Here is a 72,089-nt window from a genome sequence, read left to right on the forward strand (position 1 = left end):
AAAAGTAAATAATATATCATATTATAACAGAATTTATCATTCAGTCAGTCAAATTAATAAAAAAAAAATATTTTGTTAAAAAATGTATAAAATTATTGAGGCCCTAAAAAAAACTGGAGACCGAAGGCCGTTGCCTCTTCGGCTTAGTGGCTAACACGGCCCTATAATAACATAACAAAATATATTAATAGTATCTTTAACTTTTTAAACTAATATTTTATTTTATTTTTCTATGATAACAAAGCTTAAAAAAGAACGAGACATTATTTTTTAAAATATTTTATATTATATTTTAACATGACTTATCTGAAAGTTATAATATTAGTGTGTGCCGTTCATATATGCAAGTATCAGTTCAAATTTTTAATTGTATAAAAGAGACATTTTAAGTATTCAAGCTAACTCTTTTAATTGAACATCCAATTAATTAGAAGTGCTGAACATGTGTTGGACAAATATTGAGGAGTGTCCATGTTAGAAACCGTATTTAACATGGCAAAACTTTGAACAAGAGAAAATATTATATAGGGTAAAATCTATCAAGAAATCTGATTAAAGTACTGCATGAGTACAAAAATTTTGATGGTTATTACAAGGAGGAGCAAGGCCCAAATTAAGGGCGCTATATTACAATCTGATCACCATGAAATAAAATAGTTAATCTACAGTCAGTATAGTAAGTGACAACCACAGAATAAAGTTGACATAAAATGTAGTTTTACATGCGTTAATTAAGGTGATTAGAGCTTCTGAGAAATCACAGTCAACGACGAGAAGGTTTGGTCCGTGACTTCTTTTACAGTAAGTTCTCACAGGTGCATGCCTGACTACTTGGGCATCGCCAATCTAGATAGCATTCCTTTCCAATCCCTCTCAATGGATCAAAACCAATCCTTGATTGCAAATTTTGATGAGAAAGAAGTCAAAGAAGTCAAGAAGGCTATTTGGGAGTGCAAGGGATCAAAGGCACTGAGACCTGATGGTTTTAATTTTAAATTTATTAAGGAGTTATGGGATTTAATGAAGGAGGATATAATGTGGTGTGTGAGGGAATTTCACCAAAATGGATGTCTACCTAGAGGTACATGCCAACGCTTCATTCATATGACTTATCCCAAAAGTTGATGAGTCGAATGGGTTAGGTGAATTTCGACCAATCTCGCTTGTGGGGTGCCTTTATAAGATCATTTGAAAGCTTTTGGTCCGGCGCATAAAGGTAGTTATGCCAAACATCATTGATACAAGGCAAAGTGCCTGTATTGAGGGGAGACATCATACACATAGTGCCGTAGTGGCGACAAAGGTGGTTGATGAGGCCAGGAGAGAGAGGAAAAAATACATTCTCTTTAAAGTGGATAACGAAAAAGCTTATGACTTAGTGAGTTGGGAGTTTCTCTGGTACATGCTACAGAGGCTAGGGTTCTGTGAAAAATGGGTCTCATGGATCAAAGGGTGCCTACACTCAAGTTCTATTTCAGTCCTTATCAATGGTAGCCAGATTGAAGAATTTTCAAGGGGACCCTCTCACCCCTTTCCTTTTTAACATTGTAGTAGAGGGGCTGAGTGGCATGATGAGGGAGGCCAAGTTACGAGGTGAATTTAAAGGTTTTGAGATGGGTGAGGACAAAGTGGTGGTTGATCTAGTTAAGTATGCAAATGGCACACTTTTTTTGGAGAAGCGACAACATCTAATGTGGTAGCAATTAAAACCATGTTGAGGTGTTTTAAATTATCATATGGCTTAAAGGTAAATTTCCACAAGAGTTGTTTTGCAGACATAGGGGTTGAGTTTGGCGAATTGGAAAGGTGGACCAGCATCCTTAATTGTAAACTTATGAGTGGATCTTTTACTTATTTAGGTTTTCCAATTGGTGCCGGAGATTAGGAAAATAACATGGGTGAGTGGTAAGGGAATCGCTAGTTACTGGTTTCGAGGGACCAGCTCCTCCAAGAAGAAGATAGAGGAAAGATGAGTATTCTTATATTCATGATCTGCAGCTTATTACATATGCATACTTATATTATGAATTCCCTAACAGAATTGTGATTTTGTGCTAGGAAAATATTACAATAGCAAAAGCAAAAACGAAATTGGTTATTGTTGTCCCCTGGTGATCGACAACAATATTCTGCAGATCCTTCCTTGCCAGCTCAGCTACATGATCATCACACATAGTCTTTCAGGTATGCAGGCTTGGTAATTATTCTCTTTGGTTTTTCTTCTAGCTGCACCCCTGTGTTCATTACTTCACTAGGCCCACTGCTAGCTACTCCTTGCACCTTTGTTTCTCTATCATTCTGCGGCCTTTGCGAAATCACCTTATCCTCAAGGTGATAGTCTTGGCGTAATTGCGACCAATCTTCCCAAGACGTCTCATCGGGAGAGAGACCCTGCCATTGAACCAAGACCTCCCAGTGAGGACTATCCCCTGATGAATTGTAGCGAAAATTGAGAATTGCCAATGGGGATATGATAGGTTGAGCATGAATCAAATTGTTCGATAGTTAAGCAGGTTCGACTGGCTCCGACAACCCCCTAAATTGTTTCAGTACCGAACAGTGGAACACCGGGTGAATGCATGCTCCCTCGGGAAGTTGTAGGCGATAGGCAACCTGGCCAACTCGTTCGAGAACCTGGAAGGGTCCATAGAATCGTTTGGACAATTTGCCTGAGGAGACCTACTTATGCTTGGCAGACATTTGTTGGTGTGGTCTCAACTTGAGCATAACCCAGTCCCTGGGCTGGTATTCGACCTCCCTACGTTTGGTGTTAGCATATTGCTTCATGAGAGTCTGTGCCTTGAGAAGTTTCTTACGGATGGCACGGAATGTCTCCTCGTGGTTGACCAGCATATCGTCAACGGCATCCACCTTCGAAATCCCGGTGATGTATTCTGGAAAATTAAATGGTTTCCGACCAAAGGTGATTTCATATGGTGTGGAACTAGTACCTGCATTCCATGATGTGTTATGAGACCATTCCACCCACAACAATAATTTTCCCCAAGAGCTTGGTCGGTGATGAACAGAAGCGCGAAGGTACTGCTCGATCACGAGATTCAAGACCTTTGTTTGTCCATCACTTTGCGGGTGATACGCAAAACTCATGTGTAACTGGGTTCCACTGAGCTGAAATAACTCTTGCTAGAACCGGCTGATGAAGAGAGGGTCACGATCCGAGACCAAACTCCGGGGAATGCCATGAATCTTCACTACAATTTCCATGAACAAACAGGCAACAACATGAGCCATGTGAGAAGGTGGTAGCATGCCCAAATGGATGCCCTTAGAAAAATAGTCAACGACCACTAGGACAACAGTGTTTCCATGGTAAGGTGGTAGGCCGATGATGAAATCTAAGGAGAGGTCCTTCCACGGCTGGTGAGGAATAGGTAGGGGACATAGCAATCCGGCCACCTTTTTGGTCTTATACTTTGAATGTTGGCAATCGAGGCAACTAGCGACAAATTTGGTGACATCCTCTCGAAGTCCGTCCGAGTAGAAATTCTTCGATAAGCGGGCTATTGTCTTGGTGGTGCCCAAATGACCTCCAGTCGGAGTGGCGTGGTACTCAGTGAGGAGCGTGGGAATTAGGGAAATTTCATGGAAGCCAAATGCGGCCTTTCCTGAGGACAATGTTATTGGAGAGCGTGAAGTCGGAGTGTGCGGCCAGAAAGTCCTGGATGGCCTGACATTGGTGTTGATACTCCGGGTCTTTGGCCAATTGGGTGTGCAACTCCTCCATGAAAGTTAGACAAGGCATCGAAAGGGTCAACAACAAAGAGGGATCATGTTCTGGGAGTCGTGATAATGCATCAGCCTCCTGATTATTAGCACCAGAGCGGTATTGAATTTGGTAATCATACCCCATCAAACGAGCAAGGTACATGTGCTGCTCTGGGGTCTGAATGACCTGTGTTAGCAGCTCCTTGAGGCTGTGGTGGTTAGTGATGATGGTGAAACAATGGCCCAACAAGTATTGTCGCCACTTCTTGACCGCCATCGTAACTGCAAACAGTTCCAGGACATAAGTGGAGGATCGTTGGAGCTTCGGGGGAAACGGCTTACTGTAATAAGCGATCGGGTGGCCTTGTTGCAATAGGACAACACCCAAGCCAACTCCTAAAGCATCGGTTTCAATGGTGAAGGGCAGCTGAAAGTCAGGCAGTGCCAAAACAGGGGCCTCTAAGAGAGCGTGTTTAAGTCACTCGAAAGCTATTTGGGCTGTAGCTGTCCACTGAAATGGTTCCACGATGGTTGCCTTGACCAATGGGGCCATAATCGTAGTATATCCTTTTATAAACCTCCAATAGAAGCCAGCGAGGCCCAAGAAGCTCCTCAGAGCTTTGGTGGACTGAGGGACCGGCCATTGACTAACGACACCTACCGTCGAGGCAACAAGTTTGACTCCCTTTTGGGAGACAAAATGGCCAAGATATTCCACCTGTGGTTAGGCAAACGAGCACTTGGATGATTTGAGGACGAATTGATTGTCTAAGAGGACCTGAAATGCTTACTCCAAGTGAGCCACATGATCATCAAAGGTCACATTGTAAATCAGTATATCGTCAAAGAAGACGATGATAAAGCGTCGGAGGTACGGCTGGAAAATCACATTCATTGTCGCCTGGAAGAAGGAAGGAGCATTACACAATCCAAAGGGCGTGACCTTGAATTCGTAATGTCCATGATGCGTGCGAAACACTATCTTAACTATGTCCTCCGAATGCATTCTAATTTGATGATAGCCCTGCAACAAATCCAACTTCGAGAACCAGCAGGCTCTATCCAATTCATCTAAAAGTTCATCTATGGTGGGAATTGGGAATTGATTGCATACCGTAATCGCATTCAAAGCCATGTAGTCAACAAAAAATCTCCAGGAGCCATCCTGCTTCCTAACGAGCAGCACCGGTGAGGAAAATGGACTGGTGCTGGGGCGGATGAGTCCCTTCTGAAGCATGGACTCAACCTGAAGCTCGATTTCGTGCTTCTAGTAATGTGGATACCGATACAGACACACATTTACCAGAGTTGACTGGGGGGAGGGATGAAGGTGGCTGGAATAAAGCACCAAAGTGACTTATTAAGGCCTGGATTCGAGGAGGATGAGGAGTCGTACTAAGGGCCGAGTGGGCTTCATCTGAGAGCACCACAATATGATAATGGCAACTAGTTCCCTGTTTTCTAAGCAACCGCCGAAATTGCGGTTGCGTCAACAAATTCAAGGTGGGCTCAGTATCTCCTTTAAGTTCAACTAGTTGACCACCATGAAAGAACTTCATACACATAGTGTTGTAGTCAGTGAGCACCGGCCTAAGGGATTTGAGCCATTGGACACCAAGCACTATATTCGCTCCTGCAATACAGGTCCACGACGAAGGTAACTGCCTGAATGTCAATAGAGACTGCCTCGCACCATCGGGTGCATGCCAAGTGTGGTCGTTGCCAACCATAACTCGCAAAGGTTTGGTCTCCTGGGTAGGAAAACCAAGTTGAGACACCAAGTCCTCCTGAATGCAGTTGTGTGTACTGCCACCGTCCACGAGGATGACAACTTGGTGACCGGTGAGCATGCCCAAAAGGCGGAGCGTTTCCGGGGCTAAATAACCCGCTAATGAGTTGAAACTGATTTGGGCCAAAAATGGGTCGTGGATATCGGGTGGGTCAGGAGCCGAGTCAATACCCTCCATATTATCTCCAACAGTGTCGTCTTCATCCGCAACCAAGAGAAAAACCCAAGAGGCACAACGGTGGCCTCTATGGTATTTTTCATCACAATTAAAACACAGGTTGCGTTCGCGATGAGACGCAATTTCCTCCGATGACAAGTGCTTAAGAGTCGGCAATGGTCGTGGCGGCGAAGGAAGTAGAGCTGGGGAAACCATAGGGCGAGATTATGGCATCGACAGGATGGGCAGCACACTACTACAGAAGGCTTGACAAGTGTCCAGGAGCTTCTCCTCCTGGAGGCGAGCAAGGCCAGCCGTTTGAACAAGCGTCAAAGACTGCAATGCCTGCACCTCTCGATGGATTTCGGGCATGAGCCCCAAAATGAAGCAGCTCAACAGGAACTGGGGAGGAAGACCAACAATTCGATTGGCCAAGTCCTCAAACTCTGACAAGTACTGTGCGACGGTGCCCTTCTGAGTTAGCTTGAAAAGAGTCCCCGTAGGGTCATCATAATGAGAGGGTGCGAAATGAGTCTGAAGGGCCTGGAGGAACACAAGCCAAAAGGTGAATTGACCATTGTTGGTCATCCACTAGAATCAGGCGAGTGCTCTGCCTTCCATGTAAAAGGAAGCGATTGTGAGTCGCTCCTATTCTGGAGTTGCATGGAACTGAAAGAATTGATTAATTTTGAATACCCACCCAAAAGGGTCAGTGACATCGAAGCGTGGTATGTCTAATTTCATGTGATGGTGTGTTGCAGGGACAGGTGGAAGAGTGGAGGTGGATGGGATCATGGACGACGGTGAGGAAAGAAGGGGTGGCATGCGAAGAAGCAATTCATCAAATTTTTGGGTCATGGACTGCATAGATTCCCTAAGGGACACCTGGTGATTGGTGAGCCAGAGAATTGCGTCCTCAAGCTTAACAGAGGACCCCATGGCCCGAGAGGTATTGGCCATGGAAATGAGAGCACCAAAATGATAGGGAAATCGCTAGTTACTGGTTTCGAGGGACCAGCTCCTCCGAGAAGAAGAAGAAGAAGAAGAAGAAGAAGAAGATAGAAGAAAGATGAGTATTTTTATATTCATGATTTGCAGCTTATTTCATATGCATATTTATATTGAGAATTCCCTAATAGAATTGTGATTCTGTGCTAGGAAAATATTACAATAGCAAAAGCAAAAACAGAATAGGTTATTGTTGTCCCCTGGTGATCGACAACAATATTCTGCAGATCCTTCCTTGCCAGCTCAGCCACACGATCATCACACATAGTCTTTCAGGTATGCAGGTTTGGTAATTGTTCTCTTTGGTTTTTCTTCTAGCTACACCCCTGTGTTCATTACTTCACTAGGCCCACTGCTAGCTACTCCTTGCACCTCTATTTCTCTATCAGTGAGTTAGAAAAAATATGTCAAGCAAAGGAGAGAGGAGGGCTAGGTATCAAAGACATCATTATCTTCAATGGAGCATTGTTAGGTAAATGGAGGTGGAGTCTCTTCCATGGGGAAAATGCCCTATGCAAAGAGGTCATAACCTCTAGATATGGAGGGTGGAGAGGGTTAGTTAGTGAGAGGATTATTGTGGGGGATTCTATTTGGTAGCAAGACCTAAGGGAGGTGTGCAGTTTTGAAAATAGTGTGAGGTGGTTTGAGGAGGCCTTAACTTGGAAAATTAGCAATGGTAAGGTCGCCGAGTTTTGGAAGGATAATCGTTTAGATGAAGCACCTTTTTGCCTTTCACTCCCTAGACTCTTTTCTTTATCGGAGCAAAAGGATATCTCCAACTTTGAGATAGGGCAATGGGTTGAGGGAGTTTGGAGTTGAGAATTTAAGTGGCGAAGAGGCTTGTTTGTGTATGAGCAACAACTTTGGAACACTTTGCTTTCACGGATATCACCCCCAAGTCACTCGGGTAAGAATTCTTGGGAGTGGGGAAATGATTGCTCATATGGAACAAAGTTGACTTACTCACACATTTTCAAGTTAACAAGCTTGTACACACAAGAAAATGAAACACTTCAGCTGGTTTGGGATCTAAACACTTTCATGTGGAAAGCAAAAAAGAGGGTCCACTACCTATGATGTTAAGTAACATAAATGAACTTCTCCCTTGCTATCATTCTGTTTCTCTGTTTTTTCTCCCTTGCTAACAAAAAGTTCACACATTCCTTTCAAGTTGTGTGTGATCAACCAATTTGTGCACTGATTAGTGTGTGTCATCACTCATCAGCCAATTTGTGCACAATTTCTAACAATTCCATGCCTAGGCTAGGTATAAGGTACTACACTATTTAAAAGGCAGTCCTGAGAAAACAATTATTGTTTCCAAATAATACTCTGGCCTTAGAACCTTGCACTTAAACTATATATGGCTTAATCCATGTAATTAACACCTTAACAAATTTTCATAAAACATACATTTAAGCAGAAATTTCAGATTGAGTATATGGTAAAAAAAACCAGCAATTTCAAAGACATTCTCAAGTAAGGAAGCTTGAACGAATGTAAAAGTTATCAATGAAAACTCACAAATTCAAGTGAGATTATCCAAACTTCTCAACTCTCTGTCAGCTTAAAGCTTCTAGGACTTTAACACCTAGCTGGCAGTTGTATTTGGCTGTAGTGTTTTAATACAGGTTTTAATACATGCTTTACACATATACATGTATATATAACAAGTAGTAACAATGTGCTTTACCTGGACTTGATATAATGAAACAACTTCCACAACAACACCAATGGACAAACCAAGTTCAACTACAACAAACTAATTCAGCTTTACCTGGAGTTGATATAATGAGTAATGACATTAGAAGAACTCAAAGCCAAACCAAGTTCAAGTACAACAAACTAATTCATCTTTTTCTCAACCAAAGTATGTCAAACTACTTGTTGGCTATTAAAAGTGTTACTTATTCATGTGACAGGCAAAGAGAGTTGTAAGACGATAATTCTTATTTCTATTCATGATTAAGATTGACCAAGCAGATATAGTGCTCTTTCTCCAATGATTGCTATCAGATGAACAAACAGATTTGTTAGAGCATAAAGGTATGAACACCAAATTTTGGGATTTCAAGATTGCTCCCCAATGATGTAAGCCATGTCTCCCCAGCTCCACAAGGGTCTCTAAGGTATCTTGACCCTCAATATTTCCAATTATACATGCTCAAGGACAAGAGTGATGTCTATAGGTTTGGGGTTGTGCTTATTCAGCTGATATATCATCTATGGCAACAATTGATGTAGTCAGGGAAAGAGATGAAGCTAATACACACAACATATGGTAATTATGTATTTTGTGCCTTCAACTTAGCTTAATTAGAAAATCCCATTATGTGGCCTTCTAAGCTAGGGGCACTGTACCATCCACTTAACCTGGTAGTTCAGCCTATAAAATTAAGGGATATTCCTTGCATTTTGCAACTTTGACCAATTATACCTACCTTGTTGCTTCCACCAAATATTTTTTTGCTACAAAATATGTTTCACTCAATATTAAAAAAAGGTCATTCCCAACATGCTGCAACTACACCTTTTGAGCTATTGTACCTCAGTGTTTCAACCAAAAATGTTTCATTTAATATAGCAAGTAGTTCCATAGCTGACTATATTTCGTACAAAACAATACATAGACATAGTTCTAAATTTTGATGCCCGTAATTTTTCCCCTTACATTTCCTTGTCACAACTCAATTTCAAGCCATGGTTGGTACACAAACTATAAACAAAAACTACTTATCCTGGTAAGCCTATCTATCATAATAATTCATTAAGCAAAATAATATCCCAACAGAATAGAATCATGAACAAAATTTTGAAGAACAAATGGGTAGAAAAAAGGGAAGCACCGAGTAGGGTAGTTTTTGCATGTAATTACATTTACATCTAATGCCTTCTTCCATCATTCTCTACTAGAATCACTACACTATCATACTTATATCTCTTTTCACTAAACAAAAAGCCTGAAGGAATCACTGAATACTCAATTAAAAGCCTAATCATGGATTCGAGTCAACAACAGATTCAATAAATCACTACAAGTTACTAACAATAACAACTATCTCTGGGAGTTACAATCTTACATTCTTTGAATTGTTATAGCTATCAAAAGTTGAGAAAATGATAAAACACTTACAGAATCAAAAGTGGCAAACGGAACAATGAACTCGCGAACCCACTGGATAACTTTTATGTTCACAGCATTTCCTTCCCTACGAACTCACCAATCCAGCAACAAAACGAACTTAGGAACCTGATTTTAACATTCTAAAAGGAGAAAGGTTTGAGCAAGATGAAGGTTTGAGCACCCACGTACCTAAATCGAGGAAGTGACAAACACAAACTCGTGGAGTAGCGTAGTTGCAGGTTTGTGGCAGTCACATGAACTCGAGGTTTTGGGGTATGGTGAGGAGGAGACGACGGGCTGAGGGGTAATGAGCGATGAGGAAGAAAGGGAGAAAGGGTTTGGGGTTTTACCAGCAATGGCAATGACGACGGCCTGAGGGGGGTTTTGTGAGGGAGGGTTTGTGAGAGACTGAGTGCACGAAATGAAAGGCTTTCACTTGGTAAGTTTAATTAAAAATACAACATCGGTTTTTAAAAAAAAAAAACTAATGTTAACATAGCCTCATTAACATCGATTATTTAAAAACTGATGTTAACATATCCTCGTTAACATCGATTTTCATGAAACCGATGTTAGTTACGTCATGTTAACATCGGTTTTTAAAGAACCGATGTTAATGATTCTATGTTAACACAGTGTTTAAATAACTGATGTTAACGAGGCTATGTTAACATCGATTTTTTTAAAAACTGATGTTAATAAACTGGTCTTAATTACAAGTATGCCACCGCATTTGTGTTAACATCGGTTTTGTAGAAAACTGATGTTAACATACCAATGTTAAATGTAAAATTTCTAGTAGTGACAACATATTTTGTTTGGCTAACCAAAAAAAAAACATAGTTAAGAAAACAAATTAGTAAACAATAGCATAATACACGGCAAATACACACTACTAAAAATGTGTGTTTTTATGACAGTGAATCTACGACGGCTCTTTTGGAACCGCCTTAAAAAATGAAACGGTGGCATTTTTGTAATTACTTTACTAAAAATGTCACATTCTAAGACGGTTATTGAAAAACCGCCTTAGAATGTGTGTTGGTGATAACAATAACAACGAGTTTTAATAAAGATCGTCGTTATCTCAACTAAAATAAAAGCCCATATATATGTGTGACTGGTGCACAGCGTAGCCAACAAAGGAACCCTAACCCCCAATCCCTCTAGAGGCTCTGTGTTCGCGCCTGCTCCAAACCTCTGCCATCGAGGCCAAATGCCTCTCTGTCTCCGCCTTGCTCTCCCAACTCTTTGCCTCCTTCTTGCCGCGCTCCCCCGATTGTTCCCCACCGACGTCGCGCTCTCCGCCGCCTTCTGCGTCCGCGAGCTCTAGGCCCTCCAGAGCGGGCTCTCCCTCTATGCCGATGCCTTCATCCCTAAGGGCTGGCATCGCCTCCTTCCCTCCAAAACGGAGGGGTTTTGCCTCACGTCGCTTTCCGCGATATAGTGCGAAGGCGTTTTGACTGGATTCAGGCAGTGATCAGCACCGTTCAAGTAGCCTCACTCTCAGCAAGCAGCACACCTCACTCAAAACACTCACCACCTTCACTAGTAAATACACAAACAGAAAAATGAAAATAAAAATAATAGTGTTCTCTTTCTGAACCAAGAGAGAAAAAGTTAAAAGCAAAATGTTTATTTTATTTTATATTTTCAACTTAGAAAAACAAGAATGTGGAGAAATCTCATTATTTTTTTTCTTGATTTTTGATTTTTTTTTGGGGGGGAGGTGATTTTGGAATAGGTGTGCTTTGATGAGATCGGGTTCTGGGTGTGGTGTTGGTTACTTGCATGTGAGATTTTTTGGGGGGTTAGGGTTTTGTGACATTTTGGGTTTTTGAGGAGAATAAGGTTTCGGTTTTTGTGATGGTGTGTTGGGGGGTGAGGTATCATTTGGATCTAAGGTTTGTTTTGGTGACTTAGTTTTTTGATGGAGAGAGAGTTGTGGGGTTCTGTTTTCATCTATTGGGTGTTATTATCTCGCCCATTATGGTTGGTTTCTACTAACATGGAAGGTTTGTACTTTGTGTTGAAACTCTTTGCTTTGTGGCTCTTTTTGAAAGGAATGTATGCTCGTTAGTTCTTTGGTTGTGTTTGAGTTGGAGTTTTTTAAATGGATTGAACCTTTGGTGTTTCATTGTTTGTGCCATCTGTGTTTTTGTTTTGTCAAGTGGTTGTGGAATGTTAAGTGTTGGAGTGGTTTGTTGGAAGCGCCCACGTTCACGTTCCGCGCCCACGTTCACATTCCACGTCTTTTATTTTATTTTATTATTTTGGAACATTTAGTTATTTTGAATCTGGTCCATTTTCCATCCACATTCAACCCATATCTTTGCAATATATTTGCAACCACCTTTAGTAACAAATCAGTACTCATCCTTTATCTCACGTACTGATAACTTCCTATCTCACATTCTGATAACAAGTTGAGCTCTGTGATGGACAGACTCTATAAATAGGATGGGGTGCTCTCAGTTTTGTATCACCAAAATCACTTCTCTATTCAGAAAGAATACACCATCTATTCAGACCGTCTATTGCCCGCTACCGGCCATCCCAATGCTGCTGTGGTGTTTCGCCCTGCGCCTGCCTGGGGGCGCAGTACTTCTTGATGAAAGCTCGATTAGTAGGGGGCATGATGCCCTTGCTGGAGGTGACAGGTACTCCGTAGAACTGACAGAGACCCGTAATTAGAGCTTGACAACTCCAAGACCCTGTTGGACTTCTTCGGGTCCACTGGGTGTCTTGCAGGCGCGATCCCTGCAAACAATAGATGAAATCAGAAATCAGTTGAGCGATGTGCATACTTACCTATGATGACGTGACCTTGCCGGGGGGGTACGGGCACCCTGTAGGACTGATAGAGGCCCGTAACCAGAGCTGAAAACCCCAGGGCCCTGTTTGACTTTTTCGGGTCCACTGGGTGTCTTTGTGGGTGCGATCCTTGCAAACAATAGATGGTATCAGAAATCAGTTGAACCATATGCATACTTACCCACGTCGGGACGACACAGACCAACTGATACTTTTGCAGGGGGAGATTGGCATTGCGGTCGCTGGGCAGAATGTTGCTAAGTAGCAATGTCATCTATATCTGTGTAAGAGTGGTCATGTTGGTGCGCATGATCCGCACTCGTCTCTTTACAGCGGCACGGGTGAAATCTTGCCCCAGTATGCATAGTAGCTGTGTGATAGCCTCCCTTTCTGGTTGTGCTTGCACAGTTGGCCCTCCTCCAATATTAGGGGGTGGCCTAGGAACCGTTAAAAGGAAACTACTGGCCCCTTAACCGGGAGTGAAAGTCACGGTTAAGCATTTAAGGGCAGAGGACCTTAAATCCTCTTAAGGTGTGGATGTGGAGCACACTGAAAATGAGGACACGTAGCCCTCTAAAGGTGAGGGCGTGCAGCCCTCTCAAGGCGAGGATGTGTAGTCCTTTGGAGGTGAGGGCGTGCAGCCCTCTGTTGGCGAGGATGTGTAGTCCTCTTCAAGGTGAGGGAATGTAGCCCTTTGTTGGCGAGGACGTGTAGTCCTCTCAAGGTGAGGGCGTGCAGCCCTCTGTTGGCGAGGACGTGTATTCCTCTAAAGGTGAGGGCATGTAGCCCTACAAAGGTGAGGACATGCAGTCCTCTGATGGCGAGGGCGTGTAGCCCTCTTAAGGTGAGGGTACTAGTACCCAAGGTGAGGACGTGTAGCCCACTCAAGGCGAGGACATGTAGTCCTCTGGAGGTGAGGGCGTGCAGCCCTCCGATGGTGAGGACGTGTAGTCCTCTCAAGGCAAGGACGTGTAGTCCTCTCAACGGTGAGGGTAACTAGTACCCAAGGGTCCACCCTTATGAGAAAGCAAGAGATCAACTCATTGAGAGAGCCGGTCATCCCAAATTCAAAAGATTTGGACATTTAGATGTAGGGAATCTATGCAGTTAACATGATTTTGAGGGATGCAAATGCATGCAACCTTTGTTGTGAAATTTGGGTAAATGCAGACTTTATATGAAACAATGCAATGTAATGGAAAGTTGTACAATGTTCATGGCATTCTTTCCCTATTTTGTGATTTTGATTTTGATTTGATTTTTTTTTTTTTTTGGAAAACACAGATTGACTACCCTTTTGAAAAAGGTGATAATTCATGCAACCTCATCCTATCTTTTTGCAAATCTCTCCGAGAACTCCCTCAGAGTGTATGTTCTTTTTGATTTAGTCACTTGACCATTTTGGAGTGACGGCAATGGAGTCGTTTGATGTTTAATCAATCCATTGAAATCCTAGGGTTTGTCCCCTTTATTTTTGTTAAAAACATCGATGGGTGAGAACTTTTGATCGGCCCCTATGTTCACTTGAGGCTCATGCACGGTGCCCCTCATTGCCCCAGTGTAAGGCTTTGAGGTACCAATCATTGTCTTTCGTCATGACCTTGTAGCTGGGAACCTATTGAGTGAGAACTTCTAATCTGCCCCTAGGTTCGTTTGAGGTTTATGCATGGGGCCTTTCATTGCCCCAGTGTAGGGCTTAGAGGTACCAATTGTTGTCTTGTTTTCACAACCTCGTAGTGAGGAAGAATGAAAGACGCAATTGATTCTTGCAAAAAGAATTTTCCAAGGACGAGAAATAGTTGAAGGATTTTTCAGCTGATGGATTAAGTCAAATGACTCCTATGTATAAGCAAGATGTTTTGATGTCTTGATGATGCTAAAGGATCAAGTGCTTCTAAGTTTTATTCAAGACAAGAATCCAAGAAAGTCAAGATATATGATCAAGTTGATTTCTAGAATCTTTTGGAAGAAGTTTCCAAATTGAAAAAACAAAAGGTTTGACCAAAGAATTCTATCATTTCAAATTGAGATTTGCTCTCCGGTAATCGATTACCAGCAGCTGAAAATGTTTATAACAGTCACTAGAAATTTGAATTCAAAATTTATAATGTGTAATCGATTACACATGGATGGTAATTGATTACCAGCAATTTATTCAAATTTTAAAGCCTGTGATCTATTACACAAGTCTTGTAATCGATTACCAGAGGAGATTTTCAGAAAATAATTTCCAAGAGTCACATCTATTCAAATGGTTTATGAATGGCCATCAAAGGTGACTTGGAAACACGAATTTAAAGAGAGTTTTCATTGCCCACAAAGTTTATCCTCTCAAAAGATTAAGAGTTTTTCTGAACTGAACTGTCTTATCCTCTCAAAAAGATTCCTTGGTCAACCACTTGCATATTCAATAAGGAATTTTGATTGGTCTTCATTGTACAATCTATCCCTTTTAAGAGAGATTTCTTCTTCTCTTCTTCTTACTTCTTAAAAGGGATTAAGAGACTGAGAGTCTCTTATTGTAGAGGATTCTTGAACACAAGGGAAGGGTTGTCCCTGTGTGGTTCAGACTTTGTAAAAGGAGTTTTACAAAGAGAGTGGAAAATCTCAAGTGGGTTTCTTGAGGACTGGACGTAGGCGCGGGAAGTGGCCGAACCAGTATAAATCAAGTTTGCATTCCTCTCTTCCTTTAAACTTCTTTTATTGCTATTTATCTTTTGCTTTAAAGAAGTTTATTTTGATTTGTCTTTTGAGTAATTCATGTTAAGGGTGCATTGTTAATCCAAAAAGAAAGAGTGATAGTTCAATTGGGGAATAGTCTTTGCATCTTAATTCAACCCCCCTTTTTCTTAAGGTAACTGAGGCCATTTGTCCAACATCCTATTCTTGACAACTCGCTTCTCTAAGAAGACAAACTTTCTGGAATGATAAAATGAAGTCACATGAACGTCTATATTTTTACTTGAAAACACAGTCAATCAAATGCCTTTTTATTTTTTTTTATTTTGAAACTTATTTTTTATTTTGAAACTTATTTGTTTTGAACTTTACTCGTTGTTTTACGGCACCCCCACCAACGTGCAAGACGAGTAATCTCTGATTGAACAGTCTTGGAAGTCAACACTCAGGAGCGCAGGTCGCTTGAGCAAATAGACCAATGGCTTGCACCCACATTCCGGTGAAAGTTGAATAAGTAAACATGCGTTTGTGAGAGGATGAGGGACAAGGATGTCCATTTTATCCATATCATTTAGCATTGTAACTGTGGTTTATAATAATGGCATAAACTTGAAAATCCTGATGAGTCATAACAACAGCTTCCAGAATTGCCCCATGTATGGTGTTGCTTGTCAATGTTATAATTCAACAAGCGATTCTCCTTAAATTTCAGCCAGCCCGTATCAATTAGACTTCACACTTTATGCTTCGGGGTCATACAATGCTCAATGGAATGCCCCAGGGCTCCTCCACGATAAGCACACGTTGCGTTCGAGTCGTATCCTCAGAAAAATGGAGGTTGAGGAACCTTGGTTGGGGTTATGGCTACCATTGAATTATTGAGTGGATATGGGATCAAGTTTAGCATATGACAACGGAATTTGGGGTGAACCCTACAGGCTTTTTGCTGCAAAATTCCTTTTTGTTGGTGTTTTTTTTGGTTTGTGCTAAAGGTGGTCTTCGTCATTGGAAGTGCGGTAGACAGGCTTTGTGGTTGATTTAGGGATGGCCTTTGTGGATAACTGGGTGGTGGGTAAGGAGGAGGTTTGTTATTGACTGAGTAATGACATTGTTGGGTTTGGTGGGAAACTTGGCCGTATAGGAATGGCAGTCACAGCATGGGTTTCTCCCTCTTTCTCACCCTCTTCATTTGCCCCAGTTTTTTCAGTCGTCCTAGTAGGATGATCAAATTTGCCTCTTTTCGGACCCACATCGATCCTTTCACTGGTGAAGACCAAATCCGCAAAGCTTTGAGGGTGCGTAGCCCACTATCTTTTCATAGTAGAGTATCGATAATGTGTCTACCATCACGATTATCGTCTCCCTTTCCATCATTGGGGGTACCACCTGGGCCGCCAGATCCCTCCACCTTTTGGGCGTGTTCTTTGAAAGATCCGTCCCCCTTTTTGCAAATGTTCTATAGTTGCATCCTATCCGGAACCATATCAAAATTGTACTGATACTGCCTAACAAAGGCAACCATTAGGTCCTTCCAAGAATGGACTCGGGAAGATTCCAAGTTAGTGTACCAGGTAACAGCTACCCCAGTAAGACTTTCTTGGAAGGAATGTATTAGCAATTCCTCATCTTTTGCGTATTCCCCCATCTTCTGACAATACATCTTTAGATGGTTCTTGGGACAAGTAGTCCTCTTGTACTTGTCAAGGTCCAGCACCTTGAACTTGGGAGGGGTGATGATATTGGGTTCTAGGAACAACTCTTTTAGGTTAGCAAAGGCATAATCTTCACCTCCTTCAATGGCCCTGAGCCTTTCCTCTAGATGATCCAACTTTCCCATTTCTGCCATAGCATGAGGGTTTTTACTTGTCGTGGAATGCAAGAGGTGTAGTTGTGGGTGATACTGAGGGCCTTCCAAAGGGTTTTGTAGGGGTATACCACCAACTGCTTGCCCTTCCGTGGCATATCCGAGGCAAGGCTCGAAGTCGGCTAGATTGTAGTGGGGAATTTCATGTGTCCCCCCCCCACGGTTTAAGAGACATGTGCATGATCAGTTTGGGGTTGTTGGCTCTCAATGGGTATAGGAGTGGAGTTATTGACATTCTTATTGGGAGTGTACGCCACTTTGGGTGGCGTATAGTTGAGAGGCAAGCCATATGGCGGGAAGGCGTGCTCGTTTTGAATTTGTACATTATGGGGGCTGCCCGTACTTCCCAAATCTTTGCCTACCATATCTGAGGTTGGATGATTCATTTGGTTGATTCCGGATGGGGACATCAGGTTCACCTTAGCAACAACGCTGGTAGCGGCAATTGCAACCGCATTGGCTTCCATTATCTTCTTCACGCTCATCATGGCCTCCATCATTGTGGCCATTTTCTCTTTAATGGCCTCCATGTCGGCCTTCATCTTCTCTTGTATCTCCTCTACTTCACCCATTACTCTAGCTCTAGCACAAGTTCGGTGAGGACGTCGTAAAGCATGTTTTTTTTTTTTATAACAATGATTAAGTTCATTTTATTTTATTTTATTTTATTTTATTTTTCAAGGAAAGAATGCAATGAGCAATGCAACCAATGAAAAGCATGGATGTATGCGAATGATGTACAGTTGAAGATTGCGAATTTTTACGCAGGATATGGGGTTGAATCAATTTAGATTTTCAACATGGTCCATGACATCTTTGTCAAGGTGAAACTGGAAGTAACAAGGACATCAACAATCCTAAATATGTTTGGCAGTAGACGAAGCAGTGATGTGACTCGATTCATCTTTTGCCCCAATTTTGCAAGACGGTTACTTCCATATTTTGACTTGATGAACCTTTTTATAAAAGCATGAGCTTGGTTCAACCCTATAATCCAAGGAATGGCAATTCTGATCGCCAATACTTCAACAACATCTCATAGGGATGAATGACTCGGGCATACTTTAAGCTATGCATGGAAAATGTAATTATGAAATTGAGATGCCCGAAGAAACACCATTTCCTAGTTAACCATGCATTAGGTACCATGTTCAATTATTTTGTTTTGTTGTTGTGTGTTTTTTTTTTTTTTTTAGAAATGGGTTTATGATCCCAACATGGTTGGCTCATGGTGCCTAACACATGCAACTAAGAATGTAGTGTGAAGTTTCACGCTTCCCCTTTTTTGTTTTTGTAGAGGAAAATACAAGGATGAGCAAACATGAAAACAAATGGTATGCAATTTTGCAGATCAAAAAGTTTGTTGAACGCATATGCATGATGATGCCATGACTCATGCAAAATGTGAGGCTGGAATATGATAACGGACAAATGCAGGAACGATATGTTCATTATGATGTTATGAAGAGATGCTTATGCGATGCATGATATGAATCCATTTTACGGACACGAGAGCCCGGAAAATTATCTCTTCTTACTTGCGCATTTGGGGGCGCAGTGCCCCATGTGTACAATTAAGAAGGTGATATGGACCTTCCGGCTTCCCGTGACAAAGGACGAGACCAACATACAATGCATGCTAGAGATAAAATGTGGGAGTGACTTGATTCGCACTGATTTTTGGAGTAAAAACGTGGGATAAACTCATTTTTTTCAAAAAGTTATAACTAGTCAAGATCTGAGCGACAATACAAACTTCCTAGCGGTTTCTAATCATATGGTCCATTAAGTCTATCATATGCTGACAATAGCTGAGAAGTCCGTGGATCTCCTCGGGGGCGGAGTAGGTGTCCGCCACTGCTTTGGCCTTGGCTAGCAATGGGGGAAGTTCTTGACTCCTGTTCAAAGTAAGAGCAAATCGGTCCGTCCACATTGTTGCCTCTTGGTGCAATGAATCAATTACCCTTTCCCTTGCTTCCCTTTCTGCTGATATCTTGGCGTACTCATCCTCTAGCCTTTGCTCGTGAGTCGCCGCTAGATTTAGCTTCTCTTTGCACTCATCGATGATGGCCCACATATTCCCTTCAGTCTCGCTTAACTTTTGGGACAAATTTCTTTTCGACCTAAGGCAAGCCTTTAGCTCGTCCTTCAAGATCATGCCTTTGACCCGTGATGATTCCTTTCACCTCTTCGGAGCTTGAGCTCACTATTGCTGCCCTATAAAGCCCCTCAAAACTTTGCTTTGGTCGTGTTCTTCCTTTCGGGCCTTCTTGGTTTCTCGTTCCAAGGCTTCAGCTGTGGCCATATTGACATCCCTTAGTTCATCATACTCTTTTCAGACTTTGATGGCTATGGACTTGAACTTCTCTTTGACTACCCGGGCTCTTTCAAGCTTCGCCTTTAGGGCTTGTACCTCATCACTTTCTTCCGAAGCTTTAACCTCATTGTCTCTCACAGTCTTTAGATTTGGGAGCCAATCCAATCCTTGTGTCCGGACTCTCAGCCACTTATGATAGCCACCGATGATCCCATTACTGCTTCCCCTAAGCTCTCTGTCCTTTCTTCACGCCGCATCCCATGCCTTGCGAACTCCTTGGAGTACCCTCGCATTGTGGTCACTGAAACCCCGTGCGATGAAAGGCGTGATGCTTTCGTCTGATGGCACTCCTCTCATGGGGTAGCCAAGCTGTCTTATGGCGAGGACGGGATTATATTTAATACAACCCCTTGTCCCCATCAAGGGAACATTTGGAAATCCTCCGCATGAAATAAGAACTCTGGTTCCTCCTTCCTTCCATCGAGGGAACCAGTTGACAGATGCTCCTTCTTTGCTTGCTAAGAGTTGGTCCCAATTCGCCTTTCCTTTTTCGACGCACGAGCGGTGACCTTGTAGCGGATAGACGGGCCTACCTTCTTGGAGAAAAAAGGTGTGAAACCAGCCACACATAGAGAGCCAGTGCACAACAAACAATTCTTGCGCTGCTCTTTTCACATCCCCGGTCGAACGTGTCATACATGGCCAAAATGGCGACGACCGGGCTTTCTTTGCCATGATAAAAGGCGAGGAAAGCGTCAATCGCTGCTAGGTCCACTAACCCTTCCATATTCGGAAAGAGGACAACTCCAAAGATCAAAAGCGCCAAGATGTCAATAAAAGAAAGCCCATTCGCCTTGATTTGCCAAGGCCTTTGCCCTTTCCTCCAAACACTTCCTTGGTACTCCGACTATCCCATTCCTGTTTTGCTTTACACGGTCCAACTCTTGTGCTGAGATTTTCACTACCTTGGCAACTCTTGTCGTGGAGGGATAGAACCCAGAGAAAAGATATGGCTTCCTTCCTCCCAGTGGGCATCCCAGGATTTCTTCAAACTCTTTCACAGTCGGCACTAGCTGGAAGTCCTCGAATGTGAAGCACCTTAGGGGCTGGTCATAATACTGGGAAAGGGATGCAATCGGTTCCATGGAGACTTCTACCCTAGCTAGGTCCCAAATCTTACCATAGGCTTTGCGAAAGGCTTGCCGTTGAAGTTGACCCATTAATTGCCCCAACTCTCGTAAACTAGTGACCTCTAAGCTCTTGATTTTGACTTGATAGAACCTCTTTTTAAGCGAAGGCTTTTGATTTGATCCGATGTTTTACTAAAGTGAAATAAAATATAGTGCGAATCAAAACTCCGACATCTATCATGAATGCATGAAGAAATGCATATGACACAGATGCAATTTACGAATACAGGAGCCCGAGAAATTGTTTCCTTCTTGGATACAACGTTTGGGCAGCGTGGCACCCAACGTATGTTTTTAAGAAGGCGACACGGACCCTCCATCGGTTTGCTAAAGTGAGGGGATCAAAGACGAAATCCACGCATGATGCATATGCGAAAGGCACAACACGGGGATGTACATAGTACGACAATATTCACAAACAAATATAAGCAAAAGGGTATATGATACTTATGCATGGCAGTGTGAAAAATGGCATGCAGCGTGTTTGCTCCGTGCCCCTATTTAAGGGACCTATAAGGGAGAGAGCTAACTAGGCTTTTAGTGATAACCCCCAAGGTAGTCATATCTCTCTTGATGGTTTCTAGAGGTATCATCCCCTTCGAAGAACATATTGCAGCAGTAGGGACTACTAGCAACAATATGTTTTCAAAGAGAAAAACTCTAGATGAGGGTTCACTGTAATCAAGCAAGTCGGAGACCTAGCATGATCACAAATTCACCTCCACTCCTTATGTTCCCATGAACCCAGGTATAGGACCCTTTTTCAACTCACAGTGTGTGCAAAGAGTGTTAGTGTTTGTATGCATCAAATGAATAAATATTTACCTCATGCATACATTCTAAAACACACTAAAAGCAACAAATAGTTTATATACACAAGAACATAACGAAGGGAAACCAACGAAGGGGTAAGTCACGGTAAAACATTGCACAAGATTAAATGGCCTAACTCTTTAAAAATTGTCCCCAGTGGAGTCGCCAACTGTCGCAACCTACCCTTCGGCGGGAGGGCGACGCGTGACTCGCGGGATGCGTGTTCCACGAAAGGAATACGCGCGGAGTCGCCACCAACGTTTATTTGAGGAAAACGTCGGAAAAATCGGAAAAGACGCGATCTACGAACTTTTAAGTGAAAGGTTCGGGAGTTGTATTTACGCGCGGGGAAGGTATTAGCACCCCACACGTCCGTCACAAGGGACGACAACCTTTAATCGAATGTGCAAACATGACTTTGATTTTTACGTTCCCTTTTATGTCCTTATATCCTTTATACCCTTTTTATATTTTTTCTCTTTTTGTGGTCGACAAGGGTGTTTCCCTTTGCTCCTACGTATTCCTCAATTGGGATGAGAAAATCAGACTTACGTAGTTCTTGCAAAAGCGGTAAAGTCACATGTTGATTTTATGCTTTTGAACGGTCCATGTTAACCGATAAAAGCAAAGAGGACCGTTTAAGGCGTTGGACCTTAAAACGGTTTTTAGTGATTTTTCGGAAAAAAAACTTGATTTGTGAGTTCATTTTAGTCTTAGTTTCACCTTAGTTATTAGTCAATTCGATTAAGAATGAGAAATCCCAAAGAGAAAACGTCCGATTGATTTTTCGCTTTACTTTACTAAAAAATATTTTTTTGATTATTATATTATTATTTTACCTCTTTTTTTGATTTCCAACGTGGTTACGGCACGACCGAACGGTCGGAATTCATTTTAACCAAAATTAACGGATGATACAATTCAAACGATCGGTGGAAATTTATTTTATTTTTAGATTAAGCGAGAAATGACTTAAATAAATGGCTTAAGCACGTCAAAAGGGAAGAAAATAAAACTGAAAGTAAACGAAATTAAAGTGAAAGTACACAAAACAAGAAATGAATTGAATGTCTCGGATTCGAAAACTTACCCGTTGAAGAACGAAGAATGAACGAAGAACGGATGAAGAACGGTGAAGAATGACGAAGAACGATGAAGAATTTCCACAGAATCGCTTACGGAAGCATTACAGAAGCACTTCGACTCGATTTTTCTTCACGAAAATGTGTTTTTTGCCCAAAATAGCCGAAATGCATAGCCAAAGGGGTCTTGAACATTTTGAAACAGCTCCCTCCTCCCCTATTTATAGAAAAAAAAGGAGGTGCTTGCCGCCCAAAGACTTAATGAAGAAGATTTCTAAGCGCACCCGAATTACTAAGTTCACCCCCCTTTTCGTATTTTACGGAAAAGTTACGGAAGCCTTTCGGAACTGTTTTCGAATTTGATTTTCATCTTTTTTCTCTTCCCTTTCACCAATGTTAAGTGGAATATGCTTACCCAAGGTTTTCGAAAATTTTACGGAAGTATTACGGAAGCCGCAGAAGCCCCGAAAACCATTTTTCAAAAACGTGGAGGAGCTTGCCGCCCAGTTGCTTCCTCCTTAAGCAACCCAACTTCCAAAATGTTCTTGAAGGGCCTAGATTTGAATTTCTATTTACACCCCTATCTTGATAAGTTCACCCCCTTACCTTTTTTGGTGATTCTTTTTTCGTAAAGTTACGGAAACTTACGAATCTTGTAACGATACTTGTTTTCTTTCCGTAATGTTACGGAACCTTGCGGATTACATAATCATCCCCTTTTTGACTTACGGAATGTTACGGAATCTCACTTAATTATGCAACGATGCTTCCATTTGATTTCCGGTGTGTCACGGAAACTTACGGATTGTGCATCAATATTTTTTGGTTTTCCAGCATGTCCTGGAAATTCACAAATTGCCTAATGATGGGTGCCAAGCACCTCACAAGGACCAAAGAAAGGTCGCATGTCATCAAGCAAAGGTCCCCGGACGAAATTAGGGTATGACACTTCTTCTTCCGTTTTAAAAATTGTTTTCTTCCGCGGTTTCCTTCTTCTCCCGTGCACCCAGCAACCTCCCCGCAAGCTTCTTCTTCCTTGGTTTCGTTCTTCTCCTTCCTTCCAAAAAGGTTCGTCTTCTTCCTTCGTCTTCTATGTATACAATGGCAAGCTTCTTCTTCCGCGCTTTGAAATTTGGTTCCCTTCTCCTCCACAGGTATTGGCATCCTCCATTGACTAGCTTTGTTCGTTTCTTCCGCCATCCAGGTTAGTGTTCTAACCTCGTGTCTTCATTTGGAAGCGTTAATGGTCGTAGGATAGACGACATGAGTGATGTGTGGTGGCTGAGGTTGAAGACGAAGGTTCTTCCGCCAGAAGAACCTTCTTCTGCGCATGTGGGAGGGGCAGTTGGATATTGAAGCGGAAGAAGGAGTTCTTCCGCGGGAACCTGCGGAAGAAAGCGGAGAAGGTTCTTCCACGCGTTCCGGCGGAAGAAGGTTCCGAAGGTTCTTCCGCTGGATCCAGCGGAAGATGGTTCCGGAGGTTCTTCCGCAGGCTCCAGTGAAAGAACTATGTCTTCCGCGGATCCCACGAAAGAACCTGCGGAACCTTCTTCCGCAGGCAACATTTCCTGCTCGCGGAAGAACTTGTGGAACCTTCTTCCGCAGGCAAGCTATCCTTCTCGCGGAAGAACATTCGAAACGTCTTCCGCGGAGCATGTTTTGGTGTTTTTTGGTTTTTTTTTTGAAAATTTTGTCTGAACCACCAATTTAATGATATTAGTAATTATTATTTTTCATTTATTTGCTATTACAAAGTGTATATGGTATTTAACTTACATAAACTCCCTAATTTTGATACATCACCTATTGTATTTTGCTTTCATTTGGTTAGGATGTCTAAATTGAATTGTTATTTGCTATCATTTGGTTAGGATGCATAAATGACTGTATACACTGCATAAATTATGTGGATTAGTTAAAATTCTTTTTCCCTGATGAATGAGAGGGTTAAGAAAAAAAAAGGTTAGGATACTAATATGCAACTATTAGACTACTATTACACTTGTAATTAAGAAAAATATGAGACAAGAAAACAAAGTTTATTTTTCTAAATTTATTTTGATATTGAAAAGAAATTTGTGTAATCTAATCTAATAGCCTGCAACCTGTCAAGAAACATTGAAAACTTAATTTGACCAAATTAGTAAGAAACATACAAAACATGTGTTTGAACAAATTTGTAATGACAAAGCTTTGTTACCAATTATTTGAATATTTAATTTGACCGGAAAAAATAAATGTTCTTCATGATTTCAGATCATGGTTAGAACACGAGGTTTAGGTTGTGCGTTAGGAGCTGGTAGAGGTAGAGGCATTAGTGAGGATACGCATGAGGCTGATGTTCCTCTGCGTCGCAGACCTACTGCTTCAGCACGTAGGCAACAGGTTCATCTGCGTGAGGACGTGACAGAGAGACCTGAGGATGTGCCTCAGTTGCATGAGGATGTTCCTCATGTGTCTGATGCCACCCTAGAGATGACAGGCGCCGCCGATGCTGTTCAAACAGAGGGAGTGGCTACTGATGGGAGCTTGGGGTCACCTGCTGCAGATGAGGGTTTCCCCGGTGGACCACGCGACCCATCGATTTTGACTGATTTTGCTGAGCATGTCGCACACAGCATCTAGAGTGGACGGGTACGTAGATTTTAATGTTGACTAATTACATAAAAATTATTTGTAATTGGATTGTTTTTTATATACACGTTATTGTAAATTGTTATTCAATTTAGGAACGACCCGATCTGAAGTTGGTCTCCCACGGTAGAAAAGTAGATAAAATTGGGAGACCAGCGCCTGAGATCGAAGGGTTGATTGTTGGCACCGGATTGAGTGCACTGATCAGGTGTTCTGTTATCACCACTGATCCTGGACTGATATTCGCCTTCGTCGAGAGGTGGCATCGCGAGACTAGCACGTTCCACCTGCCAGTAGGCGAGTTGACGATCACGTTGGATGACGTGGCGTCACTCCTACACCTTCCCATCACTGGCGCGCTGCATACGTTTGAGCCGCTTGTTACTTCAGACGCCATTTGTCTACTGATGGAGCTTCTTGAGGTCAGTCATGAGGAGGCTACATTTGAGACCCGACAGGCTGGTAGGCCTCATGTCCGGTTGGGGTGGCTTCGAGACTTGTATCAGAGCCCGTGCAGGACTAGACGATGGGTTGTAGCAGCCCGTACGTATCTGCTCCACTTGGTGGGTTGTACTCTTTTCGCCAATAAGAGTTCAACCCATGTACATGTCATGCACCTGGAGGCTTTCAGGGACCTGGCCCAGGCAAGGGGATTCGCCTAGGGGGCGGCTGCATTAGTCCACATGTACGACCATCTGAATGACGTGTCGCAGGCCTCTACACGGCAGCTGGGCGGTTATATTACACTTCTCCAGGTACGTATTATCACTGATAATTTAATATGAAGTAGCATTGAATCTCTTTTTTTGTATACGAGCACTTTCCTACAGCGCATACATCCGTCGTTCATGATGCTTATGATGAGGGAAGCCCACGGGCCTGCAGGTGGCTTACGGGTAAGGCTTATATTACGGGGATCAAGGGAGCCCCGTATCGGAGACGTTTAGATGCCCTGAGTGTGACTGACGTGTGCTGGATGCCCTATGGTGAGCACCGGCGAGTCAGGGCCTTTGACTTGATATCGTCGTACACCGGCCAGCTCAGATGGGGTCAGATTGTGGTGTACGTTCGACCTGAGCGGGTTCTTCGACAGTTTGGCTACCTTCAGACGGTCCCTCTTCCACCGGTTTGTGATTCTTTGACGGGTGATGATATAGATGACCGGTGGCTGAATTTTCCAGACCATTTGGTGCCTTCAGGGGAGCTCTGTGTAGTTCCTGGACAGGTGGTGGCAGACTACATGGAGTGGTTTTTTCGGATATCGCACCCATTCGTCATGCGGACCGAGGAGACTGCTGCGCCGAGACATCCGCCTCCCCCTCATCATGAGGAGTTCATCGAGCCACCCATCCCCGAGGTTTTAGTCACGACCGATCTCCCTACGCATTCAGTGGTAAGCATAACTTCTGCAGTTTTTCATAATTTAAATTTTTTTAAAATGTGATACTGACTTTGTTATTTTGACTGTGACAGGTTCACTGCGAAGGATGTCAGGGGATGGCTCAGGATTTAGGAGCGATTGTTGAGGATTTGGAGCGGGTCATCAACCTCAGGATGGTCATTGAGGGCACTGACTTACATGACATCATGACTCGTAGTCTGAGGAGAGTTAGAGGTGACACCGCAGATGGAAGTCTTAGGCCGCGCTAGAGACGCCGCATAGATTAGGATTTGTATTTTTATTGTACTTAAATTATTAATTTTTGTATTTGTTTATGTATGTCATAAAACACATTTACTTACATCATTTATGATTTTTGTTTGTCTCTCTATAAATATATGGTTTGAAATTTAAATATAAAACCACACACATGAGTCACATTTATAATGGCATTTGAATATATAAAATAAAGAAGATAAAATAATTTGTAATTTAAATGTTAACATTTATAACTATTCTGAAATTATATATTTTAACCATATATAACGTACACTAAAGAATAAAAAAAATTGGTTTTGTGCCTTTTAGAAACATGCCTAAGTACTCCTATTCGGGCTTTTTTTAAAATTATGTGGGAGCCGCTTGAAACTGTCCAGGGCCTCTATTTGGCATGTTTGCATGTCAAGGAACCCAAAAAAAATAAAAGCAGCGCCCCGTTCTATCGAATCGCACCTCAAACGAAGGCACCAAAAATCAAAAAAGTTGGTTTTTGGCTTATTAGAAACATATAACTACCATTCAGTTCAACACAAATATAACAATTTGACATAGTAACACTTGTTCACGGAACAATTGATTAATTACATGAACATAAATCCAATGTACATATACATACATAAATATTACAAGTTCAGTGCCCGCTTAGGTCTACATGCGTTGTATTAATTGTCATTAGGCTTAAGTATTGCTGCATTCTACCTACATATGCAGTTGGCCATTGTTTTGCATCCAGATACGCATTGCTTGACCACAACAATGCCATAGGCGGTAAGGGACAACGATCTTTCAGAAAAACCTGTTGTAAGTGAAATTACAATAATAAGTTAAACAAACAAACCAACACATTCAATAATTGAAATTATTTGAGTAAACAAATTTTCAATGGACCTGAACAAAATGACTGCCATACACATGGCCGACGCATATTATGCGGTGCATAGCAGAATTGGCTGGTGGTCGACTTCTGAGAGGAAAAACTGTGAAGCTATGTTGTCATGACAATGATACAAGGATTACATTATATCTTGACGCAATTACATATCTCATATCCGTTATATCCATCCATTTGTCCATACTAACCTAAATCAAATAACAAATACATGTGTCAGTCATGTAAACATTACTTATATTTTTAAAAAGCATAAAACACATACCTTGGATAACCCATCCACGTGTAGGGATAACCTCAGTTGTTCATATCTCTCCGTGCCACCAAAGATCTTTATGTAGTCTTGCGACCATTTGCCAAGTTCTTTAATCAATTCATTACACATCATGGCCCAACACTCTTCTCTCATACCTAACAAAGCGGAAACTGACTGATATCCACAATTACCATCCGCTTTCACATCAACAACATCCTCAATGAAACCATGCATAAATGGCGGAAATTGATCCAACATGGGGATCATCCTTGCTGGCTTCGGTGGTGCAAAAGATGATGCACTGGGTCTGACTGAGGTGTTGCTGTTTTGAACCGAATGATAAGCATCAACATACTCCCAATAAGATGGATCACGCTTTGTCGATCTTTCGCTTCTTTTCATTACCTTTTTCGGGACACCTTTCGTCTTAACCTATGTTGGAGGAGGACACATAGAGGTCTCATCGGGAAACGTGAATTCTCAGAGTTTACTCTTGAAAGTAACTTTCCCACAAACATCAAGTTCATCAAATCTTTTATATATTCTATCCATCTCTTCTTTGATGCTCACTTCGGCCTCACATAGCCCCTGGTTTGAAAAATTAAGTCTCCTCCAGTACATATGGACTGCATCCAGTGGGATGCTGCCACCCTCATACCTTTGTAGCTCGCATGCACAAGGAAGACCTAGCGTGGTTCTCAAGACACACCCACAAGAAGACACATTGTCTTTCAAATGACGTACGCGCTCAAACTCAACCGAAATTTCATTTAAAGCGTACCTTGACACCATTCCCAGAAGCCTCTTGTATAAGGTTTTCTTAAAAACATGACCAACAACATGTGTACTTGTTTCGAATGATGCTCTAATTTCAGTGTGCTGCAGCGTCATCATGTTGTTCATTGCATCCCAAACACTATAGAGGTCTCCAACGCTATTCTGTAATATCATCTTCAAAGACCAATGAGCAGATTCAACCCTACATTTAAAACACACAACAGAGAAGACAAATTAATAACAATAATGTTCCAAACAATCATTAAAAGAAACTTGACTAATATAATAAAACATTTAAATACCTATTTGTTGTTGTGTTGCCTAGGTGCATCACCTTATTCGTCCAGGCCAAGATAAATTTCTCCTTATGTGAGACAATCCATGTCTCACATACGTAGTCAATGAACATTGGCCACGGGGAACACACTACTTGAAACCTTTGAAGGTGCTCAGGGAACTCCTATTCCGAAGGACAATCTACCAGGTTACCCCAGCTATCCATTACGTAGTCCCAAGCATTCTTCTGACCAACAAGCGATTTACACTTTGCCTTCACATTCTTGTCTATGTGAAACCTGCACAACAAATTCTTACGCTCCAGAAACACAACTTTCACAGCATTCATCAGGGCTAGGTCTCTATCTGTGACAATAACAATAGGAAGGCGATCATTTCTTAAAAAAAGGCCTCGAAACCGTTCCAATGCCCATACAAGATTGTTCACGCGCTCACCCTCCAGATATGCAAACCCAGCAGAGAAAGTCATCTCGGTTGGTGTTACCCCCACAATGTCAAGCAATGGGAGCCTGTACCTATTTGTTTTGTAGGTACTGTCTATCAAAAAAACAAGATGACATGCGTTACATAACTTAATTGCATCTGGGTGACACCAAAACAAATCACACACCACATCTTCATCCTTCAATGTATGCCAATGAATGTATTGGTCACGTTCAAGGAGCCTCATTAGGTGTTGCATTTCACTGTCATCTCTTCTTATTGAAGAACGGTATGCACTTCTTGCATTGTAGATTGTTTGATTGTGGTGCAATTGCTGCTGTTATGCTCCTTCAATGTCAGCAGGATGTTTCTTGGTTTCACATTCGACTTCATCATATCAGCAATGATATTCTTCTCATCATCTGTCAATCTCCCAGCATATGGATGTCCAACTAAGGTCTTCGCCAATTCATGGTTGTGAATCCCACATATCAGCTTCACCGTCCAACCTTCACCTCCATGCACTGGTTTTCCACGAATCTTAAATGGACAACCACATTTTCTAGTACCTGTGTCTTTTCTAACAAATTCTTTCTTCCTACCCTTGTACTTACCGCTCCTTTCACACCCAATTAAGACAAATGAAGTTCTTCCTCTACTGCCAGTATATGTATCAGATCTCATAATTACTGCAACAAAACCATTTTCATGGGCAACCGTTCGAGCCCACTTCAAAACATCTTCTCGGGTTTCAAAGACCTAGGACACAACCACGACATATTAATTTTTACACAAATCATACATTAGACCAAACAATTAAAACTGATCGACATGATTACCTGAGAAGTATTAAAAGCATCTGAACAATCAACGTGTGCTTCATTCACACCACAATCTTCTTCTTCATTTTGAAAATCCATATCAACTTCTTCGGACATCGCACTGTAATATGTCCATTGATCTTCGTCCATCTTAATTCAAAGTATAACTATCACCTGATTCAACATTCAACTAAATAATTTGAACAATACAACAACCCAAAAAAATTTACAAACTATCAATATCAAACTAATTCAACATTTGACAACCTCACACAAATATTTAATCTACATATACATAACCAAATTCAACTTTTAATTACATAATTCCAAAATTATAACCTACAAAGCTCATTTAACCAAAAAATACCTCAACCTAGGCAAAAAAAATCAACAATTCAACCAACAAATATATTTTTATGTTTCACATAAATTACAAATAGAATTAACCAAAATAACATTCAAAATAATCTTAAAACAAAAAAATCATAAAATAAAACAAATTACTCCACGGAAGAAGCAGTCTTCCACAGTTGATATTACAACTGCGGAAGACTGCTTATTCCGTGGAATCTCACGGAAGACGTCTTCCGCGAGACTCCTCGGAACAAGTTTTTTTCTTCTGCAGTTGTAACGTCTTCCCCGGAAGAAAATTTTTTGCGTCCAAACTTACACCATTCTACTACCAAAAATAAACAATCAACCACACAAACCAGCTACGTACCTTACTTGACAAATATCACACCAAAGAAGAGCACAAGCACAACCAGCATCGACAAAAATCGCACAGCACAAGCACCAGAACGGAGAAAACGCACCAGAATGGAGAAAACGCGCACCGGAGTGGAGGAAACGCAGGAGAGAGAAAGCAAAAAGGAAGAATGAAAAAAAAAATAGTTTTTATATAAGGAAAAAGTAAAGGGGCATTTTTGGGTTTTTCAAAAATTACTGGGTGCACCAGCAATGTTGCTGGGTGCCCCTAGCAATTCCCTTGCAGTTTTAACAACAACTTGGACCTATGTGGCCCAGTCATCGGGCATCCTTGTCCTGGGTCTCCTCCATTTTCTCCTCCTCCCCCTTTTGTCCCACCATCCCCAATCTCAACTCCAGGTAACCTGGGCCATATTCCATCATACTTATTTTTGTACTTTTTATTGATTGAAATATAATTATAGGTCTTAATACGGTGTTTTTTATTTTTCTTTTTTTAATTAAATGTGTTTAGACTCTTACTGTCTCATGCCAGTGAGTTTGCTATATCAATTTACGTAGACTTGTTCATTATCCATCATTACTGTTTATTGTATTGTTAATTTTTTAAGACTAAATTAAGTCAACTTTCTCAATGCTAGTGTGTATAAATTATTATTGTAAACTTTCTCAATACTAAAATTTAAATATGTAAAATATTAGTGACTAACTTTAGTTATTATTTTCTTGTCTTAATTATTCTTATAATTCATTCAACTATGATCCAATTAATTATTATGATATATAAAAAATTTAACATAATAAACTATCTCAATTCTCGTAGAAAAGTCACGTCAAATTAAAACATAAACATTTTAGGGTAAGCATTAATAAAATTGATTTTAAATTAAATTAATTTTGAAGTAAAATGATGGTTTATATTTAAATATATTTATTTTATCCTAAAAATAATTTAATTATAAAGTTCACTACATTTTTTATTTAACTTAAAAGCGTCTCGAAACATTAATTTCAACTCAATCAATTTTACTCCAAAACTAAATTCTTTCATATTGTATATTTCCTTAAAATTATGTTACTTGACATTTCAAAATAAATTTAAATGATTTAACCACAAAAAATGAGGCTCTTCTTGTTCATGGTTCCACTCTTAGTGCTTGCGGGCTTTGCTTCTTTTTTATTTTTATTTATATTTGTTATTGATGCTTGGGACTAGTCAAAGGACTAGTGATCCACGTGGGCACGACTTGAGTATTGAAAGTATGAGATTATAATATTAGATTTAAAAGGTTTTGGAGAATGCTAAATGCTGTCAAATTAAGGATTTTTTTTTTTATTATCAAGTGTTATAGAGGTTTTGAATTTGAGTGGTGTTGTGTTAAACATTTGGAAAGAGGTTTGCTGTCTTTAGTAGTCCTATTTAGCTTCAACAAAATTGTCTGAAGGATATCTATGATTTATATCAAAATAAATTCTTCCATGATCTCTAATTCTAATTTAATATTCAATAAAAAAAATTATTTATTGAAATAAGCTGAGCGTACATAGAAATTGTCTTTTGCTTTTGTTCATGTCCGTGATATCTAGCTTTGAATTGGTTTATCTTCTATTGGGCCAGAACTTCTATTGGGCAATTGAACCCAAGTTTATTTACGCATTTAAAGAACAAAAAGCTTATATAGACTATTTATTACCGCCTGCTTTGGGGTTCTTAGCCCAAAAGTATATATATATTGGGCCAAAATTATAAGAAGATTGATCCAAACACAAACTTAAGTTTCGTTTTAATCCATGAATCACGTTTTTATAAATGATTTATTTCCAGGATCATTATGGCACAATTCACTGTACTGGAAAAGTTTACAGATATATTTATTGGATGGTAAGTGTCCACGTTTTAACCATTTTCTCTATGTTGCCTCTTGATTTAGCTTATAAATTTACTCTGAAATTTTATGAAGGCCGCCAATGTATGGATTGATGAAGCTGGTGCTCTTTGTCTACTTGTGGTATCCCAAAACTAAAGTAAGCCTCTTTTTCTTCTCTTTATCAACAATTTTACACTTGAGTTATTTTAATGTTATTTGCAGGCCATACTTTATACTGTCATCACACCTTTTCTTGTTTGAAGGGGGAAAGATGATTATGTGTTCATTGGAATGTTTATGTACTTATGCTCTATGAAGCACCGACACTGACACAGACACCGGACACGACACGGACATGGACACGTGACCACCTGTCAAATACATCAAATTCAACCCGGACACGGGCCTCGGTGTCGTGTCGGTGTCGGTGTCGGTGTCGTGTCGGACACTGGACACGGCAAGAGACTGGGGTGTCCATGCTTCATAGCTTATGCTTGATTATATTTAAAAAAATGGCAAAATTACTGTAATTAAAACAGTGTTTATACAATACTTTATACTATCTTTTCAACGTTCAATTTTGGCATTCTTTGCTGGAGGCATTCATGGTCCCATTAGGCCAAAAAACTTATTGGTCAGATATGCATTTTAATAGGTCCAATCTTTGTTTTTGCTACAACAACTTTACAATTATTTTATATGTTCTTGGAAACCTCAAGATAAAAGAAGCACTATTGTTTCAACTTTCCTCTGTTTGATTGTAGAAGGAAATAGTGCCACTGGTGCAATTGCTGGAGTAGTTGTAGGTGTTGCTTTGTTATTTGTTGCTCCTGCAATTGTGTTTGCTTGGTGGCGTCAAAGGAAACCACAGGAGTTTTTCTTTGATGTGCCCGATGAGCTATCCCATCCAATTCAATTGAATACTGTATTGGTTGAATAAATTAATTGGATGAAATTTGACTTAACTTACATCTAATTGCAGCGGAAGAGGATCCTGAAGTACACCTTGGGCAGCTTAAGAGGTTTTCATTATGAGAACTGCAAGTTGCAACAGATACTTTCGGCAATAAGAACATTCTTGAAGGGGAGGATTTGGTAAGATTTACAAAGGAGCTCACGCTGGTGGGGAGCTTCAGTTTCAGAGTACTAAAAATAGAAATGTATATGAATTTTTTTAATAAAAAAAAACACATTCTAAGACGGTTCAATGAAAAACCGTTTTAGAATCCTCAAATATATTTGATTTTTTTTTAAAAAAAAAAACATTGCATTCTAAGACGGTTCTGTGAAAATCCATCTTAGAAAATAGATTTTCTAAGACGGTTTTTTTATAATCATCGTAGACTTTTTATGACATTGGTTATAACGACGGTTAACAATCATCATAAAAAGTGCATTTTAACCGACGTTGAGTAGTGTTTTTGTAGTAGTGACACCAACATGTCCACGTTTGGCATGTTGGTTCAACATTTAAAGAACAATGTAGGTTAGCGATTTGTGACTTAACTTTGCTACTCCGGTTCCGATTCACATGTAAGATATTACACATGTTATTTTAATAATTCTTCTATGCATTTGGCTAAATCATTTGAATCCTTTATGTTCTTTTTCGCTTTTTGAAATACGATTGTAATTTTTTATAATTTAGTTATTGTATTATTTTTGTATAATTTCTTGAAATTCTAAAATATTTGTTTTACATTTATTAGTTTCGAAGTTCAGAGAGCATTGCGGTGAAGTATCTCAACTCAAAGAAGTATATAAAACAATCCATTTGCAAGTTTGTAATAAAGTTTTATTGTGCTAACATTTTTTTTTTCATAATCTTGATTTGTAATTTTTATTTATTTTTTATACATTAGTTACTTTATTTCAAAATGTCAACTCGAACATTGTCTTAACTTTGAACGTTCATTAAAACATAATAATCACTTAGATATTGATGAATTAGATGTGTTTACAGAACTACAAATTGTAAGAGAAATTATGCAAATAGAAAGTGATACCCTGATTGACATACTTAATTATATAAAAAGAATTGATTCTTTTCCGAATATTTTTATTGATTATAAAATAATGTTAACAAGTTTGGTAAGTATTGCTTTGGCGAAAAGAAAAATTTTAAACTAAAATTAATTAAATGTTATTTAAGATCAACAATATATCAAGAAAGATTGAATGAATTAACTTTAATATCAATTGAAAAAAAATGTTAAAAGAAATCGACTATAATAAGTTAATAAATAACTTTGTATCCTTAAAAGCTCATAAAATAAATTTTCAATTAAAATATAAATATTTAATAAAATATTACTTTTTGTTAACAAAATTATTAAACTAAAAAAATCTTATTTTAAAATTCATTTTAGCCTTTAAATACGTTGAACCAGCCTCATCATGGATATATATGTGATCAAACTAAAATTATTCATAGGGTCAATTTTCGACAGCCAGGGAATATAATATGTTTTGCTATGATAGCAACATGGAAAACCTGAATAATAAGTCAAATATGTGGTATAAATGCCACCAACGCTGGCACAGGAATTAGGTAGCAGAGCAGTCCCCACTTACCGCTAAACAATAAGATATGCTATTAAATTTTGCAATAAATTTTGTAAAGCAATGATATGCTAAAACTTGTAGTTGTAAATCTTGTGGCACGCCTCTTTCTGTCTATCTGTTTGATGATCTATAATCAAATATGCGTCGGCGTGGTACACAACATCTATTAATAAAGACCAATAATTAATATTTGTCAAAATATTATATATATTACTCTAAAACTATTGGTTGGTAAAGTCATCGAGAAAAATGTTCGAATGTTATTTCTCAATAGAGCAAAATTGAAAGAATTTGAGTTTCTAAATCTCAAATTGCTTACCCTCAGAATTGTTGTTCAACGGGACTACGGGAGCACCCTAATCGATCTTTATGATTATTTTGAACCTAACTTCAGCATATTGATCATCCAATGCAATTACATTGTAAATAGTATTCATTAGCGGAATACTTTTCTTTTAAATAACTAGCTTAGTTTTTTTTTCTCATACGAATATTAATTTTAGGCTTAAATATGTTTTTAATCTCTGATATATATTTATTTTTTGCATTTGGTCCTTAATAAATTTTTCTTTCGAATTGAATTCCTAGTATTTAAAAAGATTTGTCTCAGGTTGTGTCTATTGTCTCTTCTTCTCGTACCGGATTTTGATTGCGATAGAGAAGATGAGTTTGACGGTCTAAGATTCACACTAGTACACCTCCGTATAGTTTTTGGTTGTTCCGTTGAGGGTTTCACACGGACCAGAGAAGAGAATGACATCCATGGAAGCTTCTTGTTCGTCATTTGGGTTCGTTTTGTTCGTTGTTGGTGCAACAAGATTCAACTAGCATCTCAAACCAAAAAGCATCCTAATAAGATATTTTGGCGATGTGATGAGTATAATGTAATTTTTTTTTTACTTTTGACATATTTGGTTTCTGGTTTGTTTTTGTTTGCGTTGTGTTTTTGTGGTTTATTTATGTTGCTTTCTGGTGTGTATTTCAGCTTGTTCTTCGTCATTTTTGTTTTGTATCTGTTGTATAATGTGCAGGAAGATAGGAGGTGTAAATTTTGGTCTGTGATGATGATTTGGCAAAACAGTTAAATCAAGGTTGTACAAGTTCTTTGGAGGTTAATCCTTATCTATCACAAGTGGAAGAGTTGAAGCAGAAGCTTATAGCAGCTGAAGAGAAACTTGCATCTCCTGAGGATAGAATTTGTGTGTATGATGAACAAATACAGGAATTGAAGAAGATGCTTGCAAAAAAAGAGGCTCATTGTCGAGGATATGCCATTGGAGTTGAAGAGCTACAGAAAAAAATAGCAAAGCAATATATGAAGACAAGCATTCCGAGAAAAAGGGGGAAGGTCCTAAGGAACATTGTGGTCTTCTTTTGGGGTTTGTTGTGTGTTGTCATAGTTGCATTTGCAATTAAGTAGATCATGTAATATGTTGTTGTTTTGTTTTTTGAGATGTAGTGATTGAAATTGTGTTATGACCAAGTTTAAGGTTTTGGGTTTGGTGTTTAGCTATTGTAAGCGCAAGTTTGTATGAACACATAATTGGTAATGACTTTTTTGTGGAAGTAATTATCCATGTTTAAGGTTTATGTATTCTGCAATTTTATTGAAGAGTTGTGTTTTAGGTCCCTATCAAATTCCAAAACACTTTATGAAGTCAATAACAGATTGTCAATACATATTGAGGCAGCCTAAATTTGCATTATTGAGGAAACAAATTATATAGACTCGTGTGCCATAAGTACTCAGTGCAAACACCACAAATCTACACTTTGGTATAACTCTTTACAAAATTTCTAAATAGTTGCAACATCATTTAAGAAGGGAACCATTTGCTCTTCAAATCCTCTACAACATCCTTAATAATCTTATCCATTGGTATGGATTGCAAACTCAAATCCTACAATATTTTGTTTTACACGATCCTTTGTTCTCAATAATCCTAGTCTGAAAGAACTATTCAAATTCAAGTGCTACTTTAAAAGAATTACTAACGACTTCGTCATTTTGAATTTTTTGAAAAACAACGCCAGATGGACATTAACATACTTGTATGAGGTCTCTATCAAGCCGCAGAATTTTAGTCTAATAACAATGACATTAATATCACTAACATTAATTTCAATATAATAACAATGACATTAATTTCAATCTAATAACAATGACATTAATATCACTAACTTTAAAGAGTATTGAACAACATGATGTCTAACAAGCAACAAATCCTAGAATATTAAAACAGAGTGAAAGTTTGGCTACTAACAAAGCCATGTGTTACAGACCAAAAAGCCAACCAAAATGGCATAATTACAGACCAAAAAGCCAACCAAAATGACATCATTGCATGCACGGATAAATTTAAGTTCAAGTCACACTAGAAAAAAAAAAACAAAAAATTAAGTCTTCTTCAATGTTGGTTCCAAAATATCATCTTCACTTCTAGATCATTACTACTTCTTATGTGTTCCTTGCTACCCGACAAAAAGACTAATACTTCAAATGTTGTTTTGCCTTTGCTTCTTGTGACTATTGTTGATGGGCTATTAACTTTGGCCTTGTCCTTTTTGCTAAGAAACCTGAAATTCAACACTTTATCAGTAATGTATATAATTAATGAAGGAGAAGTGTTGAATAAAATTAAATACAACCTTCTCAACACTGGCAACAACACCAGATGTTGGCTGTTTTGGAAAAGCCAATTTTCCACAAAACTCGGTCAATCTTGTTGATTACAAAATTTTCCTTTGAATCATATCATTTATATATAGACTGGCCTTCTGACAACTTTTTTAGACTATCAATTCTAGTAGGAACTATTCGTGCAACAGGTGTTGATCTTTCAGACTTCCTGACCTTTTTGGTAGGTGCTCCACTTCCCTGCAAATATGATGTAGAATACATTAATAACATACTTCTATGGTGACCAACAACATATTTAAGTTCAACATCACTTGTAATCTCACCAACTTGGTGGACTTTGCAGTCTCAGCAGACAACCCTGTAACTGGTTGAAATGTTGGTTGAGAAGCTGGTTGTGATTGAGAAGTTGTGACACCTTCTACCCAAAAATATATATTTATATAATATCATACATGAAAATGCGGAATTAATTAAATAGATTTTATTCAATAAACATAAAAGAGTTCGCGTGGGTAAAAGATTCACATCCATGTTAATCATCAAATAAAAAATTTATCAAATAAGGGTATGAAAACATCTCCGACCCAAAACAAGGTTGTCAGATTTTTTTTACAAAGGAAACAAGTTAAGTACCAGAATAACATAAAATAACATGTTCAAAACATTATGCAAATAATATAGAAAACCATGTCCCAATGCCACATCCTATCAGAGCGTTGTGTCCCAGCGGCCTTTAGCACAAGGTTTTTTAAAACCATCTACCTAGTCATCTGCTCCCACGAACCCAAGGTTCAAGATCATCATAGGATCCAAACACAAAAAATACACAGGGAGTGAGTTATCACATTCCTAAATAGGTAAAAATAAATAAAAGCGCATATATATAATATAAGTATAACAAGTTCAACATAATACAATTCGCATCATTTTACCACTCATTGCGTAACATCACTTGTCCCAGGGATTTAATCACAAAATTACATTTCACACCTTCACAATTAATCACATATTCAAGACAACACATCTCGAATACAATACTGCATCTCGCACTAACACAATTTATTACACATCATCACATAACAAGTCACAATAATCATTACACAGGTGTTACGCAACATATGCATTAAGATTTAATCCTATATGCAATGTGGTACCAAGTCAGTTAAAAACAACACGATGGCGCCCAGGAGTATATAACAAGACATGCCACACAATAGGTATGTCAGGTCACTCTCACTAAGTGAAATCATAAGGTAACCAATCAGGATCAATCTGTTTTGCGAGAATACTCCAACCATATGAAATCAACATAGGCTTAAAGGAGCACTCAAACTGAGTGTATTTACCCCCAAGGCCTAGACCCCAAAGAATCCATTAGGGCCTCACCTTTCTAATTCAGGTCCAACCCCTAAAACAACTTTTGCATGCAAACACTTCTCATGAATTATACAATACTCACAACCTCACACTTGTTTTCAAACATGTTTAACACGTTGCACTACAATTTAACACCTCAATTTCCTAACTTGGAACCCTACACTTTTCTTTTAACACCTCAAGTTCCTAACTTTGAACCCTACACTTTCCTTTTAACACCTCGCGCATAAACATTTTTCTCAAGGTAAACACCAATTGGGTTATTCTATAATTCACAATTCATAATAGAAATAATATCACATCAAGTATTAACTAAGCACTTATTCATAATCATATCCCATGTCCACAATTTAACATCTCACAACAGCACAATGCACCGTCACATGTTCACGTGTATGTCACAAATGAACACATGCTCAACTTGCCACTTATATTCAATCTCAATCACAATTTTATAATCACAAAATGACATGTCATTACCCCTTAAGAATTATATACACATTACACAATAGTAATATTTACATGGCACAAAATATATATGTGTGTGTGTGTGTGTGTGGTGTATCATACAATATCCTTCTTCCAACATTTAAGGCATATAATCATTCACTTATTTATTCAGTTAATAGCAACCACACGTACATGTATAGTAAACAAGTATATCCTTAAATTTCCTCCTAAGTTATTGTGACCTTTGTAGAGTAAAACTACAAGTACATGGGATGAACTAATCCTATTAATTTTATACTTGTCTTGTTTGAAATCTAAGATAATTATCTACAACTCTTATGTTGATCACAAAAACTTGTTTGACCATTAACTATGTCTAAACCTAAGGTAAACATTGAATCATTGCTTAGTCCTGACAGCTCAACCTTCTCTCAGTAATTGGACTATCTAGGGGGATATACAACTCTGGATTGGGTAAAACCAATGACATTTGTTAGCTAGGGCAACAACATTCATGAAGACTACAATACCTAATTCAATCATTTTCTTAGTCAATTTTAGGTTACAATTAACTGACTATGTCAAGAAAATAGAACGAGCTTAAAACAATTGACTTTCACTAAGCATGAGCATGCTCTCATCCAAGGTTATTAAACTCGAGAGTTTACGTAGACTCGTGAGAGTTCCATAGACTCGACTCATTGACTCAACTTGTAGACTCGTAAGAGTCTACTTCATATAAAAATAATAACAAAATATCTATAAATAACATACTAATTGAACATTTCAACAATATAATAAAGCAAAACAATAAATCATAAAGTTCAGAATATTTAAATAATCAAGTTTAGTAATAATACATCACTACTAGACAATAACTTATAGAGGTTATAGTAGTAGTAGATCATTTTCATCGAGGGTTTGATATTATTAGAGAACAAGGGTTTGATATTATTAAAGGTGAGAATTTTGTATTTGAGAATAATACGTTAAATGAAGGTATGTTGAATGTTAAATAGACAGAAAACAATAAAAAATGACTTACATTTTGATCTAATCTTTTTCACTTGTTAACTCGTTGACTCGGTGGTAAACTCGAGAGTCTATCAAGTTTACTTAGAGTTTATAGAGTTTAGCCAGAGTCTACTAAAAAAAGGGTTTACTCAAGAGTCAACTCGCAAAGTACAAGTGGCTCGTAAGAGTTAGCGAGTTAACTCGAGAGTTTGATAACCATGCTCTCATCAAGCATGGTCGTGCTTCATGAAAAACCTCTATTTCCTAAAGCAAAAGAGGCACAATTCAGACATCAAAACACCCAAATTCAAAACGAATAGCATAGAACACGTAATCACATCATGGGGAACAAAAACCCTCTATCAATTTGAAGAAAATATGCAAGAATCAAGAATTCTCAAATTTCTAGATTTCTAACATTCAAAGCTAAATAGTCATTTAAACCATCCAATTCACATTAGGGCATCAATTGACCTGTCAAACACGAGCAATTTGTAGTTATCATTGTACATGCAAAATTAAAACGCATAAAACACCCCAAAATTAAACCCAATTTGATCCTCTAAGGACTCCTACACATGTTCACTCTAACCCCAATTGTGATAAACTCATCCCTTACCTCTAAGCGGCTTACATATGTTGTCCAGAAGCAATAGTGGAGTCTCTAGCAGTTCCCTAAGATTCTTCAAGTTTTTCCTCTGATTGATCTGCTAGGGTTTTCTAGCATTAAAGAGAAGGACAAGAGATTAGAACATCAATTTCATTGTTTCTGTGCAAGGGGAATATCTCTCTCTACAAACATTATTTTGAAAATCCCAATGGCGGGGATGTTGGAAAATGAGTTTTGAAGGTTGTTCCCAAATTTTAAGATGATCCAATGATTAAAAAGTCCGAAATCATAGTTTTACTGGACATATTTGGATGTATGCGAAAAAATAAAAGGTTTGGGGAGAGGAAGAAGGAAGGACGAATATTGGAGAAAGAAAGAATATAGAGACGTATCGTAATTGTAAAAGTTGACCTAATATATTTTTATTTATAGCTATGGTACTCATAACCTAGTATTTTCTAAAACATTCTTTTATTTTCTAAAATATCATTTTACTCTATTTATTTTCTAATATTATCAAACTTTTATTTTAATTAACAAAAACTCTTTACTCTCTTTTATTTAATTTCTAAAAACTCTATTGTTTTTTTTTTAAAATTCTTTTTATTTGTTTTACAATAAACAGGGTGTTACAGAAACTGGTTCAAAAGCCTGTTGAGTAGCTAGATGAGGAGCTGGTTGATAAGTTGGTTGAGAAGCTACTTGTGCACTTTTGACATACTTTGAAGAAGATTGTTTTGTCTTTTTCTTTGAACCAGGGTGCATTTGAGGTGCTTGTTTTCTTTTATTAAGATAACTACCTTTTGGTGTTATTTCCTAAATCAATAATAATTGACATTTTAAATAATTAACATATGATTTTAAAAGATGTAACTAATGTTTCTTTTTTATAATTTTTAATTACATGATGTAAACATGAGTTCACCTTGGCTTTGTAAAACTCATATAGCTTAATATATATTGCAAAAAAAAATATATTGCTAATTAAAAAATAAAAAAAGGAATGAAATAAATTGATCAATCATTTTTCGTATTACATTATTATACAATATTAGAATCATTATTTAAAAATATTAAAAAATAATGAAATAATTAATTAAAAATAAAAATTCTAAAAATAGAATTGTTTGTATTTAATAGAATAATAATTGAATATAAGTCCAATAAAATAAATAATAAAATAAAGTTTATTTATATAATAATATTGATTTTTTTTATCAAGTGGAATACAAAGAAAAGGCAAAAAAAAAAAAACAAAAAAGCTAACAACTAAGACATCCTAGTAAATAGGGTGCCTATAGCATTAGAGTTAATCATAGGTAACAATTTTGCATGATAGAGATTCAGGAAACTAAATTTCATAATTGATAAGAGCCTTTATTCGCCAACCAATCAGCGACATAATAATATTTATTTGAATTAATAATTGGGTTGAATAATAACATTTAATAGAATTAATAATTGGGTTGAATTAATAATAACATTTAATATTGAAAAAGGACTCCATGATTTTGAACGTTTGATTTTTTTTTCTCGAAATATTATTTATTGAAAATGTCTAATGGCACTTATAAAAGCATAGGATGCTAAACAAAATGTATCCCAACATTGCACAACAAATTAAATAAATAACTCAGGCATGCAAGTTCGAAGTTAAATAGCTACTCTAATTAGTAATTCTAAGACAATAAAACACACCAAAAAACCTCCTATTAAAAAATAATTAAACATGATAGAACCTGAACTTTCTACACTTTTTTCTTCCTTTGTAATTCCTTCTGGATCAACGCTTGTTCAGCGCAACCCAAATCATATCGAGACAATTCAAAACAATCCACAATAAATCTAAGTAAATAAGTGTTGTGGTAAGTTGAACAGTGTTGTTTAACAAAACAACAAAACAAAAAAAAATGCATTTTAAATTGAACAGTGTTATAATTCAATAAATAGTTTTAAATTCCAATTTCGATATGTAGTTACGTTAAAATATTAAATGATAAAAAATTTATTATTTATAATAATTTTATCCGATTTAAGTGGATTTGTCTTCCATAAAACAAACATGTAATATATTAAAAAAAATACTATACATCTAGTAAACTTTCTCCTTTTTCCGACAATTATTTCCATAGGCATGGCAAACAACGCAGACTAGTAGACTATATATTAGGGTGTGTTATTGTATTTTCATTTTTTGTTTTTATTTTCTGAAAATTGTTTTCATTTTTAAAAAAGATTATAATTCTAAAAATATGTTTCGTTTCACTTTTTTTGTTATCAAGAAATAAAAATACTGAAAATACGTTTTCATTTTACCCAAAACAAAGTTTTTGATTTTAATTGAAAACACTGAAAACGCGATTTTATTGTTTCCAGTTTTTGGTTCGTTTGAGAAAATATTTTCACTGAAAATGTTTTCAAAAATCTAACCAAACGCATTCCTATTACTACTTTTTATTTCCAGTAAAAATGAAAACAGAAAATAGTCAAACCAAACGTCCCCTTATTTTCCCAATTATTCCCACATCCTATTGGGTTCGAACCTTTGTCTTCTTCGAGTACAATTACCATACTATTTATTGCATAAGTCTTTGTAAGATTTAATCCAAACTGTCATTATGTCAACAACAAATCAAAATTAAAAGTACTAAGTGATATTAATTAAAGTGGGCCACAAATGTCAAATTGTAAGTCAACTAAGGCTGATTCTTCCTACACCCCATAAATCTAACCCCACACTCATCGTACATTTTGAATTAGGTAATCTAGAATGTAAAACCATTCCTTATATGCAAAGGGGACACCCCTGGATTAAGTAATTGTACAAGAATGTAAAATTTTATTCAATGAAAAGAGGTGTAAAGTGAGATGTATCGAGTGCAAGAAGAAAACAATTGTCAAGTGAGCCCAATCCACTGAAACAGACCAGCCAACCGAAACCCAATTCACATGACCTTAGGTTGCGAGGCTTTTATTGGTACACTTTTTCTTTATTATTATTTTGACGGCAATACCTTGACGAAAATGTATTTTTAATTAAGCATTTATATAAAATGGAAATGCAAATATGAAAATAAAATGTGTTTTCATTTTGTCAAATTTTTTTAAAGAAAAATATGCATCTATGAAAATAAAATGGCATTATAAATGCAACTACCAAATAAGTCTTACATAACACAAAATAATAAAACCATACAAAATACATGCATATTGTGAAACAAACAGGCGGTAATCAGGACAAACAAATGCATATGACAAAGTTTTGTTTAAGGTTTAGGGTTGACTCAAACTAGTGATAGTCTTATTGTCGTGGAGAACCTGGTCTCTGGCTCTAGTTCATCACGCAACTTTGTTATGATTTGGTCAATTGATTTTGGTTGACGAAAGGAAGCCCTGGATGAAATTTGGAGCTGGTTGTTGACTCAGGTTAATGCAAGCAGACTAAGATTTAATCAATAGATCTCACCCGCATTTGTCATTCATCCAAAATGAAAATGCATTCCCTCCCCATTTTGAACCTTTTTCTGATACATTTCAGTTTCATGGTTACACAAGGAGAAAAAACTGTAGTCGGCCGGAAGAAATGCAGCTTCTTATCTTGTTCTCTAATGACATGAGCTTGTTGGAGACGTTGCTAGGGAGCTACACAAAGTACGTTTGTGGAAGCATAACGGGTGTTAGTGGTGTTAAAGGGGAACCATGAGAGGGAGGAGGGGCTGTGGGATTGGAAGAGGAAGAATGAGATGAAGGGAGAGGAGTTTTGATGTTTGAGGGGGTGGAGGGAGGGAAAGAGTAGGGGCAAAATAGAAAATAAATTTTTAAAAGATGGGATGTGGCAACAGCAATAAGCAGGAGGGTGCCAATAATAATGGCTTAGCTCGCATAACGTGGATTATGAGTTCTAAGTGGTATGTGTATTATGGACCAAGCCCATTGTGTCAGACCCAAACGGTTTATGCCGGGCGTGTGATTTGATGAAGTGATTGTGAATTTATTAGTCGATGTGTCAAGATGTTTTCCTTTTCTTGAAGCAAGAACTCCAGCAGGAGAAACTCGTATGTGAATAAGGTGGGAAAAATGAGTTGAGTTTTCCCTTTATTTCATATTATCTTCTTTGTTTGTTATTTTTCTGTATGGGAGGAGCCCCTAGAAGTGTGGCCTTATTTGTGTGTGCGTAAAACAATCTGAACCATCACAAATGTTTTTCCATTTCTTGGTTAGTTAATTGGACGTTAATTATTGGCTAGTTTTGCGGCTTACATGACTTGGACAAACCTATATGGAACATCGATCTTTGTGAATGTTACAATCATAGATCATAGATCCCTAATTCTTTGTGACAAGGAAAGCACGTAAATTCAACATATGGATTACGTAGAATCACATTTGCAACTGAAATATATTTTAAGGGGAAAAAAAAAAAAAAGTTCATCACCATCATGAACTAAACAAACACTAGTAGCATGCCCTTTTCACTGTTTGTGGAACTTTTCTTTCACAACTGTCAGTGTGTACATTGAGACTATTCTTACCTGTTAAGGATGTGATATATTCAGTTACATACTAGCTGTGGCTTTTATTCTCAAATGTTAGTAATATCTTTTTTTAACATATATTTTGATAATATTTTTTCTTACTAGTTAAAATTTATTAAACAATATATAAAATTGTAAGTGATATGTATTAATTAAAAATATAAAAAAAATTAAAAATTATAATTTTCAATAAATTTTAAACAATATATAATATATGTTCAAAAGACGAAAGAGAGTATTAGAAGGTGTATCAATATAAAAAATCTCCAAGTCTTTTTGCATTGTTAGGTAGACATTTATAAATTAGCATCTTTAAATTTTATTTGACCAATAATTTTTTAATTTGACACCGACAGAATTCATGAATATTCAAGCTAAAAGGACGTTGAGTATCATGGCCAACAAAAGGACTTTAAAAGTTAAAAACAAAAGAACTTGAACATCAATAATTAATTACCTTTGTGGGATTTGGTTGTTTACTTCCATTCCAAGGTAGTTTTCTTCAGGTTTGGGCGGTTTGTCCCGATGTATTCATTCCAAAAGAAAAACTTCGAGGAAATTAAAACAAAGTTGTGTTTTTTCAGGTTACGTTTTATAATTAGATCAAGTAATAAAAGTATAGAAGATGATTACATTTACATAAAGGTATAAAGACTAAAGAGTTCTCTACTTCTCCAAAATATATAATTAAGCTTTGCACGCATGATGTTAATTTAATCCACAATTAGAAGAAAAGAAGAAAATAATAAAACCTACACTAATAGGAATTACTAAAGAGACTATGACTCACAAAATTAACTGTTTAAAATCCTCTAAGTATAAGTAACTTATTGACCAATCAAACAATTAATATTTGTTAGTATATGTTTTGGTATAGATTTTTTTTTAGGTTGAAGAGGACTTAGTCATTTAAGTATTTAAGAATATTAGACAACACCTTTAAATGTTCAAATGATTAGGTCTTCTTTAACCTAAAAAAAAAAGTTATACCTCTACAATATAAATTTATGAAATATGCTTCGATTAGAATGAAATAAAATGATTTTCAGTAGAATTTGAAGTAATTGTGCATGGTTTAATCGATTTGATCAGATTTTAATGAACATCAATTGGAGGGTAATAAAAGCAGCTTACTTAGATTACTATTATTTTGTAATTTGTAAGCATAATCAAGTATTGCTAATATCACAAAGAAAGAAGTCTCAACATGCTAAAGGTATGCATGTTAAATGTATGAAGACATCGAAGTCATAAACATATCTTATCAAATATTACATTAATCCTCACAAGTACATCGAAGACATATTAAATTTTACTTAGTCTTAATCAATACCAGCATTTAGGCTTCTGAAAACTATGGATGTTCTGATGTTCATGCACCGTCATATGGAATCTTGTTCATTCTGAAAACGACTTACCCACAAAATTACTTTTAACTCAAGTTTGTGCCCAAGTCTTTTTCCATGCCGAAAAGGAAAAACAAAATTTGATTGGAGAATGATAGCCTCATAACTTTCTAGTATGGAAACTGCTTTAGTCCGCAAATATATCATTGCTTTTATGGCCAAAGTGAGATGGTAGTCCATGCCGTGTCTGCCGTGCCTGACTTCTGAACTACTCATTTTCGCTGTGTTTATTTTACAATGAAGTTTGAATCCATAACCTTATACATATTATCTCAAATCCTTTTTGCATAATGATCATTTTTGCTCTTATATAAACTCTAAGGAATTTTATATTCACATTTTTCTTAATGTATATTCATAATTTAAAGTTAACTATATGCAACAAGGTTTATATAAAAAATATGTTTTTAATCCTTAAATTTTTGTATAAATGTCATCAAATCATTCTACTTTCATATTGATATATTTGGTTATCAAACTTTAAAAAAATCTGAATTTAGTTTCTCTTAACTTTGAAAAAACACAATGGACTCTTACAAATGATAGATTAAATCCACATATTATTTAAAGTTTAAGGATCAAATTCATTAATATATATAATGGTATAGATCCTTAATTACGTTTGACTAAACATATAAGAATTAAAAATATATTTTTCCAAAAATATATGTTACCAAGTTGCAGAACATTATGAAAATACGTTAGGATTAATTTTTTTTTTACAGTCAGGATTAAATTTTTTTAATCACTGTATATAATTAGTTTTAAATTTCTAACGTTAGTCCTTATAAAAAAAATTGTTCTTTTTATAGTCTCATTTGGTTTTCATCATTAATATTAGTTCGTGGAAGCAAGGATAAATTTTTTGTTCTTTTTTTCTTATTTTTAGTCCCTTCCAAGGACTCATGTAGATAATGGAAGATAAAGAAGAGGCAAAATATGGAAAAAAAAATTAATGGGAATTAAAATAAAAAAATATGAAATTTTACAAAGATATAATTAATCCAATAATTAATTACCACATATTTATTTAATATATTTTAATTTTTAGTCTATTATGTGCTGCCATAAATTTGACTAATTAAAATGAGTGGCAAGAAAATTTTCATACTCTTTTAAATATAAGTGAAAATCAAAACATTTTTTTAAATAAAATACTGAATAAGATTTAATATTTTATACATGTACATAATTGTAACTGATACGTTACTAAAAACTATTCCAATAATGTGTCACTTGCCACAATGGCAACTTGCAAGGTAGCAAAAACGAAAATAATGGAGATGAAAAAGTGGCACCCACTTGCATATAAAGAAAGCCAGTTGGCAGCTTGTAACTGGACCAATCTGGCTTAATTTGTTGTTTTCTCAATCTCTCTTACTGCCAATTAGGTATGTTAGGTTTACACTCTCTTTGTCGGCTCTACCTTTGTTTTTTTCTGGTTTAGTTTCATGTGCATGATAGGAGTTGGGTAAAAATTTTGAGCAGAAAAATGAAAGGCTAAATATATTTTACACACAGAAAAAAATAATTCAATAATTTTTTTATTTTAATATTTTGCGAAACTTACGTGCACTAATATTTTGTGCAACTATACTATTTATTGTTTCATTTAATAAAATCTATTAAGAAATTATAATTGTACAATAAAATTTGCAATTTAAACAAAGAGAAAATTGAGAAAGGAATAGGAATTTAAATTTGAAATGTAGTAAATAATAAAATAATAAAAAAAGTTAAATATAATAAATAACATTGTATTAATTATTATATGTATGGCAACAACTAGTGTTGGCACATACTGTGGTGGTAACATGATTTTGGTTGTGATGGTTGTGGAGACGAGCTATGAACACGGTGGTGATCTAGTGGTGTCGTGGTGTGATTGTGGTGGCACGATATGGTGTCAGTTGTACCGACAGTAAAAATAAGATGTGGTAACTTATGTTGGTGATGATGTGATAAGACTTTGAGGAGGAGAGATTAAGGTAAGAACAAAAGGGAATTCAAATTTATAAGGATGTATAGACACTTTTATATTAGTTATTATTTGAACTTACGTAGAATATTCAATTTTTACATAGCTTAAAATAAGTATTGGAGTACAATTATTTATTCTAAATCTATTAATTTTAAATCAAGATAGTGTACTTTTATTTAATTTCAAAAATATCATTTATTCATTATGTACTTCAATTCTTTAAGAACCAATGTACTTAGAAAAGTTGTAGTAAAAAGTCATTTATGTAGTAGTAAGGTGAAGTAAAAAGTTATTTATGTAGTAGTGATAAACTATTTTTTTTCTTCATTTAATTCAATTAAATTCATTTGAATATTCCGATTCAATTCTGATCCAATTTCAATTTTAATCTTAACGAGCCACGTACAAGTAGGATTTATGTGTATTACAAAAATTCCTTAATTGTATTCTCTTCATAAAAGCACATGCTTCAATTCTTGAATGTGATGCCAACAATATCCTCAAAACTCATGCTCCACAGATATAACAGTAATTAAATAATTACAAAACAAATATCACTAAATAATTGTAATTTTAAATATAGTCTTAATTGAAACACATGTTAAATTAAGATATATACTATTTTTTGTTCCTATGAATAATAACAATTCATTATTTTGGCTTTTCAAAAACAGAAAAGTTAAGAAATATATTGCCCGTGGTTACATATTAAAAGGTAATAGGTTTGTCCATGTTATCTAAATCATTGGTCCAAATCCAATTGAAGTTGAACCACACAATGATCTTTTGCATAAACGAATGATAAATGATTAACTATTTGACAATTAGGACAAGCCTGAATAAAGTGGGACAATGCTCGTTCCTATACTTGATACAATCGTGACCTAAAGATCGAAAAAGTTTCCCGTCCACTATTGTTCAAACAAAGGTTGGCAAACAAACTGCTTTGCATTGCTTTGCTTTGGTAACACACAACAAGACATTCTTTCCCATCACTATTAATTTGTTATGCATAGTTAATTTATTGAAAGATATATCATTCTTCTCATTCTTTTTTATCCTCTTCCAACTTTCTCTTTGCTCATGTATAAAATATTTTCTTTGATGGGTGGGTGGGGGTCTATGGATGAGTGCCCGAATGCTACAATCGAGGATTTTGTTGGGTCCATATAGTAAAGGCATTCTAAATGGCTCTAAAGGTGTGACTTTTGGATTTTCTCAAATATATATGCTATAGGGTACAAACTGATGAAGAAAAGTTCTTAGAAATGTGAGCAGTGAGAGCTCTTATCAAGTTATCAAAAGGGCATATAATACTTGAATCTTTATGAGAATTTTCATTTTTTTCCCTTCCCTTCATTCTTGGTTAAACTCTAAATAAAAATATTTTCAGATTCCTTGGGTATCCTTGCCATCTTCTTTTGGCCTTAGTCCCTTTTTCCAACTCAGCACCACATGCTTTGGTTCTAAATATTTTGTTAACGTTTTTATTTGTGGGTTACACGCAATGCCACTATTATTTTTCATGACTTCTGTACACTTACTTTACCCCTGGAAAGCTCGCATCACTCCAAAAGCTTCTTTTTAAAAAAGAAAAATTAAACTAGCTCGGAAAGTAGAAACACAAAGACAGCATTAGTGGTTCTAGTCAAGAGCCATGGTATATACTAAACCCACGAGTGACCTTTTTCTAATTAGGCCATCAACATGGGATATTCATCAGATTTAATTTTATAGTTGCTATATCTTTATAATGTCAAACATATATATCTTTATTTATGAAACTTTCATTAAGTTTCTAAATTTTATCACAATATCGTCCCTATTAAATGACATGTAAAAAATAACGTCTACATATTTTAATTCTACATGTGTTTTTCCATGCTGCATATCGTCCCTACTACATAATTTAATTTTAAATATGGGGTTACGTGTGTTTCTTGCATATGTGAAAATTAATTAAAAGCCAATAAACATTTTCCTTTCTCTTTCTCTGCCTGAAAATTAAAGTTTACTTTGCCTTCAAGCACACGCTTAGAATAGCTTATATTGTACATAATTTTTTTTGGTGAATCTTGTACATAAGTTTTTAAAACATTGAAATACTTATTTGAGAATAGGAATTGGTCATTGTTGGTTTCTTTCTCCACAATGTATTTTTATTTGTCGTATATGGAAAATGTAGTTGTAAATATATAACCACAATAGTTTATATATAAAAATTAATAAATAAAAAATAACGATAAATTTGAAGGTAGAGGGGACTGAGAAAGAAAAAAAAGAATAAAGGATGGAGACTAATTTTTCATAAAGTATATGGGAGAAAAATATTTGTCTAAATATAATATTATTACTATTAAAGTATATAATTGTCATCCACAAGGAGGCTACACATTTTCACAATCTTGTCATAGTATTGTCTGTTTTAGGTAAAATTTGATTAAGTTATGAAAATCAAATTTTGATGTAATCACTTGAAGATAAATGGAGGAAATCCTTCAAAAACAAGCATAATAGGAAAATTTTTGAGAAATATGATTGTGCAATCCAAGGAACTTATTTAGATTGGAATTTTTCATTTTTATAATTTCATTCATGCATGTAAATTGGAAAGCACTGAAGAGCAAATTATTTTTCAACAAATTGAAGTACCAGTTAGCGTGATTATGAAGAAGTTATGCAAAGACAGTTATCAATATTAGATCATTGTGCATATGAATGTCTTTGTACACGCGTCAAAATTATGTAATTCAACGGTTTGTATTATAAATCTATAAATAAAACTGTTTACTGTCAATTTCGGGGTTGATAAACAATCACTTAATTCCTCAAAACACCAACAAGTCTATTATCGAAATTGGTAAAGGTTCAGTAGGTCATCGTGTATGTATTTAATTCCACACTTTTATGAATTCATGTCTGTTTATTGTACTGCACATTTCTAAACCCTTGACTCTTTCCAATCTCTATTTTTCTCAAAATTTTAATTTACTTTTTCAATCCCTATTTATTATTATTATTTAAATTACTTACAAATTAATTATTGAATCAAAAACAATTTTATCAAAAGTCATTCTAGTATCTTATGAATTACAACCATATTATAACTAAAATGGATATTTTTATCGAAATTATTATTATTATTTGCATTAATTAAATATTAAACAATTCTCTATTAAGTTGAAAACTATGAACTTGCTTGTTTGACTAAAAATAACTCACAATCGAAAATGAATTTTATGTTTCACTTTTAAACATTTATTTGATAATAGAATCATCTAGTAAAAATTCATTTACTATTTTGAAAATATTTTCTTTCAATGAATAGGTACAATTTTCACAATTAACACGTAGATGATAATGAACCGTATAAAGGGATGTTCGTGGGCCGGTTTCGGTTCGATTTTCACAATTTCGTTTTTGAAACTCAACCCAATTCAACTTATTCATAAACGATTTGGTTTGATTTCGACCAACGGGTTATCCATTTAAATTTGATCTTTTTTTTTTTTATCTTAGAACCATTATTTTATACCATGATTCATCCAAATATTCAATACAATTAACACAATATTATCAAATATATTAATATAAGTTTTATGCGAAAATAGTTCAAAATTTAAATTTTATTCTTTTTTAATTTATTATATTTTTATAATCTTATATATTAACTTTTAAGATATAATATATAAGATTAAATTCTATTTTCACATAAATTAGAATATGTATAATTATATAAACTTTTATTTTTATTTTATATATTATATTTTTATAATTTTATGTACTTTTATCACACTATTTAAAACTTATTTTATAAATTAAATATATAATATAAATTTTATCTTTAATATATATTTTTTTACATAAATTATAATATCATAAAATGACAGTATTTCATTATCTTTTTAATATTTATATAGGTAATTTAATGAAAATATTTTTTTTACCTATATTAAGATTTTTTTATTATAATAGTATTTTTTATTTATATTTAACTTTATTTAATCAGGTACAAATTTTTTTAAAGAATTAAACTATATAGTAAAGATACATAATTAAATAAAATGACAATATTTTTTATTTTTTAAAATATTTATGTATGTAATTTATTGACATTATTTTTTTTATCTATATTATCATAAATAACATGAATATCTTAATATAGATAAAAAAAATATTGACACTAAATCATAAGCATTATTTTCAAAGATAAATATAATATATAAAATAAAAATAACTTTTATATATATATATATATATATATATATATATATTCTAATTTATGCAAAAATAGAATTTAATCTTATATATTATATTTTAAAAGATAATATATAAGATTATAAAAATATAATAAATTAAAAAAGAATAAAATTTGATTTTTGAACTATTTTCATGTAAAAATTATATTACTACTATATTTTGCACTAAATATTTAAATAAACACTTGGGTGCAGTGGTAAAAGAGTGTGATTTTTACTCCAAAGATCGGTTCATTTTAGTTTTGATCGGATCTATAAATACATATATCAACTATTTTGATCGGTTCGATTTTTACTCAAATACATAAATGATAGAACTCAAACTATTTGGATTAGTTAGAATCAATTCGAGTTCACAGATGACTCATAACCGTGAACACCCCTACCGGTATAACTATTAGCATATTATTGATTTCACTCTGGAGTCACGATTCAGTCTTAGATCCTATATGGATCAATCTTTATTAGTGGGGTGGAATTCAACTTGCAGTTAGCATGGAAGCTTAATATGAAGTGTTTAGGGCCATTAATTATACACTAAAGGAAAAAATATGACGGGGAAAGCATAATAATAATCACTGTTTGGTGTGCTTTTTAAAATCTTAATATGAAAATGCAAAACATTTAATAATATTTTCATATATAAATTGCATATGTTTATAGATTATATGATACTATATTTATACATATATAATTATGAATATGTAGGATATTATTCAAATTTAAAGAAGAAAAATCTTTTAATTAGCTTATATCTCTAAATGAGATTCCATGTAGAAAGTGCATATTAATCAACCTTTATATGCAACAGATATCCTTGCAATGTCAGTGATGATAATTTCCTTTAACGGAAAATTTGTTGTGGATTTTATAGACCACATATATGATATATATGGTTACACGTACAGAAACCAAAAGATACAATTACTGGTTTATATGATAATTAAACAAAGTCTGTGTAACTTTTTTTTCCCTTTGCTTTTGTCCTTTCATCTCCTTCCTTTTGACTAATGCATAAATGTAATCTCTTACTTCTCTTGATCAGATACATGAATATTTCCCACGTTAAGTATCAAAAAGCACTATGTTATATATTTACTTTGTTAGTTTCTGTTTTGCTTGCATACTCCTTTTCTGTTTCGCTAAGTAAAGCTTTGCTGGTCAAAAGGGAGGGCGGAAAAGGGGGGCAAAAGCAAAAGGGAGAAAACTAATTGAAAATGTGAAAAAGAGAAAAAAGATTCAAGAATATTTCAAAAATTGAATAGAACAATTTTGATTGCTTATACGTGAGCCAATCTAATGTGCACTTTCAATGTTCTGAAAGTAATTATCTCAAGAGCGCGTGAATAGATTCTGTTAACTTTCCACCAAGTTTACCAATGTAATTTTGTTGTTGCATGAAATAGCAAGGTTAGTCAAATATGTTTTAGTTAAAGCTTGTTCCCACACGATTCTAAATTTTGAAATATGATCAAGCAATTTGTGAGTCTAAAAGGAAAACATGTCTTTCAATTGTAATGGAAGGTTCTCAACTTACTCCTAAAAGCACTTGATTAAGGTGAATTGTAACAAGATGTAGAGATAAGCGGGACTTAAAGATAATGAATTTGAAAATAGCAAGACGTAAAACAAGTAAACTACAAGAAAAATAGTTGGAAAAGATAATTGTATTGATTGATATGTTAGTCCACATTAGGCCACTACTTGGTTGTCTAACTATCAATTTCTGCTGGTTTACGTAGGATTCGGCTAATCTTATCTTCCTATCTTCAAGGTACGCTCAGTTAAGTTTATCATCCCACTGAAACTCCAATCTTAACCGCCTAGTTGATTGTTTCTAGTTTTACGGATTCATGATGAGTAAAGATTTCTTGTTGACTTTGGTTGACTCTATTTCTACCAAATCGTAACCGTTCAATGATAGAAAAAATCAAATAATTCAAAATAAATTTGAATTTCTTTCCCTTATCATCATCCTTATAATTCGGCAACAATCTTGACTTTCAACTTTATCATATCGGCTGACAAGTTTCGGCTAACAAAAATATTTTGAGTGATAACAAGTGTCCCTTTATATCTTAACATTGATTGGTTTAAATGTAGCACTTAAGGTATACCTTAATATCTTTTTGTTTTTCTCGACTTAAATTGAACCTTTTTTCAAATTCTAGCCATTACAAACGTTTCTTTCATCTTTCTTTAAATAGTCGACTTTACTGCTTCTTCAAACCATCTAAATTAACTTTATCTTTTCCTCTTCCTTTGCTTACCTTTTCTGCTTCTTGTTTTTCTTGCACTCCAATTCACCATGTCTTTAAACAATAGCTCTCATTAACATCACAGTTATAGGCATGATGACGATGAATCTTAATAACCACCATCGCAAGTTTCCAATTTTTCTGACTATGACCGAACCAAGCTTTAGGCCCTCTTTGTTTGCCGAAGAGGTGAAAAGTGTGACTCGCCAAAACTAGTAGATGTTGAATTTGTTTGAATTTAGATCATTCAGTCCTAATCCTAGAGAAACATTAGCTTATGTCAATTGGTGGTCATCGACTGTCAAGGAAGAACTCTTCCCTTGTGGGACTTTGCATTATATACTTATTGCCAATGATCAACTCCGAGCTAATCTTGATGTTGTCTAAATGCATGTTCCACTACCATCTCCCCCACAAGTGACTTGTGTTTCATCCAAACAGAAAACAAAGTTTGTTGGGATCACCATTGGAACACCTCGGCTAGATACAATCAACTCAGTCCTTTATTTTTTGTTTGCCTTTGTATATTTCAAATAATTGTTGATAACTCCTAAGTATGAACTATTTTTGATAATGAAAATATCCTCAAAAGTGATTATCTAGCAGTTATTCATGCATAATTGTTAAGAATTTATGTTTTTCCTATGCAGCTTGCAGTTATAAAAATGAGGGATTAAAAGCCTAAAAGATGAAGAAAATATGAAAAAAGGGAAGATTTTGACATCAGCCCAGCCTAAGACGCGCTCAGCGTGTAGGGTGCGCTCAGTGCGAAAATAGGCACCCGCACTAAGCGAGAAAATGGTGCACTAATCGCAAATACAGACACTTGTGCTAAGCGTCGAGTACGCAAACTCAAGTCCACTCCAGCAACTATAAAAAGAGAAACAAGTTAAGGAGAAAAGACACACCGGGTCTTAAAGCACTCTAATACACACCCAAAGCACTCTAATACACACCCAAAGCCTGAGAACTCTCATATAGGGAATTCTTTCTTCTATCATTTTCTATTCCCTTTTTCCATCCCTTCTCCACCATTAGTTTCTAAACCCCTCCTTTTCAAGTGTAAGACCCCTTATGGTTATTAGAGGCTAAACCCTTAGTTAGGCCTAAAAAGTCAAAAGATGTATTTTATAATTCATATTTATCAATGCAACAAGTGTTTTCTTCCTATTACCCTTTCTTACTTTTAATTTCATGCAACATTCATCCTTGCATTATTTTGGAGGTTAGGTGCTCGACAAAGGGTAATCCTTAGTAGGAATACAAGGAAGGTTTTGCAAGCATCAGTCTTAGAAATTAGTTGCTCGACAAAGGATAATTTCTTAATGAACTAAAAGGAAGGGATATCTTAATAAAATCATTACTAGACGTAGAATGATTGCATTATGCCCATGCATCAAAGCAAGCATCTAGAATTAGCAATTCATGCATTTTATCTATTGAATTTTTGCACAAACATTTGGGAGATAGATAGGTTAAATAGACTTGTCATCGTGAGACATTAGGGGCAAGTAATCTAACATAGGTGGGCAGGATAAATTCACCTAATTGATAAAGAAAAATAAAAAATAATACATCTTAGACAAATAAGGCATGTTAGGTCTTAACATTCTCATCTCATTAAATTCCCTACTATTTCCTTTGTTTTCTATTAATAGTTATTATTTTATATCCTGTTCTTTTAAATTTATCTTTTATGCCTCACCTTATCTTTTCTACTTATAAATTAGAAATTATACAACACAAGTACAAAACAAAATCCCTGTAGAAATCAACACTCGTACTTCCGAGTTTTTACTACTTGGACATTTGGTACACTTGCCAAACCGTTAATAAGTTTTTGGCATCGTTGTCGGCGACTTTGTTCTTCGTACTTGGTTGCCATACATTTTCAATTTGTAAGTATTAATTCTTTTACTCTTTATTCTTTATTTTACAATTTTAATTTTATTCATTATTTTTCTTCTCTATTCTTTTTCTTCTATAATTTGCACAGTAGTGCTTGTTTTTGTGTATGCGAGGTGGAACTGCAACCGAAGATTTAGCTCCCCTAAATCTGGAGATTGAAGCCACTTGTAGGCATAACAACGCTGCAAGAAAAAGAAGAAAGCAAGAAATACAAAGGAGCAGTCAACCCTCACCTCCACCCTCTCCACAAAGCCACTATCAAATGGAAGATGAGCATGCATGATGAGTGACACTAGAGGACTACTCTAGTACAGCTACCCCACAATTCTTCGCCAGTATTGCAACGCCGAAGGTTCAAGTGGCCAACATATCTTATCCTCACTTTTTCATACAGTTGATACAAGGAAAACTCTTCCACGGTCTACCGAATGAGGATCCTTATGCTCATCTCGCCACCTACATAGAAATATGTAACATGACAAAGATAGTCAGTGTTCCTGAGAATGCCACACGTCTCAATCTTTTCTCTTTTCTTTAGCAGGGGAACCAAAAAGGTGGCTACATTCCTTTAAAGGCAATAGCTTGCAGACCTGGGAGGAAGTTGTAGAAAAATTCTTAAAGAGATATTTTCCAAAGTCAAAGACTGCAGAAGGGAAGATGAAAATATCCTCATTCCATCAATTTCCTTATGAAACACTCAGTGAGGCGCTCGACCATTTTCACGGACTACTCAGAAAGACACCTACACATAGGTATAGCGAGCCGGTGCAACTAAAAATCTTCATAGATGGTCTGCTACCATAGTCAAAGCAACTCCTTGACGCGTCTGTAGGGGGAAAATCTAATTGAAGACACTGTAGGAGGCAATGGAGTTGATAAAGAACATGGCGACCAGTGTTCACGCCATCCTTCGTGATCGAGCATACACGCCAACAAAGAGAAGCCTTCTGGAACTCACAGCCCAAGATGCAACGCTGGCCCAAAACAAGCTACTGGCCTAACAGATAGAGGCCCTGATGGAGACCCTCAACAAGCTCCCTCAACAACTACAAGTGATAAGTCCTTCTCACTCTTCAGTTATGCAAATAGGGGGGCTAAGTATGTCTGCTACCATTTGTTGGAGGATATCTACTGACTGTTTGGTCCTGTATTTGGGTAGTTTTAGGATTCTCATCATAGGGGGATGCAACATCTGCGATGGAGGACATGAGCCAGGGCAATGCATAGCCCAAGAAGATTCTTCCAGGGAGGTGAACTACATGGGAACTTAGAATCGCCATAGATTCCAAGGCTACAACCAAGAAGGACCGCCAGGATTCAACCAAGAGAGGAATTTCACACAAGATTCAAGTTGGAGGAATCATCCAGGGAACCAGCTCAACAAGGAGCAGAGAAGTTAACCGGCCTAAAATTCAAACCAAGGGATAGATCTTTATGAGAAGACCAACAAGCTTGAGGAGACGCTGAATCAGTTGATGCAGATATCCATGTCCAACTATAGGAGCACGGAGTCCTCCAACAGGAACCTAGAGATACAAGTGGGACAATTAGCCAAACAAATGGCTGAAAGACCCACTGGCAACTTTAGAGCCAACACAGAGAAGAATCCGAAGAAGGAATGTAGGGCGGTGTTGACACGAAGCCAAATGAGAGTGCAAGGAGAAGCAGAGAAAGCTGAAGGAGACCAGTCTGAGGAAGGAAGGGCAGACAAAGAAGAAGAGAAGGAGGAAGAAGAGAAGAATGTCTTAATCTCTATGACCAAAATCCAGCTAGCCCAAGAGGCTAAGAAAGAAGAACCACCAGCCCCTCTAAAGGAGCCTCCATATCCTTTAGTACTATCGAAGAAGAATAAGGAGCGCTACTTCAAGTGTTTCTTGGAGATATTCAAGTGGCTGGAGATAACTATGCCATTTGGGGAAGCCTTGTAGCAGATGTCACTCTACACCAAATTCGTGAAGGACATCCTCACCAAAAAGGAAAAGTACATTGATAATAAAAGCATTGTGGTGGGAGGCAACTTCAGTGCAATGATACAAAGGAAGCTGCCCAAGAAATTCAAAGACCCCGGGAGCGTGACAATCCCTTGCGCTATAGAGAATGAGTCAGTAGGGAAATCTCTCATTGACTTAGGGGCAAGCATCAACTTGATGCCCCTGTTAATGTATAGAAGAATTGGGAATCTAAAGATAGACCCTACCAAGATGATGCTCCAGCTCGCAGATTGATCAATCACAAGACTGTATGGGGTAGTAGAAGATGTCCTCGTCAAAGTCTGCCACTTTACTTTCCCGATAGATTTTGTCATCATGGACATAGAAGAAGATACGGAGATTCCTCTTATCCTAGGCAAACCCTTCATGTTGACTGCCAACTGTGTGGTAGATATGGGAAATGGAAATTTGGAAATGAGCGTTGACGACCAAAAGGTAACCATCAACCTTTTAGAAGCAATCAAATACCTAGAGGAAGATCGGAGGTGCTTCAAGGTGGAGGAGGTCGATAAAGAAGACGTCAATGCTCTTTCAACTACACAAACTTCACTAGAGAAAACTTTGATCAATGTTATAGATTGTCTAACCAATGAAGATGAGAATGATCTAAGGGCTTGCATGAAAGACTTAGATATTGAAGAAAATATTCCTACAGGGGGGGACCAGTTTTGAAGAATTGAAAAGTGGGGGTCAATTCGAAAAGACCAAGGTGGAGCTGAAGATCCTACCCAACCACCTGAAGTATGTGTTCTTGGAGGAGAACAAGACCAAGCCTGTGGTGATCAGCAGGGAGCTAACAGTAGAGGAAGAGAACAGGTTGGTAGAGGTCCTCAAGAGACACATGGAGACAATTGGGTGGCACATATCAAATCTGAAAGGAATCAGCCCTGCCTATTGTATGCATAAGATAATGATTGAAAAAGACTATAGACAAGTCAGATAGCCCTAGAGAAGGCTTAACCCATCAATGAAGGAAGAGGTGCAGAAAGAGGTGTTTAATATCTAGAGGCTAGGCTTATCTACCCTATTTTCGACAGTGCTTGGGTAAGCCCAATCCAAGTGGTACCAAAGAAATGGGGCATGACAGTCATTCATAATGAAAAGAATGACCTAATCCCCATAAGGACTATCACTGGTTGGAGAATATGCATTGATTACTGCAAGCTTAATGAAGCCACAAGGAAAGACCACTTTCCTTTGCCTTTCATGGACCAGATGTTAGAGAGGCTTGCGGGATGGGCTTATTACTGCTTCTTGGATGGATACTCTGGATACAATCAGATTGCTATGGACCCCAAGGATTAGGAGAAGATGGCCTTCACATGCCCTTTTGGTGTCTTTGCTTACAGACAGATGTCATTTGGGTTATGTAATGCACCTACTACATTTCAGAGGTGCATGTTGGCCATTTTTGCAGATATGGTGGAGAAAAGTATCGAGGTATTTATGGATGACTTCTCAGTATTTGGGCCCTCTTTTGAATGCTTCTTGAAGAACTTGTAGATGGTGCTACAGAGATGCGTGGAAATAAACCTAGTTCTGAATTGGGAAAAGTTCCACTTCATGGTTCGAGAAGGCATGCATTGGGCCACAAAATTTCGGCCTAAGGTATTGATGTAGACCGGGCCAAGATTGAATTCATTAAGAAGTTGCCACCACTATCGAATGTTAAAGGCACCAAGAACTTCCTAGGACATGTAGGGTTCTACAGGAGATTGATCAAAGATTTCTCCAAAATTGCAAGACCATTGAGTAATCTGCTGAACAAAGATGTTGTGTTTAATTTTGATGAAGGGTATTCAGCGACCTTCCAAACTCTAAAAGACAAGCTCACAGTCGCCATAGTGATGATTGCACCTGACTAGAGTAAAGAATTTGAATTAATGTGCAATGCTAGTGATTATGCAGTGGGTGTAGTCCTAGAACAGAGGCAAGACAAGACATCCCACGCCATTTATTACGCTAGCAAAGTTCTCAATGAAGCATGGATGAATTATGCCACTATGGAGAAGGAGATGCTAGCCATTGTCTTTGCCTTAGAAAAATTCAGGTCGTACTTGGTGGGGTCAAGGTAGTGATTTTCACTTATCATGCTGCCATCAAACACCTTCTCAGCAAAGCAGATTCAAAACCGAGGTTGATTAGATGGATCCTTCTCATACAAGAGATTGATATAGTCATCAAAGACAAGAAGGGATCCGAGAATGTGGTGGCTGATCACCTCTCTCGGTTGAAGAATGAAGAAGTGACCAGAAAAGAACCGGAGGTAAGGGGAGAATTTCCAGATGAGTTCCTCTTATAAGCCACCATAAGACCTTGGTTTGCTAATGTGGCCAACTATAAAGCCACAAGAATCATCCCTGAAGAGCTTAACTAGAGTCAGTAGAAGAAATTTTTACATGATGCTTGCTTCTATGTGTGGGATGATCCATATCTATTCAAGTTAGGAGCAGAAAATTTGTTGAGGAGGTGTGTTATGATGGAGGAAGCACAGAGCATCCTTTGGCACAACCATAGTTCACCATATGGAGGTCACCACAACGGAGATAGGACAACAACAAAGATGCTACAAGCAGGTTTCTTTTGGCCCTCAATCTTTAAAGATGCTCATGACTATGTGTGTCATTGTGACAAATGTCAGAGAATAGAGGGGATTTCTAGAAGAAGCGAGATGCCTCTACAAAACATAATGGAGGTAGAAATCTTTGACTGCTGGGGCATTGACTTTTTGGGGCCTATCCTATCTTTATACGGGAATATTTATATCCTGGTAGTTGTTGCTTACATGTCTATGTGGGTGAAAGCTATAGCCACTCTCAAGAATGATGCCAGGGTAGTAATAAAATTATTAAAGAAAAACATCTTTTCCCATTTTGGAGTACCACAATGTCAGACAGGGTACGGTAAGCCAACAACTTTGTCTTGTCTCAGTGAGTTATGTGAAACTTACTTGTGAGAGAACGTTTGTTTTTAATTTCTTGATTTTGCATCATCTTTAGACTGTTAGACTAATTACATGAGGTGGAAATGATCAAGGCTCTATTTCTTTTTATTTTCAGCCACTTAGCCAAAAAGCCAGCCTTTGACAATAATTTATCCCTTGCACCTTATTTGAACCAAAAATGATAATTATGTTTTTCTAAAAACCCCTAAGCCTATTTTCTCATATATCTCTTACCTTGTTTTAGGGTTCTAAGAAAGCATAAGGGTTTTAGTCATGTTATGTCTCTAATTTGGGGGAAGGGTAAGGTAAAGATTGTCTTAGGAAGGTAAAACAACACACAATAAGGCACCCTCAAAAAAAGCCTATAAGCCCAAAAGTTTCTTTCAAAAAAAAAGGAGAAGATGAATAAGGGCAGAAAATAAATAGGTGCCATAAGTGCTATTAGAACAATAAATTTAGGCTAAAAAACAAATAAGCCTAGGCTGAATAAGTAAAAGTTTTTATAGGATAAATGCTCTCTTATAACACTAATTTTTGAAATCCCAGAAAAACCATAATTTCTTTGATTAGGCAGGTCACATTGCAAGCCAATAAAAGTCCTTAGTGATCCACTAAGTGTAAGTAGGATAACTTTAACTGAGATGAATGCAAAATTGGGAACATTTATTGTAGGTCATAGGCATTTTAAACACTCATTCAAGACACTTGTGCACAGAGAGAAACACAAAAATCTTGTGAGGAAAAGTAAGGCAAGCTGGCCTGATTGATTTCTGCTACTAACCAATTCTATCTCAATGTTTGTTTATGCTTCCATTGCAAGATCATGGCAAATGCAAGAAGGTACAACTGAGGGAATTTGAAAAAATGCAGCTATTGAAAGTGTTGGAGCATTTGAAGCCTACCTTATTTTTTATTTTTTGCTTGAGGACAAGAAAAGTTTTTAATTTGGGGGATTTTGATAACTGCTAAATATGAGCTTTTTTATAATGAAAATATCCTTAAAAGTGATTGTTTAGCATTTATTCATGCTTAATTGTTAAGAATTAATGTTTTCCTATGCATGGTTTGCAAATATGAAAAGGAGGTATTAAAAGCCTAAAAGATGAAGAAAATATGAAAAAAGGAAGATTTTGGAATCAGGCCCAGCCCAAGATGCGCTCAACGCGTAGGGTGCGCTCAGGGCTAAAACAGGCACCCACACTAAGGGAAGAAGCGGTGCGCTAAGCGCAAATGTAGGCACTCGCACTAAGAGGGCAGAGCACGCTAAGCATGAATACAGGCACCCGCGCTAAGTGAGTAGAGCGCGCTAAGCGCGATTTCGCAGGCCCAAATCCACTCCAGCAACTATAAAAAAGAGTCAAGCCAAAGAGAAAAGACACACTGAGTCTCAAAACACTATAGTACACACTCAAAGCCTGAGAACTCTCCCTTAGGAAATTGTTTCTTCTGTCTCATCATTTTCTATTCCCTTTTTCCATCCCTTCTCCTCCATCAGTTTCTAAACCCCTTTTCAAGTATAAGGCTCCTTATGGCTATGAGAGACTAAACCCTTAGTTAGGATCTGACAAGCCTAAAAAGCTAAAATATGTATTGTACACTTCATATTTATCAATGCAACAGGTGTTATCTTCCTATTACCCTTTCTTACTTTTAATTTCATGCATCATTCATCCTTGTATTATTTTTGGGGTTAGGTGCTTGACAGAGGGTAATCCTTAATAGGAATACAAGGAAGGTTTTGCATGCATCAGTTTTAGGAATTAATTGCTCGACAGAGGATAATTTCTAATAGAACTAAAAGGAAGGGGTATCTTAATAAAATCATTGCTAGACATAGAATGATTGCATTATGCTCATGCATCAAAGCAAGCATCTAGAATTAGCACTTCATGCATTTTATCTATTGAATCTTTGCTGAGACATTTAGGAGATAGATAGGTAAAATAGGCTTGTCGTCGTGAGACATCAGGGACAAGTAATCTAACATGTGTGGGTAAGATAAATTCACCTGATTGATAAAGGAAAATAAAAAATAATACATCTTAGGCAATAAGGCATGCTAGGTCCTAACATTCTCATCTCATTGAATTCTCTACTATTTCCTTTATTTTCTATTAATAGTTATTATTTTATATCCTATTCTTTTAAATTTATCTTTTATACCTCATCATATCTTTTCTTCTTATAAATTGGAAATTATACAACACAAGTACAAAACAAAATCCCTATGGAAATCAACACTCAGACTTCCGAGTCTTTACTACTTGGACATTTGGTACACTTGTCAAACCGTTAACAATTGTTTTCTTGTTTGCATCTTCCAAATGCCATATTGAGGCAATCAATGTAGATGACAACAATGATAATTCTCATGAATCAGCTCCTTTGACTTTTAAGAGGACCACTCATGTTGGTGTTGCTGCTAAAAATATTCATGTACCTTTAATAACTCAAGCCAAGGTAACTTTTTGATTCCTTTTTGGCTTTAAATTCATTGCTACTCATATGAATTCTAATTCATTTTCTACTTTCCATAAGTTAGCTCCTTCCTTTAGTCATGGAAAAAGAATCAAGCTTGGATCTTGTAACAAACGTCAGCCTATAAGTATTATCTTGTTTGTCTCTTCAAACTCTCTTTGACTTCGATTAACTTTTGCGTCTTTACAAGAATCTGGTTCAGATATTGTCAATGTTGAAACTTAGCTAATACCACCAGCTCAACCAGCTACCTAACCTCAAATAGTTGGCACTTCATCAACTTTGTCTCGGCCAATCCTGCCAAACATTCTTGAAGAAGTGTTGGCCAAGTATTTATAGTCTCCTTCGTCATCTCTACCAAATGCACCATCAAATGACTCTTCAATAGATTACCACTTTCAACATGTGGAGGAATTCTTGCCAAATGAAAAATCAACTGATCCTAAGGGGTCAAGTCAATCTAGTCTTCATTTACAAAGTTGGCCAAGCCTCCCACAATTTTTAATCTACTTGCCAATACTCATCTATATTGGGTTTGTTGAAGATTAATCTAGAAAAGTGTAGATGTATAATTGGTAGTCCATTATCTAGAGAGTTCTACACCTATGGAGATGTTGTAGTGTGTAGAAACTTCTTGATGGATGTAGAAAAATATCTTATTATCTAAAGTCATAGAAACACCTAGAACATTATAGAGATGGATGGTAGATGATAGATGAGTCTAGAAGACTCTAGGACTAAGTAGTATAGAAGTGTGTAGAAATCACCTATGTAACCTATATAAAGGCATAAGTTGTAGCAAGCCATGTAATGTAAGAAAAGAAGCTAATAAGCACAATTCAAGTTAAGATGTCAATTTTCTGAAAACTCATCCTCTTCCTAGTCCCATCATTTCTATCACACATTTCTACCATATCCTTCCATAGAGAAAAGGCATAACCACGTCCCATATCCTAACAGTTGCATCAGAGCAGTGTTGATCCTATGGCCTTTGCTACATCACCTAGCCCACCAACCTTCAACTATAACCAAACCTTAGTTCCCATATTTAATGGGGAAGCATATGATTATTGGAGCATCCAAATGCAAACTCTATTCATCTCACAAGACTTGTGGGATGCTATAGAGAATGGCTATCCAGTCCCAGAAAGCCAAAAAGAATTGGCTATGTGGACAACAGCAAAGCAAAAGGAGCACAAGAAAAACAAGCAACATGATGCTAAGGCTCTGCTATTCATCCAACAAGGAGTTAGTAGAGAGATATTTCCAAGAATTATGCAAGCAAAAAATGCAAAGGAGGCGTGGGAGACTCTGAAAAATGAATTTAAAGGCACAAACAAGGTAATTTCTATTAAACTTCAATCTTTGTGGAAAGATTTTGATACATTAATAATGCGGGAAGATGAATCTATACAATCTTTCTTCTCTCGTGTCTCTAATATCTTCAATCAAATTAGAAGTTACGAGGACACGATTTAAGACAAGAAAATAATACTAAAAATATTAAGAAGTCTTCCCGTAAAATATGATCATATCGTGGCTGCCATAGAAGAATAAAAAAATTTATCTAAACTCACTCTAGTAGAATTAATGGGCTCTTTAGAAGCTCATGAAGCTAGAATGAAAAGATTTGAGCAGCCACTAGAGCAAGCATTCCAATCTAAAATTAATATCTCTAAAAATGATGGAGATAAGAAAAATAACCACGGTAAATTTCCTCAAAAAAGAGGAGGAGCATTTACTAATCGTGGTAAAAGGAGCGGAAAGCAATGGAGTAATAATGCTTCAAGCTCCTATTGCAAATTATGCAAGAAAAATAATCATGATACAAATGATTGTCGGTACAAATGCAAAAAGTGCAAAAGGCACCTACACTATGAAAAAGATTGTTTTTACCGACAAAAAGAAGAAGCAAATTTTCTAGAAAATAAAGAATCCCTTGATTGTACTTTGTACTCTGCTTTATCTTCTCAAGAATCAAGGGATGTATGGTATGTTGATAGTGGTTGTTCAAACCACATGACAAAAAACAAAAGTTGCTTTGGGCAACTAGATGACACAATAAAATCCAAAGTTACACTTGGTGACGGAAATGTTCAAACAGTTGAAGGAAAAGGCACCATTGTTGTTAAAACTCAAAATGGTAGCCAAAAATATATCCATGATGTTTTTTATGTGCCAGGTCTTACTCAAAATCTTCTAAGTGTTGGTCAACTTATTCATAAAAATTATAAAGTCATCTTTGATGATGATAAATGTAATATCATTGATAAAAGAAAGGGCCAAATTATTTCTATCAAAATGGCTCCTAATAAAGTATTTCCTCTATTTATGCCATTTGGGAAAAACAATGAATTGAAATGTGAGAATATGGATGAGTCCATGCTGTGGCACTTGAGGTATGGTCATCTAAACTTTAATAGCCTCAAATTATTAAAACAAAAAAATATGGTGCTTGGGCTTCCTTTTATTTCATCTAACCTTAAAGTTTGTGAAGATTGCATTTATGGCAAGATGCACAGGTTATCATTTCCAAAAACATCTTGAGAGCTAAAGCTCCACTTCAATTGGTGCATGCTGATATCTGGGGACCATCAAGTACCCCCAGCTTTGGTGGAAGAAGATATTTTCTCCTCTTCGTTGATGACTACACTCATATGATATGGGTGTACTTCATCCAACAAAAATCCGATGCATTCTCTTGCTTCAAGGAGTTCAAGGCCCTAGTGGAAAAGCAAAGTGGGCATTCCCTCAAAATCTTGAGAACAGATCGCGGGGGGAATTCAATGGGCACATATTCATCAATTTTTGCAATGATCATGGCATCAAGAAGGAGTTGAATGTTCGTCACACTCCACAACAGAATGGTGTCGCTGAAAGGAAAAACAGAACCATTATGGAAATGGCTCGATCGATACTACAACACAAGAACCTGCCAAAGAATCTATGGGCATAAGCTATTAGCACAACAGTATACATCCTCAACCGTTCTCCAACTATAGCAGTCTTAAATATGACACCATATGAAGCATGGTTCAACAGAAAACCAACAGTTGATCATTTTAAATTTTTTGGATGTGTTGCTTATTCGCACATTCCAAAGGAAAACCGAGAAAAGCTCGATGAAAAAGGAGAAAAGTGCATCTTTGTCGGCTATAGTGACCAATCTAAAGGTTACCGATTATTCAAACCAGATTCAAAACAATTGATCATTTCAAGAGATGTCATCTTTGACGAAGGAGCAAGTTGGCAATGGAGTACTGAAGTCAATGAGATGCAAGAAGTAACCAATCCAAGCCCGTGAACACTGCCACCATCACCAACACAGCATGACCAACAACACCAGCAAGAAGAAGTAGAAGAAGTCCCACAACAACAACTTCAAAGATCAGGAAGGCCACACAAACCAAATCCAAAGTACGCAAATGTTGGATTTTTTGCCTGTGAACCTCAAAAGTTTGAGGAAGCATCGAAAGAAGTTTGGAGAAAAGCCATGGACGAGGAAATCAAAATGATAGAGAAAAATCATACATGGGAGCTCATGCAAAAACCAGAAGACAAGGAGATCATTGGCTTGAAATGGGTTTACAAAATTAAATATAATGAGGATGGAACAATCCCAAAACACAAAGCACGACTTGTCGCTAAAGGCTATTCACAACTTCCAGGAGTTGATTTCAATGAGACATTTGCTCCCGTTGTGTGCATGGAAACAATCAGAACTGTACTAGCCTTAGCTGCACAGCTGAAGCTACAAGTCTACCAGCTAGATGTAAAATCAGCTTTCTTGAATGGAGAGATTGAAGAAGAAGTCTACATGGAGCAACCACAAGGATACAAAGTTCAAGGAGAAGAAGACAAAGTATATCGCTTGAAAAAGGCGTTTTATGGTCTCAAACAAGCTCCCCGAGCATGGAACAACAAAATAGACAAATACCTCGTCGAGCATAGATTCCTCAAAAGTCCAAGTGAGCTGTCACTATATGTGAAGATACAAGGTAATCATTTCTTGATTTTGTGCCTATACGTAGATGATTTAATCTACACCGGCAACAACTCATAGATGATGGAAGAATTCAAAAAGGCTATGATGCAAGAGTATGAAATGGCTGATCTTGGACTCATGAGATATTTTTTCGGCATGCAAGTCAAGCAAAGACCTGGACAAATATTTATCTCGCAAGAAAAATATGCGGATGACTTACTGAAGAAGTTCAACATGCAAGATTGCAAACCACTTGCCACACCTATGGTGATGAATGAGAAGCTTTCAAAAGATGATGGGCAAAACAAAGTTGATGCAACAGTTTATAGAAGCCTAGTCGGTTCGCTAATCTACTTAACCAACTCAAGGCCAGACATCGTACATGCAGTTAGCATCGTGTCTAGATTCATGAGTAACCCAAGCAAAGCACACTTTGCAGCAGCCAAGATAATCCTAAGATATGTCGAAGGCATAAAGGATTTGGGCATTTTGTACGAGGCAGATAGAGACTTTAACTTGACAGGTTATACAGATAGCGGCTGGGCAGGAAGCACAAATGATAGAAAAAGCACAAGTGGATATGTGTTTCTTCTAGGCAACAAAGCAATATCATGGGCATCAAAGAAGAAAACAACAGTTGCTCTATCATCAGTAGAAGCAGAATACATGGCTGCAACAAGCGCTGTGTGTGAAGCGACATGGCTCAGAAAAATTCTGCAAGACGTACAACAAGACTCCAAGACTCCAATAGTTATTCATTGTGATAATATATCAGCTATTGCAATGACTAAGAATCCAGTATTCCACAGTCATACAAAACACATTGAGATTAGATACCACTTCATCAGAGAGCTCGTGGAACATGGAGAAATCAAAATGGAGTTCTGCAAGACTGAAGAACAATTAGCAAACATCTTCACCAAGCCAATTGCAACAGAGAAGTTCATCAAATTCAGAGACATGCTTGGAGTTCAAGACTTTTCTAGATTAAAGGGGAGTGTTGAAGATTAATCTAGAAAAGTGTAGATGTATAATTGGTGGTCCATTATCTAGAGAGTTCTACACCTATGGAGATGTTGTAGTGTGTAGAAACTTCTTGATGGATGTAGAAAAATATCTTATTATCTAAAGTCATAGAATCACCTAGAACATTATAGAGATGGATGGTAGATGATAGATGAGTCTAGAAGACTCTAGGACTAAGTAGTATAGAAGTGTGTAGAAATCACCTATGTAACCTATATAAAGACATAAGTTGTAGCAAGTCATGTAATGTAAGAGAAGAAGCTAATAAGCACAATTCAAGTTAAAGTGTCAATTTTCTGAAAACTCATCATCTTCCTACTCCCATCATTTCTATCACACATTTCTACCATATCCTTCCATAGAGAAAAGAGATAACCATGTCCCATATCCTAACGGGGTTGTCTACTAGTGATGTATTCTTTAATCATGGCATGCATTAGCAACGATATAATTCAACTGTCACTAACCTGAATTAACTAAGGATCCTTCGGGCTCAAAATTCTACTTAAACCACCACTTATCAAACTGTTGATGCTGAGAGGCAAAAAGATCTAGCAGAACAAGAAAGGTTAACCAAAAGGGTTGAAGATTTAACAAAAGAACTTGGGTGAATCAAGAAGGATTTGGACAAACTGAGCCCCAAAATTGTTGTGATCAACAACAAGCTTAATAGCAGCAATGATCATCACATCAAGCTCTATACTTTGGCCAACTCTCTAGACACCAGCATCACCCACCTTCTGTAACAAAAGGAAGGCCTTCAAAGGGATTTAGCAAATAGAGAAGTTGGCATTGCTGCCGATAGAAGAGATTGGGATGAATTGAGGAAATTGTTTGAACAAGCCTAGAAAGATCTATTTGGACTTGCCTCAGCTACTTCGGCTAAACCATCCAATGTTGTTGCTCCTGCCAAGGTCATTGTTGAGTAGAAGCTAAACTTGCTTAAACTACTAGCGAAACATATGATTAACTTTACATTTTTACGTGATAACAAATACTTTTTTATTGTTATGAAATGATTAAGTGATGCTTCTTAGTTTAACAACATATCTTATATAAGTAATGTCACTTAATATGCTCCAACTAATTCTGCTAGCGCTCTTGGAAATGTATCTTAGAGTTATGCATCACAATTAAGGTATCACATTGTAGATGTTCTTGTCATTGTATTTGGTTGTGAGGAGAGAAATGAAGTGGGTGAAAATAAAAGTGAGGTAATTGTAATAATTCATGGTCATAACATTTTGAAATTTTGTAACGCTCATCAGTTTTGAAAGCCATTTTGAATGGTTGTTAATGGATGATAATGGCCAATAAAGAATTGTAACAGCCAATAATGAGTGGTAATGGCTGATAAATGCATTCTTGATGGTAGAATGCCTATATAAGCACATGAATTTGGTCCCTGAGCTCATCCCTTCGAATTCAGTCTTATACACCATCTAGAGAGTGGAAGAGAGAGAGCTTGGAAGAACCAAAACAAGAAACTCTTCATAGCAATGGCTGGAGGTATGATTTGATCTGTAATTTCCGCATTTTATTAATAACCTGTGTTTCTTTGTAGTTTGTAATATCACAGGTTAAAAGAGATTTGTTCTAACATTTGGTATCAGAGCAAGAATTGCCTCTGCCTTGTCCATTTTCGTTTTTCGGTATTTTCCGATTTGATTTTGTTTATGGTATGAAGGGCCTTGTTTCTTAAAAAATAAAATTAGAAATATGTATTTCGTTTGATTTCCTTAATTTTGGCTTTTGAATCGTGAAA

General features: G+C 36.8%; 4 protein-coding genes across 4 annotated transcripts; 2 read left to right on the top strand and 2 right to left on the bottom strand.

Moving 5' to 3' along the window:
* The first annotated feature begins 24,822 nt into the window (after positions 1-24,822).
* Positions 24,823-26,847, top strand: LOC114368321. The gene is made up of 5 exons (XM_028325631.1): positions 24,823-25,170; positions 25,293-25,740; positions 25,911-25,952; positions 26,028-26,590; positions 26,671-26,847. Exons 1-5 carry the CDS (start codon positions 24,823-24,825, stop codon positions 26,845-26,847), a joined length of 1,578 nt encoding a protein of 525 aa, XP_028181432.1.
* Positions 26,848-27,850: 1,003 nt separating this feature from the next.
* On the bottom strand, positions 27,851-28,404 carry LOC114368322. The gene is made up of 2 exons (XM_028325632.1): positions 28,012-28,404; positions 27,851-27,937 (listed from the first exon to the last, which is right to left on the bottom strand). Exons 1-2 carry the CDS (start codon positions 28,402-28,404, stop codon positions 27,851-27,853), a joined length of 480 nt encoding a protein of 159 aa, XP_028181433.1.
* Positions 28,405-29,775: 1,371 nt separating this feature from the next.
* On the bottom strand, positions 29,776-30,470 carry LOC114368323. The gene is made up of 2 exons (XM_028325633.1): positions 30,339-30,470; positions 29,776-30,258 (listed from the first exon to the last, which is right to left on the bottom strand). Exons 1-2 carry the CDS (start codon positions 30,468-30,470, stop codon positions 29,776-29,778), a joined length of 615 nt encoding a protein of 204 aa, XP_028181434.1.
* A 2,390-nt stretch (positions 30,471-32,860) lies between these two features.
* Positions 32,861-36,881, top strand: LOC114368324 (putative HVA22-like protein g). Its single transcript, XM_028325634.1, has 3 exons — positions 32,861-32,910; positions 32,990-33,053; positions 36,543-36,881. The coding sequence occupies exons 1-3, from the start codon at positions 32,861-32,863 to the stop codon at positions 36,879-36,881; spliced, it is 453 nt and encodes a 150-aa protein (XP_028181435.1).
* Positions 36,882-72,089: the final 35,208 nt, after the last annotated feature.

This window comes from Glycine soja, chromosome 9 (assembly GCF_004193775.1).
Source record: "Glycine soja cultivar W05 chromosome 9, ASM419377v2, whole genome shotgun sequence".
In the NCBI taxonomy this organism is placed as follows: Eukaryota; Viridiplantae; Streptophyta; class Magnoliopsida; order Fabales; family Fabaceae; genus Glycine; species Glycine soja.

Coding starts and splice junctions, on each gene's coding strand:
- LOC114368321 (XM_028325631.1), top strand. CDS start 24,823: ATGGTTAGAACACGAGGTTTAGGTTGTGCGTTAGGAGCTGGTAGAGGT. Junction 25,741..25,910: donor ACGATGGGTTGTAGCAGCCC/GTACGTATCTGC, acceptor GACGTGTCGCAG/GCCTCTACACGGCAGCTGGG. Junction 25,953..26,027: donor GTTATATTACACTTCTCCAG/GTACGTATTATC, acceptor ACTTTCCTACAG/CGCATACATCCGTCGTTCAT.
- LOC114368322 (XM_028325632.1), bottom strand. CDS start 28,404: ATGAAAAGAAGCGAAAGATCGACAAAGCGTGATCCATCTTATTGGGAG. Junction 27,938..28,011: donor ACGTGGATGGGTTATCCAAG/GTATGTGTTTTA, acceptor TATTTGATTTAG/GTTAGTATGGACAAATGGAT.
- LOC114368323 (XM_028325633.1), bottom strand. CDS start 30,470: ATGGACGAAGATCAATGGACATATTACAGTGCGATGTCCGAAGAAGTT. Junction 30,259..30,338: donor ATGCTTTTAATACTTCTCAG/GTAATCATGTCG, acceptor GTTGTGTCCTAG/GTCTTTGAAACCCGAGAAGA.
- LOC114368324 (XM_028325634.1), top strand. CDS start 32,861: ATGGCACAATTCACTGTACTGGAAAAGTTTACAGATATATTTATTGGA. Junction 32,911..32,989: donor ACAGATATATTTATTGGATG/GTAAGTGTCCAC, acceptor AATTTTATGAAG/GCCGCCAATGTATGGATTGA. Junction 33,054..36,542: donor TGTGGTATCCCAAAACTAAA/GTAAGCCTCTTT, acceptor TTGGCAAAACAG/TTAAATCAAGGTTGTACAAG.